The following is a 72,089-nucleotide window of genomic DNA, read 5'->3' as shown; positions in this document are numbered from 1 at the left end:
ACCAACACATAGAACCTCAAAGAGTGCCCCAAAGTTTCTACCGGAGAGTCAAGACGAAAACGTGTGCCAACCTCTATGCATAGGTTCATGGGCGGAACCCGCAAGTTGATCACCAAAAAATACATCAAGTGAATCAATAGAATAACCCATTGTCACCACGGTTATCCCACACAAGACATACATCAAGTGTTCTCAAATCATTCAAGACTCAATCCGATAAGATAACTTCAAAGGGAAAACTCAATCCATTACAAGAGAGTAGAGGGGGAGAAGCATCATAAGATCCAACTATAATAGCAAAGCTCGCGATACATCAAGATCGTGCCAAATCAAGAACACGAGAGAGAGATCAAACACATAGCTACTGGTACATACCCTCAGCCCCGAGGGTGAACTACTCCCTCCTCGTCATGGAGAGCGCCGGGATGATGAAGATGGCCACCGGTGAGGGATCCCCCCTCCGACAGGGTACCGGAACAGGGTCCCGATTGGTCTTTGGTGGCTACAGAGGCTTGCGGCGGCGGAACTCCCGATCTCTTATGTTCCTCGATGGTTTTAGGTTATATGGATATATATGCGAAAGAAGTCGGTCAGGGGAGCCACGAGGGGCCCACGAGGGTGGAGGGCGCGCCCAGGGGGTGGGCTCGCCCCCCTGCCTCGTGCCTTCCTCGTTGCTTCCCTTACGTACACTCCAAGTCTTCTGGATTGCTTCCATTCCAAAAATAACTCTCCCGAAGGTTTCATCCCTTTTGGACTCCGTTTGATATTCCTTTTCTGCGAAACACTGAAACAAGGCAAAAAACAGAAACTGGCACTGGGCTGTGGGTTAATAGGTTAGTCCCAAAAATAATATAAAAGTGTATAATAAAGCCCATAAACATCCAAAACAGATAATATAATAGCATGGAACAATCAAAAATTATAGATACGTTGGAGACGTCAGCATCCCCAAGCTTAATTCCTGCTCGTCCTCGAGTAGGTAAATGATAAAAACAGAATTTTTGATGTGGAATGCTACCTAACATATTGTGGCAAGAATATTCAGATCCATAAGATTCAAAACAAAAGTTTAATATTGACATGAAAACAATAATACTTCAAGCATACTAACAAAGCAATCATGTCTTCTCAAAATAACATGGCCAAAGCAAGTTATCCCTACAAAATCATATAGTCTGGCTATGCTCTATCTTCATCACACAAAATATTTAAATCATGCACAACCCCAAATGACAAGCCAAGCAATTGTTTCATACTTTTGATGTTCTCAAACTTTTTCAATCTTCACGCAATACATGAGCGTGAGCCATGGACATAGCACTATAGGTGGAATAGAATGGTGGTTGCGGAGAAGATAGTCTCACGTCAACTAGGCGTATCAACGGGCTATGGAGATGCCCATCAATAGATATCAATGTGAGTGAGTAGGGATTGCCATGCAACGGATGCACTAGAGCTATAAGTGTATGAAAGCTCAACAAAAGAAACTAAGTGGGTGTGCATCCAACTCGCTTGCTCACGAAGACCTAGGGCATTTTGAGGAAGCCCATCATTGGAATATACAAGCCAAGTTCTATAATGTAAAATTCCCACTAGTATATGAAAGTGACAACATAGGAGACTCTCTATCATGAAGATCATGGTGCTATTTTGAAGCACAAGTGTGGTAAAAGGATAGTAGCATTGCCCCTTCTCTCTTTTTCTCTCATTTTTTTATTTTTTTATTTGGGCCTTTTCTCTTTTTTATGGCCTCTTTTTTTTTCTTTTTTCTAGTCCGGAGTCTCATCCCGACTTGTGGGGGAATCATAGTCTCCATCATCCTTTCCTCACTGGGACAATGCTCTAATAATGATGATCATCACACTTTTATTTACTTACAACTCATGAATTACAACTCGATACTTAGAACAAGATATGACTCTATATGAATGCCTCCGGCGGTGTACCGGGATGTGCAATGACTCATGAGTGACATGTATGAAAATAATGAACGGTAGCTTTGCCACAAATACGATGTCAACTACATGATCATGCAAAGCAATATGACAATGATGGAGCATGTCATAATAAACAAAACGATGGAAAGTTGCATGGCAATATATCTCGAAATGGCTATGGAAATGCCATAATAGGTAGGTATGGTGGCTGTTTTGAGGAAGGTATATGGTGGGTATATGATACCCGCGAAGAGGTGTGCGGTATTAGAGAGGCTAGCAATGGTGGAAGAAAGAAAGTGCGTATAACCCATGGACTCAACATTAGTCATAAAGAACTCATATACTTGTTGCAAAAATCTATTAGTTATCGAAGCAAAGTATTACGCGCATGCTCCTAGGGGGATAGATTGGTAGGAAAAGACCATCGCTCGTCCCCGACCGCCACTCATAAGGAAGACAATCAATAAATAAATCATGCTCCGACTTCATCACATAACGGTTCACCATACGTGCATGCTACGGGAATCACAAACTTTTAACACAAGTATTTCTCAAATTCACAACTACTCCACTAGCATGACTCTAATATCACCATCTTCATATCTCAAAACAATCATAAGGAATCAAACTTCTCATAGTATTCAATGCACTTTATATGAAAGTTTTTATTATATCCCTCTTGGATGCCCAATCATATTAGGACTAAATTCATAACCAAAGAAAATTACCATGCTGTTTAGGAATCTCAAAATAATATAAGTGAAGCACGAGAGTTCATCTATTTCTACAAAATAAAACCACCATTGGGCTCTAAAAGATATAAGTGAAGCACTAGAGCAAATGACAAACTACTCCGAAAGATATAAGTGAAGATCAATGAGTAGTTGAATAATTATGCAACTCTGTGAAGACTCTCTAACATTTAAGAATTTTGTATCTTGGTATTTTATTCAAACATCAAGCAAAACAAAATAAGATGACATAACACTCCAAGCAAAACACATATCATGTGGTGAATAAAAATATAGCTCCAAGTAAAGTTACCGATGAACGAAGACAAAAGAGGGGATGCCTTCCGGGGCATCCCCAAGCTTAGGCTCTTGGTTATCCTTGAATATTACCTTGGGGTGCCTTGGGCATCCCCAAGCTTAGGCTCTTGCCACTCCTTATTCCGTAGTCCATCGAATCTTTACCCAAAACTTGAAAACTTCACAACACAAAACTTAACAGAAAATCTCGTGAGCTCCGTTAGCGAAAGAAAACAAAACACCACTTCAAGGTACTGTAATGAACTCATTCTTTATTTTTATTGGTGTTAAATCTACTGTATTCCAACTTCTCTATGGTTTATAAACTATTTTACAAGCCATAGATTCATCAAAATAAGCAAACAACACACGAAAAACAGAATCTGTCAAAAACAGAACAGTCTGTAGTAATCTGTATCAAACGTATACTTATGGAACTCCAAAATTCTAAAATAAATTGGTGGAACTGAGGAATTTCTCTAGTAATCATCTGCAAAAAGAATCAACTAAATAGCACTCTCCAGTAAAACGTTTTAGCTAATCTCGTGAGCGCTAAAGTTTCTGTTTTTTACAGCATGATCATAAAGACTTCACCCAAGTCTTCCCAAAGGTTCTACTTGGCACAAACACTAACTAAAACACAAAACCACATATAAACATAATCTAGATGGATTATTTATTCCTAAACAGAACCAAAAAGAAAGAAACAAAAATAAAATTGGGTTGCCTCCCAACAAGCACTAACGTTTAACGCCCCTAGCTAGGCATGATGATTTCAATGATGCTCACATAAAAGATAAAAATTGAAACATAAAGAGAGCATCATGAAACACATGGAAAGAACATTTAAGTCTAACCCACTTCCTATGCATAGGGATTTTGTGAGCAAACAATTTATGGGAACAAGAGTCAACTAGCATAGGAAGGCAAAACAAGCATAACTTCAAAACTTTAAGCACATAGAGAGGAAACTTGATATTATTGCAATTCCTACAAGCATATATTCCTCCCTCATAATAATTTTCAGTAGCAACATGAATGAATTCAACAATATAACCAGCACCTAAAACACTCTTTTCATGATCTACAAGCATAGAATTTTTACTGCTCTCCACATAATCAAATTTATTCTCATCAATAGTAGTGGGAGCAAACTCAACAAAATAACTATCATGTGATTGAAAATTAAGATCAAGATGACAAGTTTCATGGTTATCATTATTCTTTATATCATACGTGTCATCACAATAATCATCATAGATAGGAGGCATGCTTTCATCATAGTAAATTTGCTCATCAAAGCTTGGGGGACAAAAAATATCATCTTCATCAAACATAGCTTCCCCAAGCTTGTGGCTTTGCATATCATTAGCATCATGGGTATTCAAAGAATTCATACTAACAACATTGCAATCATGCTCATCATTCACATATTTTATGCCAAGCATTCTATGTAATTCTTCTTCTAGTACTTTGGCACAATTTTCCTTTCCATCATACTCATGAAAGATATTAAAAAGATGAAGCGTATGAGACAAACTCAATTCCATTTTTTGTAGTTTTCTTTTATAAACTAAACTAGTGATAAAACAAGAAACTAAAAGATTCGATTGCAAGATCTAAAGATATACCTTCAAGCACTCACCTCCCCGGCAACGGCGCCAGAAACTGCTTGATGTCTACTACACAACCTTCTTCTTGTAGACGTTGTTGGGCCTCCAAGTGCAGAGGTTTATAGGACAGTAGCAAATTTCCCTCAAGTGGATGACCTAAGGTTTATCAATCCGTGGGAGGCGTAGGATGAATATGGTCTCTCTCAAGCAACCCTGCAACCAAATAACAAAGAGTCTCTTGTGTCCCCAACACACCCAATACAATGGTAAATTGTATAGGTGCACTAGTTCGGCGAAGAGATGGTGATACAAGTGCAATATGGATGATAGATATAGGTTTTTGTAATCTGAAAATATAAAAACAGCAAGGTAACTAATGATAAAAGTGAGCACAAACGGTATTGCAATGCTAGGAAACAAGGCCTAGGGTTCATACTTTCACTAGTGCAAGTTCTCTCAACAATAATAACATAATTGGATTATATAACTATCCCTCAACATGCAACAAAGAGTCACTCCAAAGTCACTAACAGCAGAGAACAAACAAAGAGATTATGGTAGGGTACGAAACCACCTCAAAGTTATTCTTTCCGATCAATCCATTGGGCTATTCCTATAAGTGTCACAAACAACCCTAGGGTTTGTAGTAAAATAACACCTTAAGACACACATCAACCAAAACCCTAATGTCACCTAGATACTCCAATGTCACCTCAAGTATCCGTGGTTATGATTATACGATATGCATCACACAATCTCAGATTCATCTATTCAACCAACACATAGAACCTCAAAGAGTGCCCCAAAGTTTCTACCAGAGATTCAAGACGAAAACGTGTGCCAACCTCTATGCATAGGTTCATGGGCGGAACCCGCAAGTTGATCACCAAAACATACATCAAGTGAATCAATAGAATAACCCATTGTCACCACGGTTATCCCACACAAGACATACATCAAGTATTCAAATCATTAAAGACTCAATCCGATAAGATAACTTCAAAGGGAAAACTCAATCCATTACAAGAGAGTAGAGGGGGAGAAGCATCATAAGATCCAACTATAATAGCAAAGCTCGCGATACATCAATATCGTGCCAAATCAAGAACACGAGAGAGAGAGAGAGATCAAACACATAGCTACTGGTACATACCCTCAGCCCCGAGGGTGAACTACTCCCTCCTCGTCATGGAGAGCACCGGGATGATGAAGATGGCCACCGGTGAGGTATCCCCCCTCCAGCAGGGTGCCGGAACAGGGTCCCGATTGGTTTTTGGTGGCTACAGAGGCTTGCAGTAGCGGAACTCCCAATCTCTTCTGTTCCTCGATGGTTTTAGGGTATATGGATATATATAGGCGAAAGAAGTCGGTCAGGGGAGCCACGAGGGGCCCACGAGGGTGGAGGGCGCGCCCAGGGGGGTGGGCGCGCTCCCCTGCCTCGTGCCTTCCTCGTTGCTTCCCTTACGTACACTCCAAGTCTTCTGGATTGCTTCCATTCCAAAAATAACTCTCCCGAAGGTTTCATTTCGTTTGGACTCCGTTTGATATTCCTTTTCTGCGAAACACTGAAACAAGGCAAAAAACAGAAATTGGCACTGGGCTCTGGGTTAATAGCTAGGTTAGTCCCAAAAATAATATAAAAGTGTATAATAAAGCCCATAAACATCCAAAACAGATAATATAATAGCATGGAACAATCAAAAATTATAGATACGTTGGAGACGTATCATCGACACGACGAACTTTCACAACGGTGCATACTCAGGGAGAACACTTGTACCTTGAAATTTAGTGAGAGATCATCTTATAATGCTACCGCCGAACTAAGCAAAATAAGATGCATAAAGGATAAACATCACATGCAATCAATATAAGTGATATGATATGGCCATCATCATCTTGTGCCTTTGATCTCCATCTCCAAAGCACCATCATGATCACCATCGTCACCGGTGCGACACCTTGATCTCCATCGTAGCATCGTTGTCGTCTCACCAACTATTGCTTCTACGACTATCGCTATCGCTTAGTGATAAAGTAAAGCAATTACACGGCGATTGCATTTCATACAAAAGCGACAACTATATGGCTCCTGCCAGTTGCCGATAACTCTGTTACAAAACATGATCATCTCATACAATAAAATATAGCATCATGTCTTGACCATATCACATCACAACATGCCCTACAAAAACAAGTTAGACGTCCTCTACTTTGTTGTTGCAAGTTTTACGTGGCTGCTACGGGCTTAGCAAGAACCGTTCTTACCTACGCATCAAAAATCACAACGATTTTTTGTCAAGTGTGCTGTTTTAACCTTCAACAAGGACCGGGCGTAGTCACACTCGATTCAACTAAAGCTGGAGAAACAGACACCCACTAGCCACCTGTGTGCGAAGCACGTCGGTAGAACCAGTCTCGCGTAAGCATACGCGTAATGTCAGTCTGGGCCGCTTCATCCAACAATACTGTCGAATCAAAGTATGTCATGCTGGTAAGCAGTATGACTATTATCGCCCACAACTCTTTGTGTTCTACTCGTGCATATAACATCTACGCATAGACCGGGCTCGGATGCCACTGTTGGGGAATGCAGTATTTCAAAAAAATTCCTACGATCACGCAAGATCTATCTAGGAGATGCATAGCAACAAGAGGGGAGAGTGTGTTTACGTACCCTCGTAGACCGAAAGTGGAAGCGTTAAGTAACGCGGTTGGTGTAGTCGAATGTCTTCGCGATCCAACCGATCAAGTACCGAACGCACGGCACCTCCGCGATCTACACATGTTCAGCTCGGTGACGTCCCTCGAACTCTAGATCCAGCTGAGGCCGAGGGAGAGTTCCGTCAGCACGACGGCGTGGTGACGATGATGATGAAGTTACCGGCGCAGGGCTTGCCTAAGCACTACGACGATATGACCGAGGTGTAAAATGATACGTCTCCAACGTATATATAATTTTTGATTGTTCCTTGCTATTATATTATCTGTTTTGGATGTTTAATGGGCTTTATTATGCACTTTTATATTATTTTTGGGACTAACCTATTAACCGAAAGCCCAGTGCAAATTGCTGTTTTTTGCCTATTTTAGTGTTTCGCAGAAAAGGGATATCAAACGGAATGAAACCTTCGCGAGGATCGCTTTTGGAACAAACGCAATCCAGGAGACTTGGAGTGGACGTCAAGGAAGCAACGAGGCGGCCATGAGGTAGGAGGGCGCGCCCAGGGGGGGTAGGCGCGCCCCCACCCTCGTGGGCCCCTCGTGGCTCCACCGACCTACTTCTTTCGCCTATATATACTCATATACCCTGAAAACATCCGAGAGCACCACGAAACCCTATTTCCACCATCGCAACCTTCTGTACCCGTGAGATCCCATCTTGGGGCCTTTTCTGGCGCTCTGCCGGAGGGGGAATCGATCACGGAGGGCTTCTACATCAACACCACGGCCTCTCCGATGATGCGTGAGTAGTTTACCATAGACCTTAGGGTCCATAGTTATTAGCTAGATGGCTTCTTCTCTCTCTTTGGATCTCAATACAAAGTTCTCCTCGATTCTCTTGGAGATCTATTCCATGTAATTCTTTTTGCGGTGTGTTTGTCGAGATCCGATGAATTGTGGGTTTATGATCAAGATTATCTATGAACAATATTTGATTCTTCTCTGAATTCTTATATGCATGAGATATCTTTGCAAGTCTCTTCGAATTATCGGTTTAGTTTGGCCTACTAGATTGATCTTTCTTGCAATGGGAGAAGTTCTTAGCGTTGGGTTCAATCTTGCAGCGTCATTTCCGAGTGACAGCAGGGGCAGCAAGGCACGTATTGTATTGTTGCCATCGAGGATAAAAAGATGGGGTTTATATCATATTGCTTGAGTTTATCCCTCTACATCATGTCATCTTGCCTAATGCGTTACTCTGTTCTTATGAACTTAATACTCTAGATGCATGCTGGATAGCGGTCGATGTGTGGAGTAATAGTAGTAGATGCAGAATCGTTTCGGTCTACTTGACACGGACGTGATGCCTATATACATGATCATGCCTAGATATTCTCATAACTATGCGCTTTTCTATCAATTGCTCGACAGTAATTTGTTCACCCATCGTAGAATTTACTATCTTGAGAGAAGCCACTAGTGAAACCTATGGCCCCCGGGTCTATTTTCCATCATATTAATCTCTCGTCAACTAGCTATTTCTGTCGCCGTTTATTTTTGCAATCTTTACTTTTCAATCTATACAACAAAAATACCAAAAATATTTATCTTATTATCTTTATCAGATCTCACTTTTGCAAATGGCTGTGAAGGGATTGACAACCCCTTTATCGCGTTGGTTGCAAGGTTCTTATTTGTTTGTGCAGGTACAAGGCGACTTGCGTGTAGGCTCCTACTGGATTGATACCTTGGTTCTCAAAAACTGAGGGAAATACTTATGCTACTTTGCTGCATCACCCTTTCCTCTTCAAGGGAAAACCAACGCATGCTCAAGAGGTAGCATAAAACTGTGGAGGGGGGCACCGCACATGGCTAAGAGATTGTCTGTTGTGCTATTAGGGTGCCCCCTGGCCACGTATATAAAGGAGGGAGGGAGAGAGGAAGCCGGCCAGGTTTGGGCGCGCCAGGGGGAGTCCTACTTGGACTCATAGTCCAAGTAGGATTCGCACCCCCCCCCATTTCCCTTTCTTCCACCGGAGGGAAAGGTAAGGGAGAGAGAGGGGGAAGGAAAGAGGGGGGGGGGCCTCCCCTAGTCCAATTCGGTTTGGGCAAGGGGAGGAGCGCCCCTCTCAGGTGGCCCTTTCTCCTCTCCTCCAATAAGGCCCACTAGGCCCAATACTTCTCCCGGGGGGTTCCGGTAACCTCCCGGTACTCCGAAAAAATACCCGAACCACTCGGAACCATTTCGATGTCCAAATGCAACCTTCCAATATATGAATCTTTACCTCTCGACCATTTTGAGACTCCTCGTCATGTCCGTGATCTCATCCGGGACTCCGGACAAACTCCGGTACATCAAATCACATAACTCATAATACAAATCGTCATCGAACGTTAAGCGTGCGGACCCTACGGGTTCGAGAACTATGTAGACATGACCGAGACACATCTCCGGTCAATAACCAATAGCGGAACCTGGATGCTCATATTGGCTCCTACATATTCTACGAATATCTTTATCGGTCAAACCGCATAACAACATACGTTGTTCCCTTTGTCATCGGTATGTTACTTGCCCGAGATTCGATCGTCGGTATCATCATACCTAGTTCAATCTTGTTACCGGCAAGTCTTTTTACTTGTCCCGTAATGCATCATCCCGCAACTAACTCATTAGTCACATTGCTTGCAAGGCTTATAGTGATGTGCATTACCGAGAGGGCCCAGAGATACCTCTCCGATACACGGAGTGACAAATCCTAATCTCGATCTATGCCAACCCAACAAACACCTTTGGAGACACCTGTAGAGCATCTTTATAATCACCCAGTTACGTTGGGACGTTTGATAGCACACAAGGTGTTCCTCCGGTATTCGGGAGTTGCATAATCTCATAGTCTGAGGAACATGTATAAGTCATGAAGAAAGCAGTAGCAATGGAACCGTAACGATCATAATGCTAAGCTAACGAATGGGTCTTGTCCATCACATCATTCTCCTAATGATGTGCTCCCGTTCATCAAATGACAACACATGTCTATGTTTAGGAAACATAACCATCTTTGATAAACGAGCTAGTCAAGTAGAGGCATACTAGGGACAATTTGTTTTGTCTATGTATTCACACATGTACTAAGTTTCCGATTAATACAATTCTAGCATGAATAATAAACATTTATCATGAAATAAGGAAATAATAATAACTTTATTATTGTCTCTAGGGCATATTTCCTTCAGTGCCCCCCTCGGGGCACCCCCCAGGTGCAACCAGGGCCCATTGCCTTTCTTCTGGCCCATAAAAAATCATCGTGGAGTTTCGTGGCATTTGGACTCCGTTTGATATTGATTTCCTGCGATGTAAAAAACATAGAAAAAACAACAACTGGCACTTGGCACTTTGTCAATAGGTTAGTACCAAAAAATGATATAAAATGACTATAAAATGATTATAAAACATCCAAGATTGATAAATAAATAGCATGGAAAAATAAAAAATTATAGATACGTTGGAGACGTATCAGAAAACAGTAGCAATGAAACTGTAACGATCATAATGCTAAGCTAATGAATGGGTCTTGTCCATCACATCATTCTCCTAATGATGTGATCCCATTCATCAAATGACAACACATGTCTATGGTTAGGAAACATAACCATCTTTGATAAACGAGCTAGTCAAGTAGAGGCATACTAGGGACACTTATGTTTTGTCTATGTATTCACACATGTACTAAGTTTCCGGTTAATACAATTCTAGCATGAATAATAAACATTTATCATGAAATAAGGAAATAAATAATAACTTTATTATTGCCTCTAGGGCATATTTCCTTCAAAACCCTCCTTTGTCGTGGCAGTGAGGTCACCCTTAGCCGGTGTCGATGTATGTTCCTCCATGGGCCGTGAGGCATCGTGAGTCCTCACTAATTGGGTTTCCACCTTTGGTTTGTGATAATCCCCAAGTGCAGGGAATCATCGCAGAAATTTCCAAAGGTGGAAGTGATAAGTATGGAGTGTCGAACCCACAAGGAGCTAAAGGTAAGATCAATATTCTCTCAAGTCCTATCTGCCACTGATACGACTCTACGTACACCGAACGTTTGCTTCCAACTAGAAACGAGAAATAAAACTATGTTGTGGGTATGAAGAGGATAACTTTGCATGATATCGGAGAGCTAAAACATAAAAGTAGGTGTTGTTATCATAAAGTTAGAATATATTACTAAATATTATAAATAGCGAGTGTGGAATAATGGTGGATCGGTGTGCAGAATTGTCCTAGGCAATTGTTAACAAGACCGGTAGTTGTCATTGCAATTTCATATGAGGGAGAGGCATAAGCTAACACACTTTCTCTACTTGGATCATATGCACTTATGATTGGAACTCTAGCAAGCATCCGCAACTACTAAAGATCATTAAGGTAAAACCCAACCATAACATTAAAGCATCAAGTCCTCTTTATTCCCATACACAACAACCCCCTTACTCGGGTTTGTGTTTCAGTCACTCACCAACCCACTATAAGCGAATCGTGAACGTATTGCAACACCCTACAACGGGAATCCCTCACGCTTCCGCGACACGGAGGGCACCATAGGACAGCACCAAAATAAAACATACAACTCGTACCAATCTAGATCATCAATCAACCCAAAGACAAAGGATATCTACTCAAAAACATCATAGGATGGCAACACATCATTGGATCATAATATGTGGCATAAAGCACCATGTTCAAGTAGGGATTACAGCAGGGTGCGGGAGAGTGGACCGTGTAAAAGAGATGAGGATGGTGATGTTGATGAAGACGATCACCGCGGCGATGATTCCCCTCCCGATGGCACCCCGGCGCCACCGAGAGAGAGGAGGAGAGGTTCTCCCCCTTGTTCTTCCTCCTCCATGGCCTCCCCCCTAGATGGGGAGAGGTTCTCCCTCTGGTCCTTGGCCTTCATGGAGATGATGGCCCCTCCGGGATCCTCCTCCATGGCCTCCGGTGATGATGGCCCCCTCCGGCAGGGTGCCAGAGAGGGCCTAGATTGATTTCTCGTGGCTATAGAGGCTTGCGGTGGCGGAACTTCTGATCTAGGTTAATTTTCCGAGGTTTCTGTATTTATAGGAATTTTTGGCGTCGGTCTCACGTCAAGGAGGTGCCCGAGGCGTCCACGAGGCAGGCCCACGCGCCTGGGGGGGGGGGGGGGGGTGGGTGGGCGCGCCCCCACCCTCGTGGGCAGCCCGGGACTCTCCTGGCCCAACTCCGATGCTCCGTGGTCTTCTTTTGGTCCATAAAAAATCATCAAAAATTGGCACGTCAATTGGACTCCGTTTGGTATTCCTTTTCTGCGATACTCAAAAACAAGGAGAAAACATAAACTAGCACTGGGCTCTAGGTTAATAGGTTAGTCCCAGAAATCATATAAAATAGCATATAAATGCATATAAAACATCTACGATGGATAATATAATAGCATGAATACTTCATAAATTATAGACACGTTGGAGACGTATCAGCATGCCCAAGCTTAATTCCTGCTCGTCCTCGAGTAGGTAAATGATAAAAGAAATAATTTATGATGTGTGAATGCTAGCAAGTGCACAAGTTTGATCAATGATAGTTCCAATCACTTTTTCTAGCATCATTGTATGTCATGTTAGTAGCTCATCTCATAAAACTTTTCATGATCAAGTAACAAACTATTCACATGTTAAAGTATAGATCATAAACTTTCTTGAAAACTAACAAACCGTGTTATTAGTCATCAAACAATTACAATTCATCTTATTTTCAGGAAGGGTCTATGTCAGAGCTTTGATTCAGCAAACTTCACATACTCAACTATCATTTAGTCTTTCACAATTGCTAACACTCACGCGATATTTATGGGTTCAAAGTTTTAATCAGACACAGAGAAAGATAGGGGCTTATAGATTCGCCTCCCAACCTTTTACCTCAAGGGTAATGTCAACAATAATAGTTCATGATGCCTTACATCCAATTGGATATATATATCAGGATCTTTCCAACACAATGTGCTTGCCAAAGGATAAAATGTAAAAAGGAAAGGTGAAGATCACCATGACTCTTGCATAAGGTAAAAGACAAAAATAAAAGATAGGCCCTTCGCAGAGGGAAGCATAGGTTGTCATGCGCTTTTATAGTTGGATGCACAAAATCTTAATGCGAAAGAACGTCACTTTATATTGCCACTTGTGATAGGGACCTTTATTATGCAGTCCGTCGCTTTTATTACTTCCACATAACAAGATCGTATAAAGCTTATTTTCTCCACACTAATAGATCATACATATTTAGAGAGAAATTTTTATTGCATGCACTGATGACAACTTACTTGAAGGATCTTACTCAATCCATAGGTAGGTATGGTGGACTCTCATGGCAATACTGGTTTAAGGGATGTTTGGAAGCACAAGTAGTATCTCTACTTGGTGCAAAGAATTTGGCTAGCATGAGGGGGAAAGGCAAGCTCAACATGTTGGATGATCCATGACAATATACTTTATTTCAGATATAAGAAAACATAACCCATTACGTTGTCTTCCTTGTCCAACATCAACCTCTTAGCATGTCATATTTTAATGAGTCCTCATAATTACAAAAGATGTCCAAGATAGTATATTTATATGTGAAATCTCTCTTCCTTCAATATTCTTTCATGAATTGTTCAAGTGACCAATTCTACGTTTGCTAACTTTCAAAAAGTTTACTACCTATACTTATTATGTGTGAAGTCACTAATCCCCATGTTATAAGCATATGAAACATATATAAATTCAGTTTTATGACATTCAATTCATTCAACCATTTACTCATAGGATATTCGTGAAGCACATGAGTATATGACAAACTACTCCAAAAGATATAAGTGAAGAACACTGAATAGTCAAATAATTAACTAGCCATGGGAGGATTCTTTTTCATTCAATATTTCAGATCCAATGATTTTATTCAAACAGCAAGTAAAATTGAAAACACACTCCAAGTAAAACACATATCATGTGACGAATAAAAATATAGCTCCGAGTAAGGTATACCGATAGTTTTGAAGACGAAAGAGGGGATGCCTTCCGGGGTATCCCCAAGCTTAGGCGCTTGAGTCTTCCTTGAATATTACCTTGGGGTGCCTTGGGCATCCCCAAGCTTAGGGTCTTTCCTCTCCTTATTCTCCTCGTATCGATATCTCACCCAAAGCTTGAAAACTTCAATCACACAAAACTTAACAAAACTTCGTGAGATAGGTTAGTATGATAAAGAGTAAACCATTCACTTTGGTACTGTCTAATACAAGGTTCATAATTGTTACCACACAATGTATACTGTACCATATCATTTCTACAATTTATATTGAGAAATATAAGCCACAGAAACTAGAAAACAAGCAAACTATGCGATGAAAACAGAATCTGTCAGAAACAGAACAGTCTGTAATAATCTGAACAGAAACCATACTTATGCTACTCCAAAAATTATGAAATAAATTGGTGGACGTGGGGAATTTGTCTATTAATCTTCTGCAAAAAGAATCAACTCAAAAGCACTCTTCTGTAAAAAATGGTAGCTAATCTCGTGAGCGCAAAGTTTCTGTTTTTTACAGCAAGATCACATCAACTTTCACCCAAGTCTTCCCAAATGTCTTACTTGGCACTTTATTGAAACAAAAGCTATAAAACATGATTAATACAGTATCTTAATCATGTAAAAACACAAAAACAGTAGGGATAAATATTGGGTTGTCTCCCAACAAGCGCTTTTCTTTATGCCTTTTAGCTAGGCATGATGATTTCAATGATGCTCATATAAAAGATAAGAATTGAAACATAAAGAGAGCATCATGAAGAATATGACTAGCACATTTGAATCTAACCAGCTTCCTATGCCTAGGGATTTTGTGAACACAAAATTTATAGGAACAAGAATCAACTAGCTTAGGAAGGCAAAACAAGTATAACTTCAAAACTTTAAGCACATAGAGAGGAAACTTGATATTATTGCAACTCCTACAAGCATATATTCCTCCCTCATAATAATTTTCAGTAGCATCATGAATGAATTCAACAATATAACCATCTCATAAAGCATTATTTTCATGATCTACAAGCATATAAATTTTTCTACTCTCCGCATAAACAAAATGCTTCTCATTCGGAATAGCGGGATCACTAATTCCTAAAGTTGACACTCTTCCAAACCCACTTTAGATGATAGTATTATTCATACTCCAAAATATATAAGTGAAGTTCATGGAGCATTCTACAAATAATATAGACTAACCAATATCCAAGCTCAAAATGTATAAGTGAAGCACACGAAGCATTCTATAAAACCATACTCAAAAGATTTAAGTGAAGCACAAAGAGCAATTCTATAAGATCATACTTAAAAGATATAAGTGAAGCACATGAAGTATTCTATAAATTGATGAAGGGACATCTCATACTAGCATGGTTCTTAAATAAAAAGAAAAACACAAAGGACACAAATCATGTGAACAAAACAAAAACCGAGGTGTACCGATAATCGTTGAAGAAGAAAGATGGGATGCCAACCGGGCCATCCCCAAGCTTAGATGCTTGAGTATCCTTGAAATATTTACTTGGGGTGCCTTGGGAGTCCCCAAGCTTGAACTCTTGCCTCTCTTTATTCTTCTCATATTGATAGCTCCTCGATCTTCGAACACTTCATCCACACAAAAATTTAACAAGAACTTTGTGAGATCCGTTAGTGTAATAAAGCAAACTACCACTTTAAGGTAATGTAATGAATTAATTATTTATTTATATTGGTGTTAAACCTAATGTATTCCAACTTCTCTATGGTTCATACCCCCCAATACTAGTCATAGATTCATCATAAGCAAACAACACGCGAAAAACAGAATCTGTTAAAAACAGAACAGTCTGTAGTAATCTAGAAGTTTAGCAAACTTCTGTAACTCCTAAAATTATGAAATAAATTTGACAATTTGATATTTTTTTACAGAAGTAATGTGCAAAAAGTTTCAGACCCATTTGACCTTCCAGTAAAAAATGTAAATTCATGCACTACAGCCAAAGTTTCTGTTTTTGTTCTGCACATAGTAAACATGCAATCTAATCCTCCTAAAACCAAAGCTTGGCACATTATTTTTATAATACAATGGATATATACAAGGGGATAATTATTTACAGAGGAACTTTCATGAAAAATTCTACATTGTTTCCGTGAGCATGAACACAAGTGCTCAAGGTCGACCCTCACTTCTTTAATGCATAACTTTCCAATCACTTCTCTTTTTGAAAAACTTTTTAGGCATGAGAGGCAAATTTTTTTTGTATTTTCATTCTTTTAATTTTTTTATGTTTCACCCACAACTAAACAGAAACAAAAAGGAAAAACAAAATCTACTTAGTGAAGAAAGCAAACAAGCACACACGAGAATGTCAACCCCACGCTATTGCTCCCCGGCAACGGTGCCAGAAAAGAGCTTGATAATCCCCAAGTGCAGGGAATCATCGTAGCAATTTACAAAGGTGGAAGTGATAAGTATGGACCGTCGAACCAACAAGGAGCTAAAGGTAAGATCAATATTCTCTCAAGTCCTATCTGCCATTGATACGACTCTGCGTACACCGAACGTTTGCTTCCAACTAGAAACGAGAAATAAAACTACGTTGTGGGTATGAAGAGGATAACTTTGCATGATATCGGAGAGCTAAAACATAAAAGTAGGTGCTGTTATCATAAAGTTAGAATATATTACTAAATATTATAAATAGCGAGTGTGGAATAATGGTGGATCGGTGTGCAGAATTGTCCTAGGCAATTGTTAACAAGACCGATAGTCGTCATTGCAATTTCATATGAGGGAGAGGCATAAGCTAACATACTTTCTCTACTTTGATCATATGCACTTATGATTGGAACTCTAGCAAGCATCCGCAACTACTAAAGATCATTAAGGTAAAACCCAACCATAGCATTAAAGCATCAAGTCCTCTTTATTCCCATACGCAACAACCCCCTTACTCGGGTTTGTGTTTCAGTCACTCACCAACCCACTATAAGCGAATCATGAACGTATTGCAACACCCTACAGCGGGAATCCCTCACGCTTGCGCGACACAGAGGGCACCATAGGACAGCACCAAAATAAAACATACAACTCGTACCAATCTAGATCATCAATCAACCCAAAGACAAAGGATATCTACTCAAAACATCATAGGATGGCAACACGTCATAGGATGTGGCATAAAGCACCATGTTCAAGTAGGGATTACAGCGGGGTGCAGGAGAGTTGACCGCGTAAAAGAGATGAGGATGGTGATGTTGATGAAGACGATCACCGCGGCGATGATTCCCCTCCCGATGGCACCCCGGCGCCACCGAGAGAGAGAGGAAGAGAGGTTCTCCCCCTTGTGCTTCCTCCTCCATGGCCTCCCCCGTAGATGGGGAGAGGTTCTCCCTCTGGTCCTTGGCCTTCATGGCGATGATGGCCCCTTCGGGATCCTCCTCCATGGCCTCCGGTGATGATGGCCCCCTCCAGCAGGGTGCCAGAGAGGGCCTAAATTGATTTCTCGTGGCTACAGAGGCTTGCGGCGGCGGAACTTCCGATCTAGGTTAATTTTCTGAGGTTTCTGTATTTATAGGAATTTTTGGTGTCGGTCTCACATCAAGGAGGTGCCCGAGGCGTCCACGAGGCAGGCCCACGTGCCTGGGGGGGGCGCCCCCACCCTCGTGGGCAGCCCAGGACTCTTCTGGCCCAACTCCGATGCTCCGTGGTCTTCTTTTGGTCCATAAAAAATCATCAAAAATTGGCACGTCAATTGGACTCCATCTGGTATTCCTTTTCCGCGATACTCAAAAACAAGGAGAAAACAGAAACTGGCACTGGGCTCTAGGTTAATAGGTTAGTCCCAAAAATCATATAAAATAGCATATAAATGCATATAAAACATCTACGATGGATAATATAATAGCATGAATACTTCATAAATTATAGATACGTTGGAGACGTATCAGTTTGTTGGGAGCATCAGCATATAACCACTCCCCGAATTTCAAATTCTTTTCCTCATGGACTCCCGTTCCACACTCCTTGAATTCATGGCCTACCAGACCACAACCTTGCAAAACCTCGCCAATTTTTCATAGCGAACAAGATAAACCTGTCGTTCTTTACCATGGACAATGCTCACAAATTTCGTCAGAGGCTCTCGGGTGTCATGTTTCACCCTCACCCTTACATAATCAACTCTGGTGTTTCCATTCAAACGCATCTCCATTAATTCACCTGCACTTTTCAGCAGCTTTTCCACAATGTTCTTCTTGCAATAGACATCTGGTAACTTGTGGATTTGCAGCCATATAGGCATGTGAATAATACTTACATCCTCAGTTCTACTGAAGCCATCATATGGGCATAGTAACACCGCCCAGTTGCGGAACAACCAAGGTCCATGCATCATCATACGCTCCCAATCGCCCAAGCATGATGCCTGAACTACGAACCGATTGGGGTCAACAGGCCGGAATCGTACACTCTGCGTCGGGTTCCACGCAGCTCTCATATCCTTGTAGAAGGCGCCTTGGCTGAAGGTTTTCTCGGTGTGAACCCTAGCAAGGGCTAGCCACCTAGCACTTTCTTGGAGCTCTGGATCATCCTCGTCGATTACCACATCCTCGAACTCTTCCTCATTAAGATCTAACTGATCAAAGAAATCCTCCAGATCGGTTTTGGCAGCAGTCACGCCGCCGCCGCCGCTTGCGGCGGAGTGAGCATCAGAGGGAGACGCCATCCACCCCGGGCAAGAAGACCGCCCTGGGAACAGCAAGGGTTGCAGGCCGAGGCCAGCCGGAGGTTGGAACTCGAAGGCGATCACGATCGCCTAAGAGGAGAATAACCCTAGCGGGTGCGTAGGGGAAAAACTGTTTTCCACCACCCTCGCGATGAAATCAGTTTATCGGGATTCAAGCTCTAAATTTGACACTGGTTGGTGTTTGTATTTTTCTGAATTTATTTTAGGTTTTTTGACGATGATTGTTCCGTGGGAGGAAATGTTCTGGTTGACTATGAGACGCATGTGATGACTTCGTTAATCTTAAAATAGTCTCATCCACTATCTTGAAGGTGCTTATGAGGGTGAGATATGCATGTATGCGCTTAAATGGATGAGCGTATGCACATGTACGGCATCTGCAATTATACTATGTTCAAAAAGCAATATAACCAAAATTTAAAATTGGCACGCTTGGTCACATGCCGATTGAATCGATGCCTATAGCCGACCGGATGAATATGCCCTTTAGCGATGTCCCTTAAAGATTTCTATTCCTTTGGTCTTTTTCTATTTTCAATAAGTCGTTTTATCAATCAGTAATAGCTAACAAACATGCTTGTTCATTGCAACGGAAAAAAAATATCCTCAGACGCCTAGCGATTCATTTGTGTCGCCACTTCTCTTCTTCACTATAGTTGATGGTGGTCATATTTTGTTCACCTATTCACAACGAACATGATCAATCCCAGTGAGATGAATTGTACATCATACTGTAGCATGCTACTTCGTTAGACCCCTGCATCGACTTGTAATTTTGTGGACTTGTAATAATGGTGAGTGTCACCGTATCCCATCGATACTTAAGCATGTATCGTCGCTATACTGTATGTGATTGTTCTTTTCTCATGATGCAATTGTTCAGGTCTAGAGTCAGGGAATATATAATAGAAAAAACTTGTTCTTAGATGATTTCAAAACAAATTACTAAAGGTCGTACCTGGCAAAGATCGCTATCAAGCTAGAAATTCATTAAAAATGGCACACACGGTTTCCTGTGACTCCTCCATCCCATCTAAATCATTTGAGCCTGGCCCAAATATGTGGCTCACCGAACAATAGTTGAACAACATATAGTGGCAACAATGCATTATATAGCAGCGATAGAAATCACACATTATGTCTTTCTCAATTTTCTCATAGTAGCAATAGTGAAGCCCATCCCAAATCAGAAGATTATCATATAGTGGCCATTGACTGCTTGTACACACCCCTAAATCAACCATAGAACATGAGTCCCAAGCACCAATCCAAATTCTTTGGTTAATCATGGCTCCAGCACTGTGAAAAATCCCCAATATATTTGCTCTCCTTCCTCACTCATCCCTATCTCCTCCACCACCCGATCCTTCTCTCCATTGAGGTGGCCTCCCGTGCGCCTCTTGCTATTTGTGAAATGCATTGAGATTTTCCTGAAGAGGAAGAGTGAAGTAGTACAGTAGCAGAAAGTATTTCCCTCAGCAAAGACCAATGTTTATCGAACCAATAGGAGATTCATGCAAACGGCCTTTAGCAGTACCTACACATGCAAGAGCAAATACTTGCACCCAACACGGGCAAGAGGGTTGTCAATTCCCTTGTACTCGTTAATTGCAAGGATCAAATTTGATAGTAGGAGCAGACTAAGGCATAGCCTAGTGGTGGGAAGGGGCTGATGTCTTCCTACCCACCCAGGTTCAAGGCATGGTACTTGCAACTTGGGTTTGTTGCACCTATTATACTGTAGGGGCCTCCCTTACAGTCTTACTGTAAAAAAATTGATAGTAGGAGATATATAAATTGCAAAATAAAATAAAGTAAATAAATTGCAGCAATGTATTTAGGATTTTATTAATATGATTTAAATGGACCCGGGGGGCATAGCATCACTAGAGACATCTCTCTCAAGAACATAGCAAACGATGGGTGAACAAAGTACTGTTGGGCAATTGATAGAATAGCGCATAGTTATGATGTTATTCATGGCATGATGTGACACCCAAGTTTTTAATTGGATTTTTCAAAAAGATTTTTATTTGACTTGAGGGAGGTGATTTAAATTTTTCTTCAAAAGAACTCTCCCTTTCAAATATTTTTTTATGGCAAAAGTTTTATTTGGATTCACCCAAGATCTGTCTTTGGTCTTGGAGGGTCTTGCTCTTCATTTGGACTCTAGACAAAATACTTTTCACTTGGGAAAATGCCTTTGAAAGTCTCTTTGAAAATTGCACTATGGCTTTTGGAATAATCCTTTGCCACTTTCAACTATTCCTTCTTGCCATGGCCTTAGTGCAAATCTTCTCTCCTAACCCTCCCCTCATCTTTGGATCATGTTTGGCATCTAATCCAGCAAGTTGAACCTCCCCTATGTTTATCTTCCATTTAAATCTTATTCAAATAAATTTCTGACCTCTATTCTATCCAATGGTGATTTACAAAGGAACTCTACTTTCTGTTTTGATTTTTGCCCCCAAACCAACTCCCCTCCCTAGTCCTTTGAACCCTCAACCAAGATCCATGAAGATCCACTGGTCTTCAGTTCAAATTTTTCAAACTACACTTGCTGCAAGTTTGGACCAGATTTGTCAAATTTGGTGAAATTCATTCAAAACTTTCTCCAAAAATTCCAAGTAAAATCAGGCAGCCTCTAGGTGCCTTGAGTGGTCACCTCACCAAGTTACAGCCCCAGAAATTTTTTTCTCATTGCCAAATCATTCTGTCGAGCACCTGCAGTGCATTGTCAAATTCAGGTTCAGAAAAGTTCAGAGAACATTTCAGTGCTATTGTCGTTTTCTTCAGAGATGGTTGTCGATCTCGCCAGTGCCACTGTGTTGCCTTGCTCCTCGTCCCCTCCCCCTTGTTCCTGCACCGCACGAACGCCTGGCACCTTGCGGGCGTCGGCGACGAGCAGCAGAAGGTGCGCCGCCCCGTGACCGACGCCAGCGGCGGCTTTGCGGCCGCCAGTGGGAGGCACGGCGCCGACGACGCCACCCAGCGCCGCCCAAACCACCGGAGCTCGCCGCGTGGCCTTCCACTCCCCAGAACGCGCTGCCACCCTCGTCGTGAACCGCAGGGCGCGGAGCGCGCTCTCTGCCGCCGTCGAGCCCGTGCGGTCATCTCACCGTGGACCGACACCATTACGCCAAGACCAACTCCGTTTAGCTGTGGAATGACACCAGTAACCTCCACTGATGCTGCCTGTCCACTCAAACCTCCTGCCAATCCACTGCATCGCCGTAATCGCTCGCCGGAGATTCTCCGTTCACGGCCACCCCGTCGATCCGCCTATAAATAGAGGCCCCGAGCTTCAACTCGAGCATCCACCATCCCTGCACTCCACCTAGAGCACGCCTAGCCACTGGAAGAGCCCCGAGGAGGTCTCCTTCCTCGACTTCGGCCGCCGCGACCCGCCACGGGATCCAGCTCGATTCGCCCCCGTGTGTGCACCTCCGCTTCCCTTCTCTTGCCAGTAGCTTCACCATGCACCTCTCTTTCTGACCCGCGCTTCAATTCGAAGTTTGCAGCCCTCCACCGGAGTTCCCCATCCTCACCCGAGCCGCCGTCCGCCGGAGATAGTGTCGCCGTCGACGTGGTGCTCCCCGTTGGTCGAGTCCACCACCCACCGACGCGGAAGAACAAGCTGAAGCTCTTGGTACCCTCCGATCCTCCTAACTCGCTGTGGTTCGACGCCGGCGTCCACCGCAGTCTTCGGGCGCCGGCGAGCCTTTCAAACCTGACATGTGGACCCCACTTGTCAGCCTCTATTCTATTCTTTCGCGAACCGTTTTCTGTTGGCGCCTTCGGGCAAATACGTTTTCTCTCTTGAGCTTGCGCATTTCCAATCGAACCGTTTTCTGCTTTCTCAGTTAAAACCCTGGAACTTTTCTGTTTCATTACAGATAAGTCCCTGGACAGAAACCTTTATAACTTTTTAATAAAAAGGGATTTTTGAGTGATTCTTTTTCTGACAATCTTCAAATTTTGTCTAGTTTTTTACGGGATTTATTTGAAAAATATTTGGAGAAGTTTCTGTGCACCCATTGGTTTTCACGTTAGTACCCGTTTTTCGTGATTGCCGTAGGTTCCGGAAGAGGTGACGGAGCCGCGAACTTCGCCGAGCTAGACTCCGACTTCTCCGAACCAGGCAAGCATGTTTGAACATTTGATATGATGAGTGTTTGCATGTTTGCTTGAAAGTTTGTGCGTGGCATATGAGTGCCGGTAAATACCTCGTTGCCTATAAGACAACTACCCGCGTGTTCCAAAGTTGCGATGATCTCTGATGAGAGATGGCCTAATCATGTGGTGACATGAAGGGCAGCAAGGTGGTACTGTTGTAGCATACCAGCCTTGCGTCATCCGACTTTCTCCGACGTTAACGTGGACGGAGTCACGTTATCGTTCTTTTCCCCGCATGTTTCATAGTTGCGATGATCTCTGATGAGAGATGGCCTAATCATGTGGTGACATGAAGGGCAGCAAGGTGGTACTGTTGTAGCATACCAGCCTTGCGTCATCCGACTATTCCTGACGCTAACGTGGACGGAGTCACGTTATCGTTCTTTCCCCCTTCCGTGCTACCACATGTTTCATTTGCCAGGATGCGGTTTAGTAAGTTGGTAACCTCTTTCCGTGTACACACCAAACAGAGAGGCCGGGATGATGGTACCTTGGCCCAGGATTAAAGCCAGTCATCCGGTCAGGGGGCATGGGTGTTTCCGGTTGGGACCGAGAGGGGGGGCACCCCCTTAGAGCGCGCGTATAGAAATTTGATCCCATGCTACGCGAGGTTGTAGCCTCCCCGTCTCAAGGTTTTTCTTGAACGTTGCCGAGGGTGATCCCTGGCTTCGGAAGGTTGAATTGGGTGTGTACTGGTTAGACGTGTTTCTTCCAAAACACCGTAGACGGAACTAGTCCCCGTGACTACTGAAATCCGTTGGCTGTGGTTAAGTACAAACTCTGCAGAGTCAATTCCTTCCAAGTCATCGTATCCATGATCAAGTAGTGTAATCAGTATATCCATATCTATCCGCGTGGAAAACTTGTCCCCGGTGAACAAGCTCTAGTGGTACATCCAGTTTAATTATTATTCCTGTGGATGGACTAAATTTTTATTCGTCTCGTACCTGTGATAATTTATGTTCCCGAACTATTGTACTCTTGACTGCAATATAAGCCCTGTATGTGACGTCGCTCAGACGTCCGACTGCGGCGTGTCTTTTGTTTCTTACTTTAAATATAAGCCCTTTATGTGATGTCGCTCAGACGTCCGACTGTGGCACGCACTGCCTTTTATTTTCTGTTATAAGCCCTTTATGTGATGTCGCTCAGACGTCCGACTGTGGCATTATTATTATTCTTGCATTTTCCGCTCGAGGAGTCATTCAGACACTCGTTTGGCACCAGTATTATTATTCTTGCATTTTCCGCTCGAGGAGTCATTCAGACATTCGTTTGGCACCAGTATTATTATTCTTGCATTTTCCGCTCGAGGAGTCATTCAGACACTCGTTTGGCACCAGTATTATTATTCTTGCATTTTCCGCTCGAGGAGTCATTCAGACACTCGTTTGGCACCAGTATTACTATTCTCGCAGTTTCCTCTCGAGGAGTCATTCAGACCCTCGTTTGGCACCAGTATTACTATTCTGCAGTTTCCGCTCGAGGAGTCATTCAGACACTCGTTTGGCACCAGTATTACTATTCTGCAGTTTCCGCTCGAGGCGTCATTCAGACCCTCGCTTGGCACCCAGTATTTATTATCGCTATGTCTGAACGCACTGGATAAATTGTTCATATGCTTCATGTTTACACTTGTTATATCTTATGTCCGAACTGTCTTACGAGTACTTTCATAGTACTCACCTGGCTTGTTGATTTGGCCAGATGTTGACGAAGGCGATCTCTTGGATGAAGAGTTTGATGGCGCGTCCGACGCCTAGAGGAGTCCCAGTCAGTCCTGTGCGATCCCGGATATTGGTCACATGTATTATTTACACTTCCGCCACCCGCAATAAGTCTCCTCGAGCCTCACTCCGACGCTCGATGAGCTGTAGTCTTCAGGAGTCATATCACTCGCTTCGCGGTGATATTTCCACCACCGTTATTATCGTGAGTTAGTAGTATGCCACCCTATCCGCCGTCTTGTTTTATCGACGTGCATGTAATAGATTGTTGGGCAGTCTCCGCTCAACCTTGTATTATATTTAGTACTCCTGGTATTTTTCTTCTGTGACCAAGATATTGTCTACCAGTGAGAAGGAATTCTTCCTTACTGGTCCGTAAACGGGATTGGTCTCTCAATAATTATTTTATTGAAAAACCGGTCGTGACACATGATCAGTACAGAGACATTACGTCTGTGACAAATAGACCGAAAGATTCGACATCTACTACTATTACTCCACTCCGAGAGATCTTCTATGCTTGCCTCTCTACATACTAGGTTCATGACAAACAGAGTAATGCTTTAAGCACGATGACGTAATGTAGACAAAATAAGAACAACTAATATGATCAAACCCCATCGTTTTATCCTTAGCAGCAACAAAACAAATATATGCCTCGCTATCCCTTTTGTCAAGAGGTGAGGACACCTCAAGATTGAACCTACTGCTATGCACCACTTTTACAGAAGATCTAATCAGCAACTTGACCAAAGATAACTCATAGATCAGAAAGTATTACATAGCTATAATAATCACACATAATAAAGTTCAGAAATAAGTCAATTACTTTCAATGAATAATCTGAATATAAACCCACAATTCATCGGATCCCAACAAACACATTGCATAAAAAGATTACATCATATCGATCTCTGAAGAGAACATTGTATTGAAGATCAAAGAGAGAGAGAGGGAGAGATAGAGAGAGATCTAGCTACTGCTATGGACCCGTAGGTACTCACACATCATCGGGGAGGTAGCAAAGTTGATTTAGAGGCCCTCCATTATCGACCCCCCTCCGTCAGAGTACCGGCGAGGCCTCCAGATGGGATCACGGGAGAACAGAGTCTTACGGTGGTGGAATGATTGTTTCGGGTCTCGCTCTGACGGTTTCTAGATTTTGGGAAATTTATGGGCTTGGAATTAGGTCAAACAGAGTTGCGAGGGGGCCACAAGCTCGTGTGGAATTGATCAATTGAAGGCAAGTGTTTTCCAAACAAATATAAAGAAGTTCTTTTTGTTATATAGCTATATTTACCCTTGACGTCTAGAATAGTTGAAAAACTAGCGATAATCTTTCCTACACATTTTTGTCTAGTAGTATAATCCTTCCTACACGTTTGTGCAATACTAACAACACCATGTAAACAAATAACATATGATGCAGCAGATGAGATTACATATGAGAAAAGATCTATCTAAGGGAATGTCAAAAGTGCATAGATCCCTCATGTACTTAACAAATCTTGTATTTCAAGTAGTTGCAACCCATGGTCTATCTTTCCTAAGCATGCAACGCTTCCACATCAACAAATCATGCATGTCCGCCACGTCATTAATCTATCATCTCACTAACTATTTTCCATGCATACAACCTTCCACATCAACAAATCATACATGGCTGCCAAACCACTAGTCATCACATCATAATTAGGTCTTACAATTATCCAATTGACCTAATTATTCATCTTTTCAGCCTACCACCCTGCGGCAACGCATGGGTTATCTTCTAGTATTACCAACACATGAGCCACCATAAGCATAAGGTGAATTAAACACCAGTGAATGCCTCAACACATCCGCCTCCTAACCCCAGCCGCTACCATAGCTTCCACCACCACCTTGGTCCCCCTTCTCTTCCCCGTCCGACGGCCTCGTCGGCCGCAAGAGGAGTGGGGACCCGCCCGTCTCATTTTTTCCTTAGGTTTTTGATTCTTCGGCGACATCGACGAGGTGGTGGCGACGATGGTGTGGTGGAATAAGATCTCTTTGGTCTCTCCCTACCTCAACGACATCCGATTCGCTGCCGACGAAGAGCCTGTGAGAGTTTGTGTCCCCAGATCTGTCGGTTCCCTTTGGATCTTGGCAATTCGTGTGTATTTCAAGGAGAGCTTTTAGCCGACTATTGGTGTGGCAACTACAACATCTTCTGTGTTTTCTATGGCTTGACCCGGTTTCTCCAACCTTTTGTGCTTGTGGTGATGGATTACAAGCCTGTTTTGCATGGGGTGATGCTCCAGCCGATGCCGCTTCAACGATTTTTAGATCTTGTCTCAAGCGGAGAGTGGCTATTGCGGTCTTCAAAGCCTGGCGTGGTGAGGGCGCTCGCAAGTACCACTTTTCTTTGTTGTTGGTTCATGGCAATTTTCAATAGGCAACATACAATCAGAGGAGGAAGAAGACCAGTATGATTTTTAATATAATTTTATTATTTACTAGCCGTTCTATATCCAATTGTCTAACCATTCTATTGACCTTTGTTTTCCTCAATATTCCAATCTAGGATACCCTTTAGTGTCTTTATAGTAAAAAAGACACATGAGCCACCATGAGTACCAAGGACACATCAAGCATCAGTGATAGTAGTTCGAACTACAAAGCACACTATGAGAGGGAATTGGGGGAGGCATTGGGTGCTATCATAGGATGTCCAGATTGGTGACAGAGTCGAGGCTACCCAAGCCGTCATCGACAAGGAGGGATACGAGACGGACAAAGGAGATCTCCTCATCGGTGAGGGCGTGTGGCGATGGGGACCGGGGGGAAATTCATATCCGACGAGCCCCACCGAATGAGCGTCGTCGGCGATGAAAGAGAAACTATCGTTGAAACTCGTCGTTCCTTCTTGTAAAATTTTATGCTGCCTTCTATAAAACTAAGGTACACCATTGACGTACTCTTAAAAAAAACTTGTCGTTCCGGGCCAGGCTAAGACGCCGGGCCACCTTTCCACATGGGCCTCCTTTACACCCAGCCCAATGGACGTTTCTTCCTCCCAGCGCTGTTCAGAGTTTGCGTTCCCCTTTGTCCAACGCAAGTCAACTCAGTCACTTTCTCCATTAACGAGAAGCCCCAAACCGTCTCAAATCTCCATTAACGCGAAGGATGGACAACCCCCTCCCGCGGCCGCGCAGGCCCGTCGTCCTGATCGCCTCCTGCGCGCTGATCCTCCTCGCCACCGCCCTCCTCCTCCCGCGCGCTCCCGCCGTCCCGCCGCTGACCCCGGCCATTCGCCTCGACCCGCGGGTCGCGCGCAGGAGCGGCAACGAGGTGCTGTGGCAGCTCCCCCCAGGCCCGCCGCGCGCCGCCATGTTCGTCGCCCCCGGATGCACCATCCGCGCCACCGACTTCTTCGACGCCTCCCCCGGCTGCCCGCGCTGCGCGGGGCTCCCCGAGGAGCGCCGGTTCACGCGCGAGGCGCTCCGCCGAGGCTACGCCGTCCTCGCCGTCTCCAGCCGCGCCGAGTGCTGGTCCCTCGACCCCGCCTCCGCCTCCGGCGACGGCAGCGAGCTCGCCGCCGTCAGTTCCATCATCGAATGGTGGGTCAAGGAGCAGCACCCCGAGCTCGGCGGCCTCCCGCTCGTCGGCATCGGCGCGTCGTCGGGCGGGTACTTCGTCTCCGCTCTGGCGGCGAGGGTCAGGTTCAGCAGCGTGGCCATCGTGATTGCCGAGGGCGTGTTCGCCGCCATGGAGGAAATCCCGCCCGGCTACCCGCCGGCGCTGTTCGTGCACATGCCCAGGGACGCCAAAAGGGCGCAGATGGTGGCGGCAAGCATAGGCAAGCTCAAGTCAACGCACGTTGATGTGCGGGAGATCCAGTGCGATGCCTTTGCCGTGAGTGCCGAGTTCTTGGCGGCGAGGATACCGGGGTTGACCCCGACCGTCGCCGATGGCCTTGTGGACGTGCTTCGCCAGAAGTCGTTCTTGGATGAGAAGGGGTTTCTGAAGAACGATGGGAGGAGCACACCGTGGAAAGAGGCGGCGGAGGAAGCCAAGATCTTGCCGGAGGGGTTCCGGCTGGAGAGGCATGTCACGGAGGAGTTGAATATTGCATATGCATACCATGAATTTACCAGCCTGCAGAATGAGGAGATCTTCAAATGGTTCGATTCCCACATGGATCACAAGATTTGAAGACACATCATTTCTAGATGGCCAACTTGATGTCGGATTCATGGAGAGTTGCTGGTTTTGAGAGGATGCACCGTTATGATTCATGGGAGGTGGAAAGAAAGCACAATATTCTGTAAGGTTTATCCTCAAAGCTTGTAGTTTAACATAGCCTTATGGAATACGGTTTCTCACAGGGTCATGTTTTCCTTTGCCATTGTGGTTACTGCCTTATTGGTGTCACAAGCAAATGGGTGAACTGCCCTCATTATTGTTACTGTTGTAACTCATCCCACAGAAATGTGTGTTAATACTGTAGAAAACGATAGTATAACTTTTGATAAATTTATCCTCTCTGAGCAAGTCCTTTTTTGTGCAGCCACATTTTTCCGACTCCACTTGGATATCTTGTCATAGTGTTAGGTTCTGACTAACTTACAGTATATCTCTTTTGTGTTGAGTAGGATAACATTTTCTTTTGTAAGTATATAACTAATACAGAAGCCATGCTTAGTCAGTAGGGATGCAGGTGGACGTCCCTGCCGTTTCCGTGTCTGTCCGCGCCGGACCAAGATGTATGTACTAATCTCTGTTGCTGTAATATTCGTGCTAATGCTGAAATGATTAACGCGGACCTATTAGTCAGTCACTAGAAAAATTGATAGTCAATTTTGTTACGACTATTTGGTGTTCAAACTTCAAAGTAGTGCATCCGGAGATATGATCATTGCAGTTTTTTCTTTTATATGTAGTTATTACTCTGTTACTTGCAGTGTTATCTTGTATGTAAGTGGATAGTGTCAATTCATTGATAAACAATCAGTCAGCAGTTGAGCACCGACATCTGCAAAAAAATGTTTGAAATCACTTATCGGTAGCTATGTGCATCTACAGCAATAAACAACAAAAAAGAATGCTATTACTAAATTCGTCCATTTAACTGGACATTCAGATATTATTAATTACCTCTCACCCAACCTTACCTTTACCCAAGTAATGATCTTTGTTTCTTCCAGAAGCTCTTGATTTTGTTCCCAATTCATTTTTACACACCTTTTATCATATTTATTCTTACATATTTGTCCTTATGCACGATTCCATGTGTACTGGGATGGGGATAGAGGATGTGGATTGAGCTATTCGAGAGCAATTCCTCTTAGGTAGTCTTTGCCCCTACAGTTGTTATAAGTGCTTGCATTGAAAGGTGCTTCGGTGAAAGAAGAGAAACTGATCATCCATCTTTTTAACACGAGGGCTACTCTTTTGCAGGGAAATCCGCTTTGTAACACTGAAAATGTGTCAATTAGAAAAATATCCCAGTGTGAGGATGATTAGTGATGCAATGGTGTTTTTTTGTTAGCATTCATATTCATTTTAGTGTTTGCTAGCAATTTCGACAGATGCAGATTAAGTTCTTTTCCCATTAAAACGGCCATGATACTGTCGAGTTACTGACATAGTACATGTTCTATGTCTAGAATCAACAGGTTAAATCCTGTGAAGAAGATAAGCAGGGCTGAAGTTTTTCCTCCAGGAGGTAATTTTATCAGAAATAGTAGTTCTCAACTGTGATTAACATGATGTTGCTGATTCGACAATATTCTTACTTGATTATGCTTGGCATTCAACAATTCTGAATCAGACATGATGCATATAGCACATAGCACATCCAATGCAGAACTAGAGCTTATAAGTCATAATTAATGAAAAAACACCAAAATGTTGACTGACTTCAAGTGAGGTTTGAATAAATTTTCTTCTAGAGTAAATTAACACTTTAGCTTTCATTTCACATCCAGATTGACTCTTTTGGAGAAGTACTGAAGGGAAAGCTTCAACTCATCTTGGAAGTTCTTGGGTTTATGTGGTATCAAACACCAATCCCTTGTTTTATGTGAACATTGTGAAGTTTTGTGTACCGACTAGTTGTTTGATGAGTTATCCAAATTTCTGAATGATTACACTTGTTTCTCTGACCATTGGCAACATGTGCTTTCGTCATAGGATTTTTGGGGTTCAACAGTAAGATTCAAAGGTTGAACTATGAAATTTAGGATATCAGGGAAAAAGATGGTTTTGTTACAGGATTTTCTGGGATTCAAGAACAAGGTTCATAGGTCCTTTAACTATGCAATCGAAGAATAACTAACTTTGTGGCATTTGCTAGACTGCTTTGTCAATTTGCCAAACCTTTGCTAGTCAAGTTTGGCCATTCCATTGCAGTTTTGTTATGCCATAGTTTCTTGCTATGTAGCACACCTGTCGTAGACCCAATGTTTTGCAAAACTTGCCTATGGTGTGGCGAACAGTTTGTTAGCAACATGAAGTGTTTGCTTGCCACATTTTGCCACAAGGCCACAAGTAGGTGTGGTGATATTTAGAGTATACAACCAAACTGCTCTAAACAGCTGACATTTATAAACTTCTTATGTTGTAAACTGAGTAGCACTAGTCTGGTGTTTGATTTATTATTGCTCTTTTGTAGTGTTCGGAGTACATAGTTTTTTCTATGTGTTACTAATCCAGCATAATAACATTGATATCAAGCAATGGAAAAGGATGGATTTATTGCACTCAAAATGCCATAGATAGTGATATTACATGATAAAACAACAAAAATAAAAGAAATATATCAAGCCACAAGATAGCATCAATCAAGAAAAATGCGCGGGAGGAAGAAATTTAGCCAAGAAACACCGATGACTGAAACTAGTAGTGGAATTCATTTGCCTTCTTGAAAACCCCAGCTTGGGCAGAAGCAGCACCATCAGAGGTCACGGCCACGACGATGCAGTCCTTCACCTGCTGGGTGGTAAATGGGAACTTCTTGTTCACAATGGAGTTGAGGTATGCAGCTGCCCCCTCACGTATCAGGGCGCCAATACCATCAGTTCTAGTGTTTGAGAGTGCATCATGCATATTTCCTAGCTTCTTGCCACCTATCATACTGCATGCAGCACCAAATGTCTTGCCGATGTTGCCGAGGGACCCAATAGCTGCAACTATAGCATCTGGGTGATTCTTCCAGTAGCTGCATTTTAAGCAAAAGAAAACCATTTAAGAACCGTTGCTTTGTGATGTTTGATACTTCTGATATCTACTAATTCTAGCTCTTACTCGCAGGATCCAATGAACCCATGCTTCTTTGGACTTGCAGGGACATCATGGGAAGGTGCACTTGGGGTGCTCGGTGTAGTGCCATAAGATGGCGTCGGTGTAGTGCCGTAAGATGGCGTCGGTGTAGTGCCGTAAGTTGGCGTCGGTGTAATGCCGTAAGTTGGTGTCGGTGTAGTGCCGTAAGATGGCGTCGGTGTACTGCCGTAAGTTGGTGTCGGTGTCAGTGTCGGGTTGTAGCCTCCTCCTGACCCATGCGTGGGAGTTGGTGAGCCCCCATCTGGTAAGGTATACAGAATTGCAGCTATCAGTACCGTGAAATCTAGATAGCATGAAGTTGCTTTGCATTGTTCTCAGTCCTTATTGCCTAGAAACGATGCTGTTTATGTTCAGCACAAATTCATTTCATGTTTGCATTAGCTAGGTAGATGCAGTATGCAGTGATCTGCCTATCCACGGATCGCTGTAATAGATGCAGTGCAGTGCTACTCTATGAAGTACTAATAAATACAGTGCTACACAGAAGGGATGGGGTTAAAACATACAGTGGGTCTTCTGCTCATGCAACTCTCCCAGGCTCCTGCACGAGCTCAGTGAAACAAGCCCCACCAAGACGGCACTCATCAGAAGAACCTTGCCACCCATATTGCTCTCAGTGTGTGCAGACAGGACAGAATAAGCAACTGAACTGAACTGGTGGAGATGCTTGAGTTGATGAACTGAAGGGTCTCTAGATGCCTATTTATACACGAGAGTGGCACTCGACAGTTGCGTTGATTCCATTGCATTTGCATGCATGAACCTGTATATGTTCATCACACTGTTAGTAGTTGGCTATCAATTAATGGCTTCGATTCGTCCAGCTAGCCAGGCATGACGGTGATCTGCTCGCACTCTCGACCAAGCTTCCACTGTGAGTATTTTAGAGCCCGTGTTAACCCAATTCTTCATCTGAATTTCTGGCTAGCTGCCTCATGTTGGTAGATGGTAGGGAGCACTGGAGCTTTGCGCAATGCCGTCGCATTAATAGCCTCACTGTGTTTTGGACAGGCTTCTTTCTGTACGGAATGGAATACTCTCCGGTCCCGAAGATTTAATTGTGATCGGCGCTTGCCAACTACTCGGTGTACTTAAACTATGCATCGAGCTGGATTTGATGCTCTGACTCCAGAATAGAATTTGGGAAATCCAATTGAAACATGGTGGGGTATGTTTTCTTGCTTCTACTGGAATCTGGAGGCCCTGGATGATCCCAACCCATTTTACTCTTGCATTTTTTTTGTGTTACTGAAGCTGTGTTTTGGTCCAACTGGAAGGTGGTGATTCGGTCTGCTTTTGCTACAAGTCTAACACCTGTAAACGTCGTGCATTTCATCTTTAGATAAATGTGAACAAGGAATTTTGCTTATTACCACAGATTTGTGTTGCATATTTTTTTTGACAGTATTGTGCTGCAAAAGTTTCAGTTCCTTTTGATTCGTTTCTACCTTCATCAATGAAATACAACACTTAAGGCTGTCTTTTGGTAAAAAAAACATTCTAGTGTTGTAGTGCATATCCTGTAACTTTTGTGTTGGTCTGAATTACTTACAGTAGAATACTACACATAAAAAAGGTAAGAAACCGAAGCCATGCCGCAATGATAATATTGCAGCTGTGATTCACCAACATCACACATGTTATCATGTTGTCTTTAGAGCATCTACAACCGGACCCCCACTTTGCCCCTAAACATCCGAGTGGACAGGGCCCAGACAAAAAAACTCTACCGAACCGAAAACCCCAAACCCAGCCCAAACGTCTGGGTTGTCTAGCACCCCTCATATCCAGCCCATATGAGAGATGAATATGTGGACGTCCAGGTTGTGTAGAGCATCTACAAGTCTAACCCCTATGAGTGTTGTGCATTTCATCTTCAGATAAATGTGAAAAGGTAAGTTTGCTTATTACCACAGGTTTGTGCTTCAAATGTTTCTGTTCCTTCTGACTCGCTTCTACCTTCATCAATGAAAGGCTGTCTTTTCTTCAAAAAAATCTAGTTTTGTGGTGCCTGTAACTTTTTTGTTGGTCTGTATTACTTACAGTAGAATACTCCACATAAAAAAGTGGTAATATTACAGCTGTCATTCATCAACATCACACATGTTATCAAGATCTCTGTTCGCAATGGACCGTATCTAACTTCGGTTGGAATTACAGTTTAGGAGCCAATAATAGAAGAATGATCCAAGAGAACTGTGGCTCATCTACTTGCATAATGGGCGATTGGCCCTGAGCACGGAGACTCCATGTGACCTCTCGTGCATTTGCCGGGCAAAGAGGTTTGGAGCGCCTTCAAGGTACCCGGGAATCTCGTTCCATGGCTGCCATTTTCAAAGGGTACAGTAATTTTGATGATTGTTGTGGGCCCTTGAAATTTGGAGCACACGTGTTCAGACATATTTTATCGCTCGCATTCCATCTTCAGTTTTGATTGTTTTTCCTTTGATGGCGCGAAGCGCCACCCGCGGAATTTTACCACGACGGTCTCTGCCTCACACCTGCTGACACAACAGACCTGACGCAAAAAGGAACATGGTATCCGTGCGGTCAAAAGAAGTATCGTGTCAACTTTGTTGCTTCCAAATCTAATAGTATGGGTCAAAGAAACAAATTGGTGAATGGAAAGTCACACTTAAAGCATCTCTAGCAGATCCTGTAAAAGTGGTCAAACCCTGGTATTTATGGTACAAGGTGGAAAAAACGCCCCGAATAGATCCCGTAAAACAGCATATCCCGTAAAAAATTTTACAGGCTCGCCTATATTCGAGCCCCAATCCTTTATACCTAGTGGATTTCAGCCTTTTTGGAGGATCCTGTAAACCAGTCAACGCCGGAGTAGGGGGCCTCGCAACGTCGCGCATGAGCAGCAAGGAGGCGGAGGACTCGTCGGTGGCCGGCCGGAGCATCGCCGGAGCACACGCCGAGCTGGAGCGTCGCGGAGCAGGCAGCGGGCCACATCAGGCGGCAGGCCGGAGCGACGCCGTTCTAGCCAGTCGGAGTTCGAGTCCGTCCATGCGTGCGTCCCGGGGAAGAAGAAGTATGAGGAGAAAAGAGAAAAAAAAAGTTTACGGTACGGGTTTACGGGATCTATTCCGCCCGATGCCTCGCAATACCGTAAATTCGTTTTAGGTGAGCCTGTATACTTTTTTTTACAAGTGATGCTTTACGGGATCTGCTAGAGATGCTCTTAACCCTGCATGACCTTGATTTGCATCGGGTGGAAAACTTTTTTTTTCTGGCACTGACAAAAAAAATAGTCTGAAAAGTTTACCACATGCACGGATTTGTTTTTTAAATCAGCCAACTAGCTTTATCACATAATAATGTTTAGGGGAATATAAGTTATAGGGGGTGGGGTTTGGTCAAACGGACATTTTTTCAAATTCAGATTTTTTTTGAAGTCTATGAAAAATGAAAACAGAAAAACAAGGGAAACCGAAAGGAAACAAAATGGGGCTCCCAGTCCAGCAAAGGCCGGTCCAAAGCGTGCACGCGCGCGGGGGTAGGGGTGGGGGCGTGGTCAACTATTTTCCAGATTTATTTTTTGTTTTTTGCTTTATTTTTAATTTTCGTTTATAGTTCCAAATATTCTATATATTACAAAAAAATATTTTACACAAAAAACATTTGAAAAAAAATGCTAACCAAGCATTTGAAAATGTGTTTAGAGAAAATGTTCTCACGTATGCAAATACAAAAAATACAATGCGGGAAAAACATTAGACCATATATTTAAAAAATGTTAATCATGCATTTAGAAAAAATGATAAAGAATTATTTGAAAAATGTCAAAAAATTATTTGAAAGATTGTACTCAAGCATCTGAAAATGTTAAACGTGTATATAAAACATGTTGACCATGTACTAAAAATATATTAATCTTGCATTTAAAAAATATATTAATCAAGCATGTAAAAAAAGTTAAATGTGTATAGAAAAAATGTTGATCATGTATTAAAAAAATGTTGATCTTTTATTTGAAAAATATCAATCAAAATTTGAAAATGTTAAAATGTGTATAGAAAACAATGTTGACATATTTTAGTTGAAAAATATTAATCAAGCAGTTGAAAACATATTTAAAATATGTATAGAAAAAATGTTGACCATGTATTAAAAAAATGTTAAACTCGTATTAGAAAAATGTTCTTGACGTATAAAAAAATATAGAATGAAAACCAAAAGAGAAAAAACAAACAAAGTTGTAAAACAAACAAAGGAAACCAAAGAGAAGTAAAAATTGAAAAAGAAACAAAGGAAACCAAAGAAAAAGAACACAAATAAACCAGTGCAAAAAGAATGGAAAACTGTGAAAGCTGATAAAAAAAAACTGTTGAAAACAAAGAGAGAAACAAAAAAAGAAAAAAAGAAGGAAAATGAGAAAGAAAAGAAAAACCGATGAAAACCATGAAGAAACAAAAGAAAAACGAAAGAAAAAACAAAAAAATGGAGTATAACAACAAGGAAAACCAAATAAAACTAGAGAAGAAATAAGAAACCAAACAAAAAATAAAAGGGCACATCAACGAACGGACCGACGAACGAATGAACGAGTAACAGGCTAGTTGGCTAGCCCATACGCGTGCGTGCTGCAAGAAAGCTTCAAGCAAGACGGATGCTAGTCTTGCTATAAGTGAGACATAGGATTCGCGCTCTATGACGCCCGCATGGGTCCAAACATGGAGGTGACGCCTGAAGGGAAGCGCAAATGGGCGGCCCAATCTGGCGAGCTCACCTAAGCATTTTTTCCTTTTCTGATTTTTTTAAAGGTTGCTTGTCTACTTGTTCGCGAGTCGGAGGCCGCAAAACAAGGGCATATGGCACGGGCGCATGGTAGGCCAACAGCAGCCAACCGATAGGGCTATATGTCGCCCGTACTGATTCCTAAAAGAAATCGCCTATGGGTGACAGTAGCAGGGCCGACCCATTTTAGCGTGCTTCGGTTCGCTCGGCTCGTAGCGGTCGCTGTAGGTCCGGTTTACTAAATTTCATTTTCTTTTGTTGTTTCTTTCATTTTATTTGCTTTTCATCGGTTATTTTGGTTTTTTCTTCATTTTGCTTTGGTTTTTTTAGTTTACTCATTGGTTTTTGGCTTATGTTTCTTTGTTTTCTTCCTTTCTTGTGTTTCCTTGTTTTTTTCGGAAATTCATTTTGGCTCTAGGGAGCACATGCTCCTGCGTGCCAAAAATGGATTTTGCAAATGTTATTTTTTTAAAAAGGTAGATGTGTTCATTGTCACACCTAAATGGTACATGCAAATTTTCAGGTGAAAACTTAAGCATTTTGACATGTGCAAAAAAAATCAAACGTTAATGTTACCTCCAAATGTTACACTTAATTTTGTTTTTTCACCGATGAAGCACTGCTATCCCATATGGCATGAAAATTTTCAAGCATACTTGCTACACTGATATGAACGTCTACAAAATATTTCAGTTGTTTTACATTTTATTTACTATTTATTTTGATTTACTGTTCATTAAAGAGCATATGCTAAATTCCTGCCGACTGTCAGTTTGCAACAGATCCGCACTGTTCCCGCTTATCCCGCCCGTGATCTACCACGTCCCACTTATCCCGTTTCTGGTGGTTGCTAGCCCCGATGGAAAATTTAAGACTACCGGGACTCGAGCCCACGACCCCTTGAAAGTTTCAGCATGCACAGACCAACCCGCTAACTAATGTTGTTTGTCTTGGTTTCCTGCATGTTTCTAGTTGAGTTAACCAGTTCGACAAAATGAAATCGTAATTTGCTGGGTTGGGCGAGATTTGCTCCAAATTTAGTGGTTCTTGCCATCTATCCCGAGCATGGTAATATATGCAGCGCTTAGTTGGTAACTTAATTAGCTGAAACATGGTAACTTTTTGAGCCTGCTATTTTTTGTTGAAAGAGGTAATAGCATTCCAGGTACCCTAACTTGCACAGAATGTGATGATTTAGTCCCAAACTTGCAAAATTTGACTCCACCATACTCCAACTTGCACCTCATGTGATGATTTAGTCCCCGGCCTATCACAACTCGACAAATGGCAGCCAGGTGGCTTGACCGGTCTTCGTCCGCACTTTTGCAGGAAACACCCTGCCGTCTTCTCTAATTAACCCGCACGCTGGATGTTAAGGTGCAGTTAACTGCATATCTCCCGGTGGCTGGTGCTGGGCCACCGGACCTGCCCGATCACGATGCAGGAGCTTTGGGACGACGCGCTACCCCCAACGGCACGCTCCGGCAGCTCATCGCCACCTGGTTCTCCCGCCGGTACACCCTTCAAGAAGCGATCGGACACTACCACGGCCGCGCCGCGGACCTTGTCCACGGTCCCCCTATTTACTCGATAAATTAGTAAAATTACTCGGGGATGCGTTCTCTGTTGCTCCATTACTTATCTCCCTGGAACCCTCGCCGACACGGACACCTGCAGCGGCCACGACGGCACCCCTGCGCCGGAGCCCCCTCAGCAGGGAGGTCTCCCGAGGAGCCGAGGCCAGGGATGCCGGCATGCCACCCATGGGGAAAGTGACGGTGCCTGCGGCGTCGGCCCAGACAGCCTCACGGGCGACGACGGCCATGTCGCGGTGGAGCGGGGCTGCGCAGGCGACGAGGCCCGCGTCGGCCACACTAGAGCCTGCCTGCTCCATGCCACAGCCAGCAAGCCCCATCCCGGACGGCACCATACACAAAGATGCGCGAGCTGGTGGCCATGATCAGCAGCTGCGTTCAGAAAAGTCTGAATATATAGCTGAATGTAGTGTTCCGATGCATTCTGAATGAAGCTAAAAATGAGTGTACTTTGGTTCTGAAATTATGAGCTTTTTTATTCTATGAAGAGTGATAAAACTGCAATACTGTATGATCAACAATGCTTCTGAATATACACTACAATTTTCTCAACAATGTGAGCAACCGTACATCGAGCAAGGCACAATTTGTGAAGAGGTAGAACACATAATTCTGTGCAGTGCTTCTGGCTCAAATTTACAGAGCAAGGCTCAAAATTGTAGCACAGTTTGCTCAACGATGATTCTAAATTGTTGAGCTTTTATCTGCTACAAAAAGCGATAGACAGTACAGTTTGCTCACCAACGTTGGAACAGAGTGAGCAAGGCGGAGTTTGTATGACGAAAAAGCTTCTTGCTCTCATAAAGTTTTGGAGCAAAATCTACACAGTAGCAAAATCGCAGTATTCAGAATTTCAGATACACTCGGAAAAGAAAATCTGCACGTCAGGAAGCGGCTTCTTCCACCTGCACGCTCACGCCCTCGCGTCGGTCCAGCACCGAGGTCGCTGAATCGCCCTAGCGTGGAGGCGGCAGACGATTCACGGGGGCAGCACTGCGGCCAGCGAATCGCCGGCGTGTGGAGATCAACATTGCGGGCCAAGACTTCATGGCGTTGGGCAACGACCTAGCCACAGAATCGCTGTAGCGTGAGGGCAGCACCACGGCCGCCGTCCCGTGCGGGTGCAGCGTCGCGGTCGCTAAATTGTCGTCGCGTGAAGGCAACCCCACGGCCGCCGTGGCTGGGCCGCGTGGTGGCTAGCATTGCGGCCGCCGAGTAGCCGGTGCTTGGAGGCAGCGCCCTAGCACCGCCGTCACGTGCAAGAGCGCCACTCCATCGAGTCGTCGACCGAGGGGAGAGCACCGCCGCTGCAGCACTGAGTTATCGTGGCATGGGGAGTGCGTCGTGCCGCCGCCGGAACAGAGTGAGGACAGGGGTCATAGGAGAAGGGGTTATGTGCAAAATAATCTTAAGGGGCTGGTTATTAGTCCACCTCTAGTCTGTACCATTAGCTACTGATCCAACAGTCACGATGATGTTTTGCACTGAATACCAATTTTCACTGGATACTTCGCCTAATTAGAGAAGACGGCAGGGTGTTTCCTGCAAAAGTGCGGACGAAGACCGGTCAAGCCACCTGGCTGCCACTTGTCGAGTTGTGATAGGCCGGGGACTAAATCATCACATGAGATGCAAGTTGGGGTATGGTGGAGTCAAGTTTTGTAAGTTTGGGACTAAATCATCACATTCTGTGCAAGTTAGGGTACCTGAAATGCTATTACCTCTTGTTGAAAAACACCTCCATAACTCATGTGTAAATAACTTGGTATATACGTATAGCAGACCTGATAACTTACTGAGCCTAGACGTGATAACTTTCTTGACCCGGGAAGAAAAGTTGTTGAAAAGCATACGTCCGGTAATTTATCGAACAACGTGGTAATTGTGACCCCAGATTTTTTTTTGCTCTAAACATACTCTCGATAACTCACATACGTACGAACGCTATGTTAACTTTGGAAAGTATGGAGAAAGAGTTGATGAAATATAACACCCCCGCCCCCCGTGTGTTTTCTGTGAATAGCGGTAACTCACACATCACAGACCTGATAACTTATATACCCGGTTCCTGCTAACTTTACCGACCCCCCCCCCCGGGGGGGGGGGTGATGAAATATCCTCTGGTAACTTTCGTGTGAACAACATGATAACTCACATTTCATAGACCTAATAACTTATGTGCCCCGGTCCTAGAAACTTTGTCGATAACTTCGGCAAGGGTGGGAGTGGGGGAGTCGTTGAAACATACCACGATAACTTCTGTGCAAATAACATGATAATTCAAACATGGCAGACCTAATAACTTATGTACCCCGGTCATGATAACTTGGTCGGCGAGGGTGGGGGTGGGGCAAGTCGCTGAAACATGCCACGGTAACTTCTGTGCAAAAAATGATAACTCATACATGGTAGACCTGATAACTTATTTTGGGGGGGGGGGGGGGCAACCCCGGTAATTTCTATGTAAATAGCATGGTAATAGACACATACAAAGTTGATAACTCCTATAGAAACGCCACCGTAATTTTTGACCAGATTTATTTGTTGTAAAACATACACCCGGTAATTTCTATGTAAAAAGCATGATAATGTATACATCTCAGACTTGATAACTAATATCTTACGTTTTAAACACCATGTTATCTTTCATTCAAGGGGGAAAAGTTTTTGAAACATTTTCACCGGTAATTCCCGTGTTAAATTGCCATACTTCCCCATGCCTTAACCTTCTCGTACTGTAGTTACCAGCCTTATCATGGTATAGTTATCATGTTGCTCTTACCATAGTTATAACGCTAGTCATGCCAAAGTTACCAAGCCAAACTTTTTTTCTTCTGATATGGCAGAAATAAGAAAGGTTCAAATAACATTGTTTGTTTACAATAGACAATAACAAAAGGTGGGTTAGTTGGTTATTAGGCTCAACAACTATTCTATAGACATGGGTTCGAATCCTCTTTCAAGCACCTTTATTTTCTTTTCATATTGTGCAGCGAAAAACCAGAAAAACCACTGGAAAGCGAGCGGGGGTATTTGAGCATGTTGAATGGGCCAAATTAATCTGATGATCATATTAGGATAATCCACAAAAATACCGGGTAATCGGCATCGCCCGTAGTATATATTAGTGATACCATATCCATCGCATATCCGGTTGACCAAAATCCGTATTTACATCCATATCCAGTATATTCCTGCAGGTACATACCATATCCTTAAAAACGGATACGGACGCAGATTCAAAACGGAACTTATCATCACTATCATTTTCATCCCTAGTCTAGAGCGCCCACTAGGAAGCCTTCGAAGGGTAACCGCCAACTAGTTTTTCTTTTTTCTTTTTGAGAAATCTCGCCTGCTTATTCATTCTCAACAATGTTCATCGGTACAAGGTTGTGGTCATGGGGACGCCCAGCCAAACATGTCTCCCTAAACCTAGATGACAACCGAATTTGACGAGATTATGAACTTCAAAAATAAAATTTCTACATTCGTGGATAAAATTACATGAAATGAAAGCTTCCTTCCTAGCATTAACTTCCTGAATAATAGCTCCATGAAGACCACGGGATCCTTGATGTAAAGTCCTTCACCACTCCTTCACAATCAGATGCAATGTGAATCCTGGCTGCTCCCAAGTCTTCCGCTAGAGCCATTGCCTCCCGGCATGCAAGGGCTTGTAATAGCGATGGTTCGGTGTAGCCAGCATACACAATTAACGATGAACCATCCCTGCAAATCGCAGCTGCTACTAGTTGCTCTCGGGTATAATCACCACCAGTCCACCGCGTCGTCACGCAGGCCCGGCCCGTCTCCTGGTCGTCAAAGACCAGCGACGACCAGCCTAGCAGCAACGTGCGTGCTCAGGAGTATGGAGGCATACGCGCGCGCAGCGAGCATACGTGACCTTCCTTCCTTGCCTCGCGCTCGTTAAGCACGGGTCAAAATAGTCCCTTTACTAATCCCACAGCACACAACGCACACACGCAAACGCCGTACGACTTACTCCTACTTTTCTGCAGGCTGGATGTTACGACTCCGACATATTATGTTGGAAAACGGCTACCACGACTGCCACGACTCCTCCTGCACCAACCTGACCGAGTCATGCGGCGCCTCTGAATAGGTCTCCACGACGCACGCCTACCGTGCGTCTGTTACGCACGACGCCCTCCTGATGCGTTCCTGCTGTTGTAACCTCTGTTGTATAAATTGTACTCCTGACTGATGATCAATACACGGTGAATTCCACCTTACATCTTGGTAATCAGAGCCGCTGCTCCTGACCCAATGGCCGACTCTTCCTCCTCCTCTGCCCCACCCGCCACCGTCGACCTCCCTAGTGGCGTCCTCCCCATCAGCACCTCCGCTCCTACCGTGGTCACCACGGCCACCGACTCCCTCCACCTCCCCCCTCTGTCTGCACCTCCTCTTACGGCACCTGCAGCCCTCACCGTCGTTCCCCTTGCCGCCCCGCCCACTGCTCTGCCCGCCCACCCCACGCCCGGCATTCCCCCGATGGGCAGCCTCCAGATCACCCACTTCCTCCCCTTCAAGCTGGACTTTGGATCCGGCAACTAGGCCAAGTGGAAGGACATCATGCGATGCGTTCTGTCCATGTACGACGCCGAGGACCACATCACCCACTTCACGCCGCCGCTGGAGCGCGGCGTCGCCTGGCGCAACGCCGACGTGACCATCCTCCTCTGGATCTATGGCACCGTCGCCGATGAGCTGTATGAGGTGATCCGGGGCGCCGACAACACCGCCTGGAGCAAGCTGGACTCGTTCTTCCTCGACAACCAAGCTGGTCGCGCCGTTCATCTCGGCGCGGAGTTCCGCAACCTGCAGCAAGGCGACATGCGCATGGCGGAGTACTGCCGGCGCCTCAAAGCGCTGGCGAACGCGCTTGCCGACGTCGACGAGGAGGTCACCGATCGCGCCCTGACACTGCAACTGCTTCGTGGGCTCTCCCGCAGGTATCAGATCATTGCCACCGTCCTGCCCATGCAAAACCCGTTCCCCACTTTCGTCCAGGCCCGGTTTCGGCTCCTTCTCGAGGAGATCTCCCTCGACGCCCGCGATCGCTCTGAGGGCACGACAGCCCTCGCCATCGGGATCGGCAACAACTCGGGCAATGGGTCCGGCGGATCCAGCTCCGGCGGCCTCTCCTCCGCGCCCTCCGGCGACCGCGGCAAGGCACCGGCGGAGCGCGGCCAGGGGCGTGGCGCCTTCCAGAACGGCAACCAGGGCGGACGTGGACAGGCTCATCTCATGCCGGGGGGCCAGACCCCCTGGATGGGATATTTTGCACCGTGGGGTGCGCCCTTTCCTCCGCAGGGGCGTGCTCCGTGGGTGCCTCCCAACCCCGCCGGCGTGCTCGGGCCTCGCCCCGGCAACCCTGCTCATGCCTACCCCATGACCTACCACGGCGCGACTTCTTCATCGACTCATCCTCCGCCGCCGCAGCCGTCGTGGGATCAGGCCGGCTTGATCGCCGCCATGCACAACCTGTCCATGCAGCAGCAGCAGCCCGGGGGGCAGGGCGACTGGTACCTCAACTCTGGCGCTTCCGCACACGTGACTGGGAACCCAGGTAACCTCGACATGTCTTGTTCTCCATCAAAGTTTTCTTCTTCTAGCATCATTGTCGGTGACGGGTCTCATCTTCCTGTCGTTGCCACTGGTTCGGCCAAACTCACCTCTCGCCCTTTCTATCTCAACAACATTCTCTACTCTCCCCGTGTAGCTACAAATTTGATTTCCGTTCGACGTTTTTGCATTGATAATTCTGTCTCAGTTGAGTTTTACCCATTTGGCTTTGTTGTGAAGGATCTGGCCACCCGGACCCCTCTCATGAGCTGCAGTAGCTTCGGCCAGCTCTACACATTCTCTGGCAACTCCAGTCCGCGATCAGCAGCTTTCTCGGTGGACGTTGGAAATTTATGGCATCGGCGGCTCGGGCACCCTAGCGCCGCCTCTTTTTCTCGTTTAGCAAATAATTTTTTACCTTCTTGTAATAAACCAGTCCACCCACGTGGTGCGTGTGACGCTTGTCAGCTCGGTCACCAAGCTCGCCTCCCCTTTTCCGATTCAACAACATTTACTACGTTTCCCTTTCAGTTAGTTCATTGTGATCTATGGACCTCTCCGGTTGCGAGCTTTTCTGGTTTTAAATATTATTTGCTCATTATGGATGATTTCACGCATTTTTCCTGGAGTTTTCCCTTACGCCATAAATCTGGCTGCTGCCACTCTCGAACGTTTCTACATGTATGTACTTACGCAATTTCACGTGGTTATTCAGTGCATGCAATGTGATAACGGGGGCGAATTCTTAAACATTCGCCTCCGCACCTTCTTCTCCGACCGGGGTGTTGCTCTCTGTCTCTCTTGCCCGCACACGTCTCCTCAAAACGGCAAAGCGGAGAGGGCCATCCGCTCCACCAACGATATCCTCCGCACTCTTCTCCTCCAAGCGCACATGCCCGCACCATTTTGGGTCGAAGCTTTACACACTGCCACGTTCCTCCTCAACATTCGTCCCTCACGTGCCATCCGCAACGCCATCCCGTACTTTGTCCTCTTCGGCACCGCCCCAGACTACTCAGCGCTTCGCACCTTCGGGTGCCTCTGCTACCCTAATACCTACGCCACCATGCCCCATAAACTTGCCCCTCGCGTCGTCCGCTGCGTGCTCCTTAGCCCGCCCCTCGAGCACAAAGGATATTGGTGCCTAGACGTCGCTACCCGCCGCGTCATTACGTCTCGCCACGTTATTTTTTATGAGACACAGTTTCCGTTTAGCTCCCTACCAGCCGACCACACCGCTGCACCCACCGCCCCAGCCACACCGGATCCGAGCCGTACCCACCACCCTATCCACCTGGAATCCCATGCCCCACCAATCCCGCCTCCTCGTACCGCCAGACTCCCACCTGCCCCCGCTCCTTCCTCGGATCACGTACCCACTACCGCACCCAGCCCGCCCTCCCCCGAGACGCCCGGGCCCCGCGCATCTCCTCCGGATCCCGTGCCCATCTCGCCCGCTCCCAGCTCTCCAGCTGGTTCGCTGCCAGCTTCCGACCCCACCAGCTCCCAGCCGTCCTCTCCCGATACGCCACCTGCCCGCTCTCTCCCGCCCCGCGCTGTTCCCGTCGCACCTCCCAAAAACCTCCATAACATGCGTACGAGGGCCAAATCCGGCTTTCTTCAACCTCGGAAGCTTATGACCGTAACCACGTCTCCCTCCACTATCTCACCTATTCCCCCCAACTACAAACAAGCCCTCAAGGTGTGACGCCCCCGATTTGACCGTACACTAATCATGCACGCAAATGTGTACGATCAAGATCAGGGACTCACGGGAAGATATCACAACACAACTCTACAACATAAATAAGTCATACAAGCATCATAATACAAGCCAGGGACCTCGAGGGCTCGAATACAAGTGCTCGATCATAGACGAGTCAGCGGAAGCAATAATATCTGAGTACAGACATAAGTTAAACAAGTTTGCCTTAAGAAGGCTAGCACAAACTGGGATACAGATCGAACGAAGTGCAGGCCTCCTGCCCGGGATCCTCCTAACTACTCCTGGTCGTCGTCAGCGGGCTGCACGTAGTAGTAGGCTCCTCCGGTGTAGTAGGAGTCGTCGTCGACGGTGGCATCTGGCTCCAGGGCTCCAGCATCTGGTTGCGACAACCAGGTAGAAAGGAAAGGGGGAAAAGAGGGAGAAAAGCAACCGTGAGTACTCATCCAAAGTACTCGCAAGCAAGGAGCTACACTACATATGCATGGGTATATGTGTAAAGGGTCATATCGGTGGACTGAACTGCAGAATGCCAGAATAAGAGGGGGATAGCTAATCCTGTCGAAGACTAAGCTCCCGGCCACCTCCATCTTGCAGCATGTAGAAGAGAGTAGATGGTAAGTCCACCAAGTAGCATCGCATAGCATAATCCTACCCGGCGATCCCCTCCTCGTCGCCCTGTTAGAGAGCGATCACCGTGTTGTATCTGGCACTTGGAAGGGTGTGTTTTATTAAGTATCCAGTTCTAGTTGTCATAAGGTCAAGGTACAACTCCGGGTCGTCCTTTTACCGAGGGACACGGCTATTCGAATAGATAAACTTCCCTGCAGGGGTGCACCACATAACCCAACACGCTCGATCTCATTTGGCCGGACACACTTTTCTGGGTCATGCCCGGCCGCGGAAGATCAACACGTCGCAACCCCACCTAGGCTCAACAGAGAGGTCAACACGCCGGTCTAAATCCTATGCGCGCAGGGGTCTGGGCCCATCGCCCATTGCACACCTGCACGTTGCGTGCGCGGCCGGAAGCAGACCTAGCCTAGTAGGCGTTCCAGTCCAATCCGGCGCGAGCCGCTCCGTCGCTGACGTCAAGAAGAGCTTCGGCTGATACCACGACGTCGAGTGCCCATAACTGTTCCCGCGTAGTTGGTTAGTGCATATAGACCAAATGGCCAGACTCAGATCAAATACCAAGATCTCGTTAAGCGTGTTAAGTATCCGCGAACGCCGACCAGGGCCAGGCCCACCTCTCTCCTAGGTGGTCTCAACCTGCCCTGTCGCTCCGCCACAAAGTATCAGTCGGGGGCCGTCAGGAACCCAGGCCCACCTCTACCGGGATGGAGCCACCTGTCCTTTCAGCCCCCTCATCAGAATCACTTGCGGGTACTCAACGAGCCGACCCGACTTTAGTCACCACATGTGTCATGTATATAAAGTATATAGTATATACCCGTGATCACCTCCCGAAGTGATCACGACCCAGTAGTATAGCATGGCAGACGGACAAGAGTGTAGGGCCACTGATGGAACACTAGCATCCTATACTAAGCATGTAGGATTGCAGGTAAAGGTAACAACAGTAGAAGCAAGGACAGGCTATGCATCAGGATAGGATTAACGGAAAACAGTAACATGCTACACTACTCTAATGCAAGCAGTATAGAAAAGAATAGGCGATATCTGGTGATCAAGGGGGGGGCTTGCCTGGTTGCTCTGGCAAGTAGGAGGGGTCGTCAACTCCGTAGTCGAACTGGGCAGGAGCAGCGTCGATCTCGTAGTCTACCGGAGAGAAGAGGGGGGAAGAAACAGTAAATACAATGCAAACATAAGCATGACGATGCGTGATGTGACAATGAGCGGTGCTAGGTGTGCCCTAACGCGGCAGTAGGTGGTACCGGCGAAGGAGGGGAACATCCGGGAAAGTATTCCCGATGTTTCGCGTTTTCGGACAGACGGACCGGAGGGGGAAAGTTCCATGTTCGCTATGCTAGGAACGTGTGGCTGACAAACGGACTACGTATTCGGATTCGTCTCGTCGTTCTGAGCAACTTTCATGTACAAAGTTTTTCCATCCGAGCTACGGTTTATTTTATATTAAATTTAAAGATTTAAATCATTTTTAGAATTTAATAAATTAATTTAATTCAAAATTTAATTAATGCATCAGCATGACGTCAGCAGTCAAACATTGACCGTTGACCTGGTCAACCTGACAGGTGGGTCCCACCTGTCAGGGGCTGTTAGCTAATTAACAGTAGTTAATTAGGTTAATTAATTATTAAGTTAATTAATCTTAATTAGTTAATATTAACAGGATTAATTAAGTTAATTAATTATCTTTATTATTTATTTATTTATTTTTATTAATTTAATTTTTTTAAATCATTTTTTTATTACGTTCTGGGCGCGGGGGCCAACCTGTATGTGGCCCATAGGGGGTTCGGGCCCAGGGGCAGTGGCTCAGGGGCGCGGGGCCCCACCTGGCAGTGGCCCAGGGGCCACAGGCGGGCGCGGGCGCGGCGCACGTGTGCGTGGGCGACAGGCGCCCGTAGCCTGCCCGGGGCAGGGCGGGGCCGTGGCCATGGCGGGGGTTTGCCGCTACGGGGCACGAGGGCCGCGGCGGCCGGAGGCGGGGCGAGCGCCGTGCGGGGCGGAGGAAGTGGCCGCGGGGCAAAGTGGCAGAGGCGACGGTGGTCGCGGGCGAGCACGGGATGGAAGGGCGGGTGCGGCGCGACGGTGAGCGCGGCCGAGCGCGCGCGCGGGGCGCGGCGACCGCGGCGTGTGCGCGCTGGACAGGGGGGTGCGCGGCAGGCGACGGGACTGCAGAGGCGGGGCGGAGCGAGGGCGGCCGGACGCAGCCACGGCGGGCGCGTGCGGGCACGCACTGGCGGAACGTGGGGAAGAGGAGAAGGAGGGGGGTCCTCACGGGGGGGGGGGGGGCGGGGTCTGGGGCAGCGGGGCTCGGGGTGGAAGGCGGGGACGACGGCGTGGAGGAGGCAGACCGGCGAGGTTGCTCCGGTGACGTCGTCGTGCGGCGAGGGCGAGGCGGCGTCGGGCGGCGTCGGTGTTGGGCGGCGAGCGGCGGCCTCCAGGGTCGGGGAGGTGACGAGGCGGTCCGGCGGGAAGGTGGCGTCCGCGAGGTGGTGGTGAGACGAGGCGGCGACGTCAGAGGCTGGCGCGGCGGCGACCGCGGGATCGGGCGCCGTGGGGGGTTCCTTCCCCCGGTCCCGATCTGGATCGGGGAGGGGGAGAGAGACGTGGGGGAGGAGTGGGGGTGTGCGGTTGTGGGAGATCGGGGAGGGGGAGAGAGACGTGGGGGAGGAGTGGGGGTGTGCGGTTGTGGGCTAGGGTTTCGGGGGTATGGGTGGATAAGGGAGTGAGGGGGGAGTGGGTGGCCGGTTGGGCCAGGTGGGGCGGCCGGGCGGCCTGATGGCCTGCTGGGCCGTGGCCCAGTTGGGCCGGGGGGGTTTGCCCCTTTGTTTTCCCTTTTTTTCTTTTGTTTACTTTTCATGTTAATTAGTTTTGCTATTTTATTTACTACACATTTTAGTTTTGTTCATTATAAAAACAACACCTAATGTAGTATTACTAGTTATACCACTGCCAATACTAGTTAGGCATTTAATTAAAAATAGTTTGTAACCTTATATCTTAAAGGTATTTAATTAATTGTTCTAGTTGCTGTTTTAGTTAATTTAGAGAATTTAAATATTTTATAAACATGTGGTTTCTCCACCATTACTACTTACGATTTATTTGACACAACCCGGAAATTTTAGTTTTAGTTTTTGAAAACTTTTGTTGTTTGCCTTTAATTCAATTTGAAGTTGGATCAGTTTTGAATTAACGCGAGATTAACAAGAGTAATCGAAGTGACATGGCATCATTACCACAGGGTTACTGTAGCTTCATTACCCGGGCGTCACAATTCTCCTCCACTATAAGAAATCTCGTCCCGAGATTTAAGAGGGGAGTACGGGGAAAAGTTCTGGTTACGGAATTCTAACGAATCTTCTCGGTCCTGGTTGCTCTTCTCGAAGAGGTCGATCCATTAAGTTGATGCCTTCATTTCTCTGCTTGAAGTCATCATGATGAAGCCGGCATCCTTTCTTTAGGACCACCATCGTACTTACAGAAAAGGTTAAGGGGGAAGACTCGGGGAGGATGAAGCTCAACACATGCTAGGTACCTGGGGGCTATCTCAGTGAACGAGGCGTAGATGCATCTCTCGAGTTGAAATTCAAGAAAGTCATCGAGAGCAAGGTAAGATGTGCAATAAGAAGTTTCAAGCGGATAGGCAATCGTTCGATGTCCGAAAAAGTGTGTGAAAGGGTTTCAGAGCATCGAGATTAAGTATTGCATCTGTTATCAGAACAGATCACTAGGAAGGTGGCTCATGAATTGCATACGAAGCCAAGCATAAGGGACAACTTTCAAAATAGGGGTGTACAGGAGAGTCAGGTTTCGATCCTGTGGGACTGTGGGTTATGGGCCCACCATGTGGGTTAAAGTAGAAAGGGGGCTGACATCTTGCATGATCATGTAAGCAAGGCATGTCAGAGGATAGCCTGTCAATTATGTTGGCGACAATATCGGTACCAAGGGCGAGGGACGAAGAGAACCATTTTCCTGCTCGTTGAACGAGGCGGACCAATAGGCAAGGTTCTCGTCCATCGGTGGTTACCAGAATGTCACCAACAATAGTAACAGGGTCTTACTGACAGAGTTGTACACCGAGGTGTTTACATAAGCAGAAGAATATTACTGCTTAGATCATACAGATCACCAGAAAGGTTAAACAAAACAATGTAAAGGAAAAGGTGATCATCAGATTGAATAGAACAATGGAAAGGAAAATGTGTTTAAACACATTATTCAGGGGTATATCCTTCCCAAGGACAAACAGAGCATGATATCCGTGGCAGGATATAATGTAGAAAACCCTTTAGGTAAGGGGAGAGAAATTTCATGACATTACCCATACAACGGTGTTTGGATAATTGAGCAAGAAACAATTAGCATTGGGATAAGTGTTCTTGTTGAAAATCGGAGTACCACAGACATGCTTCGAGATAGCATTGACATGGTCTTCAAGCAAAGGTCGGACTTGGATACAAAAAGGATTCATCAGGAACAACATATAGAATAAGTCTTTCAATTTCCTCATGGAAGAATGGTTAACCTTGCTAAAAAGGAAATTATAACAAAAGGTCCTCTGGCTAGGGGTGCTAAGCAAAGACACCACCTTACCGGGTTGTATAAAGACCAACGTTATAACTCTTGGAAATATGTTCCAACCATCATATCTGACCGAGATTCAGATCTGATCGGTGTTAGGATAACTCAGAATCGGGATGCCTGAGAAGAAAGGTGCAACACAAATTGTCGAAACGACATCGAAGATTCTCGGGAGATGAACTATGGAAGCGAGTTCCGAACAAGGGTTCATCATTAAGTCAAGGAGAGGTGAGGAGGTGACTGATTGACTCAGCGACAATCCATTGAGATTTCCAAAAGATGGATTTCCACAACTATGTGAACAAGGAGATAACATTAGCTAGATCGAATGACTTAATGATGTATGCTCGAGGAAAACATACACAATTAAACATTGGTTGAAAGGTGCACCCGAATATGGGCTTAGGTAGCATGATCAATGTTAGAATGGTGATTCGATAACCAATACACAAGGAATGAAACTATCGTTCATTAACTTACAAGCAATAGGGTTGCTGGAAGTTTTGAATTTTACACATCACAGTTCATTTGTGGGTACTTCGGTTAAAATCAACATGGGGACCAAGAACTGAATGTAGACGGCAAGATGTATTACTATATCAAGAATTCTTAAGGGGTGGTGAAATTCTCAAGACATTCTTGATATAAAAGATGGTAATACTCCAAGGTAAAGAAGAACAAATGTTGTATAGCAAGGAACTCAAGGTATAACACAGAACACGAACAAGTTTGTGTTGGAGGGAAGGCAATAAAGTGGTTGATGACAACACAAATCATCGAGGGCAAGGATGGTATTTCTCATCATGAATTCAATTGATATCCTGGAGGAGCTCTCAATGCTGATGATGATCACGACACATTTGTCGAGAGATTTCATGAAGATGTAATCGATCGGGATGACATCAAGTTAAAGGAATGATGAAGCGAAAGGTTATTCGAAACAAGGGTACGACACAAACTCGAAATTAAGCTTGCTGTTCAAGAACCAATGATATGACGAGGAAGAACGATGTAGGATTAGCTCACCGTCAAAATTTGTGCTCCGGGAAGAAGGACCCGGTAGCACAGTTAAAATTGGCACGACAAGGCTATAGCTAAGCAGGCTAGGAATGACGTGATTGAGTTCAAACTCGTAAGTAATGAAGGTTACCAAGAGTTGCTCAATCGCGATGCGGACTCGATTCAGTTATCGATGTCCTTGAGTGTTTAATAACTCGGAGCCCGTGAAAAATTGGAATCAATGAGAATGTAATACTTGATGGAGAACTCATATGAAGTTATGCAGTTCCGTGATAATCTCGAGATACTTGAGGGTACTACTCAAGGGAAGATCAGCATAGAAACTGAACTGGAGTGCAGACTTGCATAGTAGATATTTTAATCTTGTCATGATAGATGAGGCAATGGAATGGTTTCCTTCCAGATGTATTGAATATGGTTAGAATGGTTGAAACCATAACTGCAAGGGATCCAATTTACTACACCGGAAGAATCATTCGAATGTTTAAATATTCTTACAAGAAGCTTTCATGATAAGTTCCACATCGTGTCCGTGGGCATGAACACAAATGTTCAAGGTCGACTCCCACTCCTGCAATGCATAACCTTTCATTCACTTCTCGTTTACGAAGAAGTTGTAGTGCTGAAATTTTATCTGGCGAAGCACCAGAAGAGTATGACTCATGAAAACTTTCGGGTTCACACGGATTAGAGAAGGCTTCAACCCATAGGGGCATCTTGGGAACATATACCGCAAACTTCAGGAGTAAATAACACAAGCTCGAAAGGAGAGCATTGCTGACAAAGCATAGGATACAATTTACCAAAGGCATTATGTATCCGAGAAAAGACTCACAAAGTTATTGAATATGAAGGACGTCGTCGGATAAAATCCAACAAGGTTCTGATGGTCCATAAGGGATCTGGTGTGAGCATCGGTACTCAACCAAAAGAAAAAGCATGTAAGGAGATCAGATGATAGAAACAACTGACTACTTCAGAGCTCATTTGCAAAAGAATTATGAATTCCAAGACAAGGGATCAGAAGCAATGCTCTGATTAGGGATGGATAAGCTGAATAGCCTTAGGGGTACAAACGACGATGATTTGATTGGTCGAGATCCAGCTCATGTCAAAAATGATGTCTGAGCCGGAAGGATGAATTCTAGGATCTGATTGAGGATTGCGAGCATTCGCAACATATTGAATCAATGGACTCAAAAAGATAATGACAAAGGGTGCCAATAAGATTTCGAGACTTATGGGATTAATCATTATGCAAGTAAGCAAGAATTTCAAGAGCAAAAAGGCTCCTGAGGATTTTTGGAAGATCGAATGGTATTTTGAACACTTTTGTGAAATACTTGAATCAACTGGGGATGAGCGGATACTCGGTAAGTGCGAGAATTATCCGTAGGGGTATTCAGGTGACAAAGAACAGCAAGGCAGTAAGCTCAAGAATTCTCGGAACAACAGAGATAATTTCGGGGTATCTTGTAATAACAAGATCAACTGGGAAAATTGTATGAATGGCAAGTATACGCGGTTATCCATAGGAGTTTATCGATGAAAGGGAATTGCAAAAGCGATGAACACAAGTTCTCGGGTTATCAGCGGAGAGTATCTTCAGGGTCTTCACGTGCAGCAGACGATCATCAGTAATAAGGGGCTCTCCGGGTGAAAGTGATAACGAGATCCTAATGTTAGATTTAGCAAAATTCACTTAACCCGAATAGAAGAGAGATCAGAGTCCCAGAGTATAGACAAGGAGTAAAAATCCTAATACCACCCAATGACGACGTGGGCCCGTAAGACACACGGCCATGTTAGTAAAAGTTTTTGCAATGTCTAGACTCGACTTCGGCCAAGGAGTTGGAAAGGGGGATTCCTACAGGCAGTCGGCTCTGATACCAACTTGTGACGCCCCCGATTTGACCGTACACTAATCATGCACGCAAATGTGTACGATCAAGATCAGGGACTCACGGGAAGATATCACCACACAACTCTACAACATAAATAAGTCATACAAGCATCATAATACAAGCCAGGGGCCTCGAGGGCTCGAATACAAGTGCTCGATCATAGACAAGTCAGCGGAAGCAATAATATCTGAGTACAGACATAAGTTAAACAAGTTTGCCTTAAGAAGGCTAGCACAAACTGGGATACAGATCGAACGAGGCGCAGGCCTCCTGCCTGGGATCCTCCTACCTACTCCTGGTCGTCGTCAGCGGGCTGCACGTAGTAGTAGGCTCCTCCGGTGTAGTACGAGTCGTCGTCGACGGTGGCGTCTGGCTCCAGTGCTCCAGCATCTGGTTGCGACAACCAGGTAGAAAGGAAAGGGGGAAAAGAGGGAGAAAAGCAACCGTGAGTACTCATCCAAAGTACTCGCAAGCAAGGAGCTACACTACATATGCATGGGTATATGTGTAAAGGGTCATATCGGTGGACTGAACTGCAGAATGCCAGAATAAGAGGGGGATAGCTAATCCTGTCGAAGACTAAGCTCCTGGCCACCTCCATCTTGCAGCATGTAGAAGAGAGTAGATGGTAAGTCCACCAAGTAGCATCGCATAGCATAATCCTACCCGGCGATCCCCTCCTCGTCGCCCTGTTAGAGAGCGATCACCGTGTTGTATCTGGCACTTGGAAGGGTGTGTTTTATTAAGTATCCAGTTCTAGTTGTCATAAGGTCAAGGTACAACTCCGGGTCGTCCTTTTACCGAGGGACACGGCTATTCGAATAGATAAACTTCCCTGCAGGGGTGCACCACATAACCCAACACGCTCGATCCCATTTGGCCGGACACACTTTTCTGGGTCATGCCCGGCCGCGGAAGATCAACACGTCGCAGCCCCACCTAGGCTCAACAGAGAGGTCAACACGCCGGTCTAAATCCTATGCGCGCAGGGGTCTGGGCCCATCGCCCATTGCACACCTGCACGTTGCGTGCGCGGCCGGAAGCAGACCTAGCCTAGTAGGCGTTCCAGTCCAATCCGGCGCGCGCCGCTCCGTCGCTGACGTCAAGAAGAGCTTCGGCTGATACCACGACGTCGAGTGCCCATAACTGTTCCCGCGTAGTTGGTTAGTGCGTATAGACCAAATGGCCAGACTCAGATCAAATACCAAGATCTCGTTAAGCGCGTTAAGTATCCGCGAACGTCGACCAGGGCCAGGCCCACCTCTCTCCTAGGTGGTCTCAACCTGCCCTGTCGCTCCGCCACAAAGTATCAGTCGGGGGCCGTCAGGAACCCAGGCCCACCTCTACCGGGATGGAGCCACCTGTCCTTTCAGCCCCCTCATCAGAATCACTTGCGGGTACTCAACGAGCCGACCCGACTTTAGTCACCAGATGTGTCATGTATATAAAGTATATAGTATATACCCGTGATCACCTCCCGAAGTGATCACGGCCCAGTAGTATAGCATGGCAGACGGACAAGAGTGTAGGGCCACTGATGGAACACTAGCATCCTATACTAAGCATGTAGGATTGCAGGTAAAGGTAACAACAGTAGAAGCAAGGATAGGCTATGCATCAGGATAGGATTAACGAAAAACAGTAACATGCTACACTACTCTAATGCAAGCAGTATAGAAAAGAATAGGCGATATCTGGTGATCAAGGGGGGGGGCTTGCCTGGTTGCTCTGGCAACCAGGAGGGGTCGTCAACTCCGTAGTCGAACTGGGCAGGAGCAGCGTTGGTCTCGTAGTCTACCGGAGAGAAGAGGGGGGAAGAAACAGTAAATACAATGCAAACATAAGCATGACGATGCGTGATGTGACAATGAGCGGTGCTAGGTGTGCCCTAACGCGGCAGTAGGTGGTACCGGCGAAGGGGGGGAACATCCGGGAAAGTATTCCCGATGTTTCGCGTTTTCGGACAGACGGACCGGAGGGGGAAAGTTCCATGTTCGCTATGCTAGGAACGTGTGGCTGACAAACGGACTACGTATTCGGATTCGTCTCGTCGTTCTGAGCAACTTTCATGTACAAAGTTTTTCCATCCGAGCTACGGTCTATTTTATATTAAATTTTAAAGATTTAAATCATTTTTAGAATTTAATAAATTAATTTAATTCGAAATTTAATTAATGCATCAGCATGACGTCAGCAGTCAAACGTTGACCGTTGACCTGGTCAACCTGACAGGTGGGTCCCACCTGTCAGGGCTGTTAGCTAATTAACAGTAGTTAATTAGGTTAATTAATTATTAAGTTAATTAATCTTAATTAGTTAATATTAACAGGATTAATTAAGTTAACTAATTATCTTTATTATTTATTTATTTATTTTTATTAATTTAATTTTTTTAAATCATTTTTATTACGTTCTGGGCGCGGGGGCCAACCTGTCTGTGGCCCATAAGGGGTTCGGGCCCAGGGGCAGTGGCTCAGGGGCGCGGGGCCCCACCTGGCAGTGGCCCAGGGGCCACAGGCGGGCGCGGGCGCGGCGCGCGTGTGCGTGGGCGACGGGCGCCCGTAGCCTGCCCGGGGCAGGGCGGGGCCGTGGCCATGGCGGGGGTTTGCCGCAGCGGGGCACGAGGGCCACGGCGGCCGGAGGCGGGGCGAGCGCCGTGCGGGGCGGAGGAAGTGGCCGCGGGGCAAAGTGGCAGAGGCGACGGTGGTCGCGGGCGAGCACGGGATGGAGGGGCGGGTGCGGCGCGGCGGTGAGCGCGGCCGAGCGCGCGCGCGGGGCGCGGCGACCGCGGCGTGTGCGCGCTGGACAGGGGGGGGGGGTGCGCGGCAGGCGACGGGACTGCGGAGGCGGGGCGGAGCGAGGGCGACCGGACGCAGCCACGGCGGGCGCGTGCGGGCACGCACTGGCGGGGCGTGGGGAAGAGGAGAAGGAGGGGGGTCCTCACGGGGGGGGGGGTGGTGGGCGCGGGGTCTGGGGCAGCGGGGCTCGGGGTGGAAGGCGGGGACGACGGCGTGAAGGAGGCAGACCGGCGAGGTTGCTCCGGCGACGTCGTCGTGCGGCGAGGGCGAGGCGGCGTCGGTGTTCGGGCGGCGAGCGGCGGCCTCCAGGGTCGGGGAGGTGACGAGGCGGTCGGCGGGAAGGTGGCGTCCGCGAGGTGGTGGTGAGACGAGGCGGCGACGTCGGAGGCTGGCGCGGCGGCGACCGCGGGGTCGGGCGCCGTGGGGGGTTCCTTCCCCCGATCCCGATCTGGATCGGGGAGGGGGAGAGAGACGTGGGGGAGGAGTGGGGGTGTGCGGTTGTGGGCTAGGGTTTCGGGGGTATGGGTGGATAAGGGAGTGAGGGGGGAGTGGGTGGCCGGTTGGGCCAGGTGGGGCGGCCGGGCGGCCTGATGGCCTGCTGGGCCGTGGCCCAGTTGGGCCGGGGGGGTTTGCCCCTTTGTTTTCCCTTTTTTTCTTTTGTTTACTTTTCCTGTTAATTAGTTTTGCTATTTTATTTACTACACATTTTAGTTTTGTTCATTATAAAAACAGCACCTAATGTAGTATTACTAGTTATACCACTGCCAATACTAGTTAGGCATTTAATTAAAAATAGTTTGTAACCTTATATCTTAAAGGTATTTAATTAATTGTTCTAGTTGCTGTTTTAGTTAATTTAGAGAATTTAAATATTTTATAAACATGTGGTTTCTCCACCATTACTACTTACGATTTATTTGACACAACCCGGACATTTTAGTTTTAGTTTTTGAAAACTTTTGTTGTTTGCCTTTAATTCAATTTGAAGTTGGATCAGTTTTGAATTAACGCGAGATTAACAAGAGTAATCGAAGTGACATGGCATCATTACCACAGGGTTACTGTAGCTTGATTACCCGGGCGTCACACAAGGACCCTAACTGGTACAATGCTATGCTTGAAGAATTTAATGCTTTGGTGCAAAACAACACGTGGTCTTTGGTTGCTTGTCCCGCAGGTGTCAACTTGGTGTCGGGGAAGTGGATCTTTCACCACAAGCTACATCCCGATGGCTCCCTCGCTCGCTACAAAGCTCGTTGGGTGCTCCGGGGGTTCACCCAGCAACCCGGCGTGGACTACGGCGAAACCTTCAGTCCGGTTGTCAAGCCGGCCACCATCCGCGTCATCTTGAGCATCGCCGTCAGCAACAACTGGGCTATCAACCAGCTCGATGTCAAGAATGCGTTCCTCAATGGGACGCTCGACGAGGTCGTCTACAGTCAACAACCCGCCGGCTTCATCGACACCGCACACCCCACGGCCGTGTGCAAACTTCACAAGTCCTTGTATGGGCTTAAACAGGCGCCCCGCGCGTGGTTTCAGCGGTTCACCTCTTTCCTCCTCACCCTGGGCTTTGTGGCCTCGCGCAGTGACTCCTCGCTCTTCATTCTCCGACGTGGCACCGCCATGGCATACCTCCTCTTATACATTGATGACATAATCCTCACTGCCAGCACCCATCACCTGCTCGCTGCCATCACCACCGAGTTCTCCATGACCAACCTCGGCACTCTCCACCACTTTCTGGGCATCAACGTCCAGCGCAGCGCGCGCGGGCTCTTCCTCTCCCAGCACCAATACACCCTCGAGATCCTCGACCGCGCCTCCATGCTAAATTGCAACCCCATTGCCACCCCCGCCGACACCAAAGCCAAGCTCTCCGCCACCGCTGGTGCTCCCGCTCCGGACCCGTCCCTCTTCCGCAGCCTCGCCGGCGCGCTGCAATACCTTACGCTCACACGCCCCGACATTGCTTACGCCGTCCAGCAGGTTTGCTTGGTCATGCATTCACCACGCACCCCTCACGTCGCGCTCCTCAAGCGCATCCTTCGCTATCTCCGCGGGACTGCACATCTCGGGCTTCTTCTCCGGCCATCGTCGTCATCTCAGCTCGTGGCGTACACCGACGCCGATTGGGCCGGGTGCCCCGACACCCGCCGCTCTACCTCAGGGTATTGCATGTATCTTGGCGACAACCTCATATCCTGGTCGTCGAAGTGGCAAGCGACGGTGTCTCGATCCAGCGCGGAGGCGGAGTATCGGGTGGTTGCTAACGCCGTCGCCGAGTCGTGCTGGCTCCGCCAGCTTCTTCAGGAGATTGGGCGGCCACCTGAACGTGCGACGATCGTCTACTGTGACAACATATCCGCCACGTACCTCTCCTCCAACCCGGTTCAGCACCAACGAACCAAGCACGTGGAGATCGATCTACACTTTGTTCGTGATCGTGTGGCCTTCGGAGATGTTTGTGTTCTTCATGTACCGTCGTCCTCGCAGTTTGCCGACGTCTTCACTAAAGGGTTGCCGACCAGCATCTTCGTGGAGTTTTGTTCCAGCCTCAACGTCGTCGACGACCCCGTTTCGACTGCGGGGGGCTGTTGGAAAACGGCTACCACGACTGCCATGACTCCTCCTGCACCAACCTGGCCGAGTCATGCGGCGCCTCTGGATAGGCTCCACGACGCACGCCTACCGTGCGTCTGTTACGCACGACGCCCTCCTGAGGCGCTCCTGCTGTTGTAACCTCTGTTGTATAAATTGTACTCCTGACTGATGATCAATACATGGTGAATTCCACCTTACATCTTATTATAACGACGGGTTGCCATGACAGAACGCAGCGGGTCGATAGATACGGTATGCATGTCAGCTATAAACACCACGTACGTCGTAGTATATATGCCTTTTCAGAAAATACGAATTGATTTATGTTACATTATCTCTCTGGAATGACTAGGCATACCTATCTTCGCGCAAAGGCTAATCTTTTTCTTTCCCCAACCGAACACAGTTTTGTCTTTATATATAGCAACTCACAGATCCTACCCTCCTGGTTTCTCAATCATTTTCTTTAATAAAGACTGGCCCTCATGGAAAGATAAGCCTCACAAAGATTCATTTTTTTTGTAATGTAATCCCTTCATTCTTAAATATAAGGTTTTTATTAGAGATTTCAACACAGACTACATACGGATGTATATAGACATATTTTAGAATGTAGATTCACTTATTTTGCTTCGTATATAGTCTGTATTAAAATATCTAAAAAGGCTAATATTTACGAATGGAGGGAGTAATATTCAAACATCTAGAAACCTCATGATTTCTCGTTATTTGCATAGACCTAGCAACTGCAACAACTATATACCCGTTATAATTAAATAGAAGACGTTTTGCATTTCAATTGAATTGCAAAAACGTCTTATATTTAGTTTTGAACTGCAAAAACATCTTGTACGTTTTTGTAGTTTAATAGAACTGCAAAAACATCTTATATTTAGTTACGGAGGTAGTAGTATTTTATTTCAAGATCACACATTGCACGATAGTTATGTTGAAACCATTTCTGTGTTTGCCAATGTTTGAAACATATGACTAGTTGCCTAGTTCAATGTACTCATCCAGTCATCCTTATTTAACAAACTCGATCACTTTCATTTCAAATTCATAGAATTTTGGTCCACAAAATTTCGATGACCACCTGGGTTCAAATCTTCCAACTCAAGCCATATGGGTTCGAATCTCCCCACCTACCTAACAACGACAAAGCTAATCTCCGACTAGTCGGACGTTCGCTTCAGATCCAAACGACCTAGATAGCGTTCGTTTTGAATCCGACGGCTCGCATTGGGCGCGTCCATATCTCAAACCATAATCTTGTGTCCGAACCTAAAAGCAAGAAAACATTGCCTGGAATGACTAGTCTCGAGAAGAAAACTTTCGCTCTTCCCCTTCCAACAAAAACTAAATAACAAATGAATTTTGGTGCCCTACTCCCTTAATTATTTCTTTTACGTACTCTGGATCGGCGGCTGATCGATCCGGTCAAGAAATGAAACAGGTACAGTAGCTGCTAGCTAGTAGAAAGACCCAGCGCCGGCCACGGTGGCATGGTGGAGCATGTTGTGGGCGATGGTGTCTCGCATCTGCGCAGCGGCGGGGGAGGGCACGGGGTCATTGGCGACCATGTGGTTGTCGTCGTCTAGGTCGAGCTCCACGCCGTGCAGCAGCTGGAGGTCGAAGGGTTCGCCGCTGTGCTCGCAGATGTTGTGTAGCGTGCAGCACGCGCCGAGCATGACGGAAAGGTCGTCCACCTTGACCTCGGTGCGCCTCTGGAGGCAGGCCCAACGCGCCTTGAGCCTCTGGAACGAGGTGACGGCCACGGCGCGTGCCTTTGCCAGTCTCTGGTTGAACTCGTGCTGCGTCCACGTCAGATTCTGGTGGGAGTAGGGCACCAGCATCCAGTCCGTGAGCGGGTAGCCGGCGCCGCCGACCACGCGCATGCCCTGGCCAAGGGTCTCCTCGGTAAGCTTGGGCTTGTTCATCGACCAGAGGAGGAGGGTTTGCTCGTCGGCCATGGCGCCTGGGCTGACGCAGATGTCGGTGAAGGTCCCGTCCGCGTCCACCGACGCCTGCAGGGTGATGTTGTAGCAGGTCTTGCTCTTTCGCGCCGTGGCGCGGGGGTTTAAGTAGTTGATGACATGGTGCTTGGGCGCGATGATGGCCACGTGGGTGGTGTGGACGGCGCCGATGATGCCTGGGATGCCCGACAAGGCCTCGAACTTTGCCGCGTTGGTGGCCATGGTGGCGGCGTCCGGCCACTGGATGACGTTGGGCACGACCGTGGCCTGGATGGCGGCGCAGACGTCGAGCACGAGCTTGTGGCAGGTGGAGACCCCGATGGCGAAGCGATCGGCGACCTTGCGGAGGGGCTCCCCGGTGGCGAGGCGCCAGACGCAGACGGCGACACGCTTCTGCACGGGGATGGCGGCGCGCAGCGCGGTGTCCTCCTTGCGGACGGCGGCCGCCAGCTGCTCGCACAGAACCTGGAACGTGTAGGGGGACATGCGGAAATGGTGCCTGAAGTCCGCCGCCGGGTAGCCCGAGCTGCTAACCGTGTCCCACCACGCGCTGTGGCGGTCCTTCTTCCACAGCCGCCTCCCTCCGCCGCCAACGCCCTTCTCCCTCGTCACCGTGGCCAGCACCACATACTCATCCACGATCTCGCTTCCGCCGTCTTCATTGCTGTCCACGCCACTAGCGGTCTCCATTGAGCCCGACGGCGAGCGCTGCCTCTTGGACCCCCGCGCCCCCGAGACCGACGGCACCCCTCCCATCCACTCTGCTCCCAGGTTGACCATGCCCTGCACATGCGGCACCCCAAACCCCACCGATGACTCCACCACATGAAGCGCTAGCCCGCCACTGGTATCCATTGACTCCCACAGCGAGTTCTGCCTCTTAAACCCCGGCTCCCTCGCCCCCATCTCATTCCACAGATTCACCACGCCCTGCCCCTGCGGCGCCTCAACCTCCATCTCTGACGCCCCCCTCTTCTTGCTCCCCTGCGGGTTCACCGGGGCCGGCGCAGACTCAGACACAGCGTCCTGCTCGAAATAGTAATCGAGGTAGGACAGGTCTCCGCCGTCGGCCATGGTTTGGGTGGAATAGTGGTGCGACCCCACGTAAGGCTGGTTTCTCATCATCTAAGTGGAGTTTTGTGGGTACGGTGGAACAGCAGAAACAATGGTGGGATGGGATCGAGATTGAGGATAGAGAAGAGACAAAGACGAGCAAGTATCGATCCTCCGGCGAGAGGGCTGCGAGGGTCGGTGGATGGAGTCAGGGTATATAAAGGTTCGGGCCACGCGGAGAGAAGGAAGGAAGGAAGGCGACGGTTGGTGGCGGCGCTGGAACCGCGGCTCGCTCACGCGGTCGGGGAGAACATGGGAACGCAGCGAGTGGGAGAAGGCGCCTCGCGACGTCGCTCTCGAACCCCAGTCAGTGGTACTAGTAGTAGTCCGATCGATTGTTTGTCAGTTGCCGAAAGAATGTTCTGACGCCGCCTAATGGAGCCGTCGCTTTGCGTCACGACTGGCGTGCTGTACGTACGTGTTGGGCTACCAGGCCATGTTTATTCAAATGTTGTGCCGTGGGGATTAGTTTTCGACTGGTTACGTTAAAAAAAGAACGAAATGGATTGACCCGTTGGTGCTAGTTATCCTCACAGAAGAAAAAGATATGCTTCCATCACAGTAAAAAAAAGAAAGAAATGCTACGCTCATTCATTAAATAATTGCTTTGTCCACGAGTATAAGTAGCTCTTTTATTGCCGGGAATTTATTTATGGTTGTAAGAGATATTTGGGGTACTCCGAAGATGTAGGTCGTGATCCTACCGTGAAGAATTGTTCTATGTGCAGAACATCATTCTCGCATAGGGCAACTGGTATGGGAGCCGTGTTTCTTCGTGCTTTCAAGTCATGTTTTATGTGGAGAGTATTGTATATAGTGAAGTTGTTTTTTTTTTCAAATACGCAAATTACATGATGTAACCCACAATGGCGCGACTTCAAGTGCAGGAGCAGAACAAAGAGGAAGGGGTTAGCCCACAAATCGTGCCTCCTACTGAATACTAATTTACAAGAGACAGAATGGAGGGTTGCTACTCATCAAAGATGCACTTTTTAATTTTGTAGTTAGCATGATTGTATGCATTATAGTTGCGTCAATGCAGTAAGTTTGTGTTTTCATGGTGTGCTAGACCGAACCACGATCATCCGACAATATAGTTGTAAGTGTCATGATTATTTTCATTCAAGGTTTATTTTATCGGATTGGGGAAAATCTAGACGGGGCTAGTGAATCGGTTAACCATGTTTCTCTGTGAGGAATTACCGATATTTTTTTGGGGGGGGGGGGGGGGGGGGGGGAGGTTAATGGGGGAGTTCCCTCCCTTAACTTTCGTTGTTAGGCAGGTGGGGAGATTTGAACCCAAGTGGCTTGAGTGGGGAGATTCGAACCCGGCCATGTGGTTACCGAAATTTCACGGACCAGAATTATACGAATTTGAAATTAAATTGGCCGAGTTTGTTAAACTTGCAAGGATGACCGCATGAGTACATGGAACTAGTCAACTAGCCATATTTTTCAAACATTGGCAAACACAGAAATGGTTTTAATAACATAATTAACGTGCAGTTTTGATGTGTGATCTTGAAATAAAATACTATAGCGGATATATAGTTGTTCCAGTTGCCAGGTCTACGCAATTAACAAAAAAATCATGAGGTTTTTAGATTTTTTTTGTGGGACATGAGGTTTCTAGATGTTTGAATATTATACAGTACCAAAAAAACGAATCTTTGTGTGGAAGTACCATTTTGAGCTCGAGCTCATTTGAGCCTGGATGAACAGTAAATCCAGAAAAAGACAAAAAATTCTGAATTTTTTTGTGGTATACTTGACAGATGTTCTAAGTGTTTGCAATTCTTTCATCATGAGATCACATTCGTGGAAAGAGTGGAATCTATGAGTTGCTATAAAAACAAAACTGTGTTCAGTTGGGGAAAGAAACAGATTAGCCTTTGCATTGCATGCTAAAGAGGTATGCCTAGTCATTTCAGAGAGATAATGTAAGATCAATCAATTCGTATTTTCAGAAAAGGCATATACATGACGTACGTGGTCCTTTTATACTTCCTCCGTTTTAAAATATTTGTCTTTCTAGAGATTTCAATAAGTGACTACATATGAAGCAAAATGAGTCAATCTACATTCTAAAATATGTCTATATACATCAGTATGTGGTGGTTCATTTGAAATCTTTAAAAAGACAAATATTTAGAAACGGAGGGAGTAGTTGACATGCATACCGGGGCCAGCGGGGCAGACGGTATCTATCGACCCACTGCGTTCTGTCATGGAAATCCGCCGTTATAATAATATGCCGAAGTCGTAACATCCAGCCTGTAGAAAAGTAAGTCGTACGGTGTTAGCGTGTGTTCGTTCTGTGCTGGGATTTAGTAAAGGGACTGTTTTGACCCGTGCTTAACGACGCAAGGCAAGGAAGGTCACGTACGCTCGCTGGCCTTTGACGACCAGGAGACGGGCTGGGCCTGCGTGACGTTGGTCGTGACGGCGCGGTGGACTGGTCTGGTGGTGACGAGATAGAGATGGCACATACTCCCTCCGTTCGGAATTACTTGTCGCAGAAATGGATGTATCTAGTCGTATTTTAGTTCTAGATACATCCATTTTCGAGACAAGTAATTCCGAACGGAGGGAGTACCTGGGTTAGGAGATGGATTCTCGAAAAAAAACCTAGGTTAGGAGATCTCTTGGATCTTGTATATCACTATCAATTTTGCCAAACATTTATCCTTATTTCATTTTGGCATCAAATACACTAGATTGATCTCTCCCACTCTCCACATGTAAAAATACTTTGTTGTTCTTCTGTTAGTATGAAATCCGAATTATGAAAGTACTACCTCCGTACCAAAATTTAAAATGTTTTTGTATACTAAATTAACTTTAAAAAACGTCTTAGATTTTTGATACAGAGGTAATACATGATATGATATCTATGTGTAGTTTAGTGTACAAATAGTAGCTTTGAGTTTGTCGTGGGCTCGTGGCTGAACTATCAACTGTAGCTAAACTACCGACTGTATGTAGACTTCGAAGCTTGCCACTATCCATGAGTTTGCTATTTGTACCACAAATGCTTTTGCATTATGATTTAGCTGGATTTCACCGCAGCTTGTGCGTGAATTGAACTTTTTGTGTTGCAATCTTTGGATCGACGAATTAACCGGTTATTTTTAGATGTTTTGAATCTGGTTGGAACATTTTTCTTTGTCACGCACATTTTTTAAAGCTATCAACATTTATTTAGTTGCGCTTACATTTTTTTATACAGTGTTAGAACTTTCTAAATTCATGGTTTTTATTTTTTTTCAAATAAATTTATTTTTTAATATTTATTAATTTAAATATAAATAAGAAGTAAAAAAAGTAATTAGCATGATGTCAGCTGACGTCAACGTGACATCGGCGCGCCCAACTTATGTGACCGGTTGAACTGGTTTTTAGAATGTTCTGCGCGTTTTACTTTTATTTTTGTGTGTTTTTTTCTCTACACATGTGTAGTTTTTCTCGATGCAGAGTCTACATTCTCCTTGTACATGCGGAACCTCTTTTTGACACACATTCAGTACATGATATACATTTTTTTAAAGTATATATTTTGATAATTTTTTTGAATACATATTAATATTTCTAAAATACACATTGAACATTTTTTGCATTGAAATTAAACATGTTTTGTAAACTACGCAGACATTTTTTTAACTGTATACATATTTTTTGAAAATTCACCAAAATATTTTCAAACACGAACATTTTCAAACACTGAAACATTATGTGTCACTTAGGGGTATCATCTAGCTTCAAATGATGGTTGGGATGTCAGAATAAAAATTGAATGTCAAAAAATGTTCACGGGTTTTAAAAAATTGTTCTCGCATGTAAAAAAGTTTTGCGAGACAAAATTGTTTCTGGCTTCGAAAAAAGTTCTCAAAATGGACAAAATATTCAAAATTTCTAACAATTTTCACGAATTAAAAAAGAAAAATTCATGATTTTTAAGAAATGTCCATGGATTCAAAATTGTTAATGAATATGTAAATAAATGATCACAAAATCAAAAATATTTGTGAATTTAAAAAAGTTCATCTTTTCAAAACATAATGATGACTTACAAATAAATGCTCATGAAATACAATTTTATTTTCATGAATATTTTTTAAAATTCCTGAAAAAATATTCACTAATTCAAGAAAATGTTTACGGGCTCCGGAGAAATGTTGACAATTTCAAAAAAAATCGTCGGGAGTTAAAAAATCTTTTTTTATAGAAATGTGAACAATTTTATAAAATGTTCATGAATTTGTAGAAAATTTTCGTGAATTTGAAAGTGTTCAGGATTACATAAAAATATTCACAAATTCTAAAAATTTCAGGATTTCAGAAAAATGGTCACAAAATTTTAAAACGAAGTATGAGAAAATTAGATAAATATAATGAAAAGAAAATGGAAAAGAAGAAAAAAAAATGAAATGGGAAGAAAATGAAAAAGCAGAAAAAAATGAAAAGAGAAACACAAAAGAAGATAAAATGTGGTAGGGATAGTAATAGAAAAAGAAGAGAGAACAGAAAACACAGACGACCTACGCGCCAAATAGAATTGGATGTGTCACATAGGCAATGATTCACATAGGCAGACCTTCCAACTACCCTGGCCTTTACAGCAAGACTCGTGAAATGTTTATACTAATTACATCGAAAAAACAAGGTAGCAAAATATGTTTTTCAATTTATACTAATTAAGAAAATAATATCATGAAATTTTCCTGAAATTCAGTTTTTTTTCGCATTTTTTGACATTTTTTAAAATGATATTTTTTGTGAAAACGCAAATGAACAAAATTTTGACTAGGGGATTTTATTTCGATGAACAGTCAACACCCAGAAGTTTTAGTTTTCTTACAAACAAAGACAAAATTTTGCAGTCACCCCCCTCACATTTTTTATTTCGTTACAAACGAGGACAAAATTTTGACAAGTTGGGCGGGTCTCGGATAGAAATTTTGGCAGCATAACAGGCGGAAAGGAATGCATGCACAGAGGCATAGAATTGCCATTTTGTATTTCACACGGAAGGAGAACACTACAAGCGTGCAGGTACAACAGCTAATTTATTAGATACACCAAGAAACGACCGTTGTCATGAGCGGCCCCAGGTCCCACGTCCCTTGCTGTCAACAGCCTAGTTACTTGGTCTACCTCCGGTCCGAAAAAAATCTTTCTCTTCCCGCGCCACCAAAGCTAAGGTTAGACGAATTCGAAGGGCCATCTTCTTTTGCCTCTCACAGCTAGAAGCTCTTCGTCTCAGCAAAAACGAAGAAAAGAACACCAACACATATGAGTTAATTTGCATGCCAAACAAACTCAAAGCAAGAAACTACAAGCAATGTCCAGTAGGCCGAGACTAAGCTAAAAAAGTGTCATGTATGTGTCCCATAGTATGCACACAACAAAACAAATAGCTCAGTCAGTCATCTAATGCCCCTCCTAGTTTGCTTTGTTTCAACAACAAAACCCATCAAAAGGACTGCAGCAAACTGAGTTGGTTTGACATCATCTCATGGCTTAAACTAAAAGTGGACCTTAATTGGTTTGGAATTTGAATGCAGCAAACTGAGATGGCTTGATCTAGAATCAAGTACGCATAGGAAATCAAAGAAAGGGTCACGCATCTATACATCTAGTTTCAGCACATCTTCTCCTCTGGAAGAAAGAAAGCACCACCCCATTCAGTAAACGGACTAGAGAAAGGCAAAAACATCTCCAGTGCCTATCTATGCTTGCCACTGTCATGTCTTACCTTTCATCGTTTCTTTCAAGGAAGAAGAAAGGCTAGTCCTCTAAACAGGTTGAGCGCTCATCTTTCTTTTCCTCCTCTTTCCGCGACCAGTCAGGCATCCTGAAAGATCACCATCATAAGGATCACATGGGCATATTGTATTGCGCAAACATACATAAGACAACACTTCTAACTATAAGTCCATTTTTGAATCTTTTTGTATATTTAAGATCCTGACGCATTTTTCAAACAAGTGAATATGTGGTCTGTGAAATATTTTAAAAAGGTTAAAATTGATATAGGTTCTAAAATGAGTGGGATTTATGTCTCAGTAACATTCTAATTAACTCAATGATCAGACCATCCATACTAGACAATTTCCTTTCATAACTCACTGAAAGTGGAAAAGCCATTGAGAACTAAAATTGCCAGAATGGTGAGCAATTTTAGGAGAAGATAGCAACTCTACCTTTCTGCAAAAAACCCATTAACCAGTAAATCCAGCACACTAGGAGCTTGGCTGAGACACACGTCCACACGCCCACCGATGATGCTAAACGCACACCGGAACGGGGGCTAGGCGGGGAGAACCTTATTCCATCTCCAGGGAGCCGCCGTCATCTCGTCTTCCTGAGTTTGACACAAACCCTAACAAATCTCAAAGACACATCTAAAAACGGAGCCCTCACACCGGCAAGGGTCGGGATCCGCTGCGCTCCCATGACCCTAAGGCCACCAGAGACGAGACGGACCGGCGCCGGCGCCGGTGGGAGGCAAAGGAACCCTAGTTGGAGAAAATAGTTGTAAGTGTCATGATTATTTTCATTCAAGGCTTATTTTATCGGATTGGGGAAAATCTAGACGGGGCTAGTGAATTGGTTAACCATGTTTCTTTGTGAGGAATTACCGATATTTTGGGGGAAAAAGAGGTTAAGGGGGGAGTTCCCTCCCTTAACTTTCGTTGTCAGGCAGGCGGGCAGATTTGAACCCAAGTGGCTTGAGTGGGGAGATTCGAACCCGGCCATGTGGTTACTGAAATTTTGCAAACCAGAATTCCATGAATTTGAAATTAAATAGACCGAGTTTGTTAAACTTGCAAGGACGACCGCATGAGTACATCGAACTAGCCAACTAGCCATATTTTTCAAACATTGGCAAATACAAAAATGGTTTTAATACCATAATTAACGTGCAGTTCTGATGTGTGATCCTGAAATAAAATACTATAGCGGATATATAGTTGTTCCAGTTGCTAGGTCTACGCAATTAACAAGAAAATCATGAGGTTTCTAGATTTTTTTTTGCGGGACATGAGGTTTCTAGATGTTTGAATATTATACAGTAGAAAAAAACGAATCTTTGTGCGGAAGTACCATTTTGAGATCAAGCTCATTTGAGCCTGATGAACAGTAAATTCAAAAAATAAATAAATTTTTTTGGTGGTATACTTGACAGATGTTCTAAGTGTTTGCAATTCTTTCATCATGAGATCAGATTTGTGGAAAGAATGGAATCTATGAGTTGCTATAAAAACGAAACTGTGTTCAGTTGGGGAAAGAAACAGATTAGCCTTTGCGTTGCACGCTAAAGACAGGTATGCCTAGTCATTCCAGAGAGATAATGTAAGATCAATCAATTCGTATTTTCAGAAAAGGCATATACACGACGTACGTTTTTTTTCTTTTTTTCTTTTTTCGAAAAGGAGGCGTATCCCCTGCCTCTGCATCTCTTGATGCACACAGCCATTTATTAAAAATAAGTATCTCGAAGGTTCCAACAAGAAGTCTCAACAGGAAACAAAGGTCTTACTAAACAAAGAAAAGCCACAAGCGGCCAAAAATAAAAATCACAACCGGCGCCAGAAAGACTAGGAGACTAAACGTCTATCCTATTATTGGACCGCCGTCCAAACCGGTTGTATGTATCCCGTGCAACCATCTCCCATCGGCTGCACCCAATATCCATATGCTCCCTGTGGTCCGCACGGCTGAGTAATGACCACGTATGGATCAAAGTAGACGCTCTAAAGATGACCTGCAAAAAGTTGGTAATGGTTTGTCTGTTAAAGGCAACGTCATTGCGACAATTTCATAAAGACCAAAGTAATGCACATGCTCCCACTCGGATATGCGCCGCGGACTTTGGCTCCACTCCAGCCAACCAGTTATCAAACAAATGTGATATCATGAGAGGTGGAGTTATGTTGAAGGTAACGTGGATAGTTCTCCAAAGCAGTTTAGCAAGTGGACATTTGATAAATAGATGTTCTATTGTTTCATCCTGATCACAAAAGCAACATCTTTTACTTCCTTCCCACTTACGCTTAGCTAAGTTATCTTTAGTAAGAATGACACCCTTATGCACAAACCACATAATACTTTTATCTTCAAGGGCACCTTAACTTTCCAAATATGTACCGTCCTCGGGATAGTCCCGGTATTAATCAAATCCGTGTACATGGATTTAACCGAGAAGACACCTGACCTGGAAAGCTTCCATTGTATAGTGTCTGGTACATCCGAAAGGTTAACCTCCATTAACCTACGCACAAGATGTAACCAACTATCCCAACGCTCACCAATAACAGACCGCCTAAACTGTATGTTAAGCGGAATAGTACCCAACACTGTAGCAACGGAAACCTCTTTCCGTTGTGCAATGTTGTATAGGGATGGATACTGCAAGGCCAGCGGCGAATCTCCTAACCAAGTATCCTCCCAAAATCTAGTATCCCGTCCATTCCCGACGATAAATTTAGTGCTGTTGAAGAAAGCTACTTTCGTCCTCATAATCCCTTTCCAGAATGGTGAGTCAGATGCTTTTGCCGTAACCTGGGCTAGTGTTTTGGCATATAGATATTTGTTACGCAATAGCTGAGCCCAAACTCCATCTCTTTCTATGGATAAATGGTACAGCCATTTGCTGAGTAAACACCTATTTTTAACCTCCAAGTTTTCAATTCCCAAGCCTCCCTGGTCCTTTGGTCTACAAATTACATCCCATTTTGCCAATCGATACTTATTTTTGTTCTCATCAATTTGCCAAAAAAATCTAGATCGATAAAAATCCAATCTTTTCCGTACCCCAACCGGGACTTCAAAGAAAGAGAGGAGGAACATGGGCACGACGTACGTGGTCCTTTTATAGTTGACATGCATAGCGGGGCCAGCGGGGCATACGGTATCTATCAACCCGCTGCGTTCTGTCATGGCAACCCGTCGTTATAATAATATGCCGAAGTCGTAACATCCAGCCTGCAGAAAAGTAAGTCGTACGGCGTTAGCTTGTGTGCGTTCTGTGCTGGGATTTAGTAAAGGGACTGTTTTGACCCGTGCTTAACGACGCAAGGCAAGGAAGGTCACGTTCGGTCGCTGGCCTTTGACGACCAGGAGACGGGCTGGGCCTGCGTGACGTTGGTTGTGACGACGCGGTGGAGTGGTCTGGTGGTGACGAGATAGAGATGGCACATACCTGGGTTAGGAGATGGATTCTCGAAAAAAAACTGGGTTAGGTGATCTCTTGGATCTTGTATATCACTATCAATTTTGCCAAACAGTTATCCTTATTTCATTTTGGCATCAAATACACTAGATTGATCTCTCCCACTTCCACATGTAAAAATACTTTGTTGTTCTTCGGTTAGTATGAAATCCGGATTATGCAAGTACTACCTCCGTACCAAAATTTAAAACGTTTTTGTATGCTAAACCAACTTCAAGAAATGTCTTACATTTTTATACGGAGGTAATACATAGTATGATATCTATGTGTAGTTT

General features: G+C 45.3%; 4 protein-coding genes across 4 annotated transcripts; 1 reads left to right on the top strand and 3 right to left on the bottom strand.

The window, feature by feature from the left end:
• Window positions 1-18,351: 18,351 nt before the first annotated feature.
• LOC109772397 (uncharacterized) lies at window positions 18,352-19,038 on the bottom strand. The gene has a single exon (XM_020331086.1). It carries the CDS (start codon window positions 19,036-19,038, stop codon window positions 18,352-18,354), a length of 687 nt encoding a protein of 228 aa, XP_020186675.1.
• An 8,943-nt stretch (window positions 19,039-27,981) lies between these two features.
• On the top strand, window positions 27,982-29,459 carry LOC109772406 (uncharacterized). The gene has a single exon (XM_020331096.4). The coding sequence runs from the start codon at window positions 28,110-28,112 to the stop codon at window positions 29,136-29,138; it is 1,029 nt and encodes a 342-aa protein (XP_020186685.1). The 5' UTR covers window positions 27,982-28,109; the 3' UTR covers window positions 29,139-29,459.
• Window positions 29,460-31,656: 2,197 nt separating this feature from the next.
• Window positions 31,657-32,965, bottom strand: LOC109772416 (uncharacterized). Its single transcript, XM_020331106.4, has 3 exons — window positions 32,774-32,965; window positions 32,232-32,508; window positions 31,657-32,145 (listed from the first exon to the last, which is right to left on the bottom strand). The coding sequence occupies exons 1-3, from the start codon at window positions 32,871-32,873 to the stop codon at window positions 31,824-31,826; spliced, it is 699 nt and encodes a 232-aa protein (XP_020186695.1). The 5' UTR covers window positions 32,874-32,965; the 3' UTR covers window positions 31,657-31,823.
• Window positions 32,966-60,854: 27,889 nt separating this feature from the next.
• Window positions 60,855-62,720, bottom strand: LOC109769374 (protein ANTAGONIST OF LIKE HETEROCHROMATIN PROTEIN 1-like). Its single transcript, XM_020328124.3, has one exon. It carries the CDS (start codon window positions 62,589-62,591, stop codon window positions 60,963-60,965), a length of 1,629 nt encoding a protein of 542 aa, XP_020183713.1. The 5' UTR covers window positions 62,592-62,720; the 3' UTR covers window positions 60,855-60,962.
• Between the last annotated feature and the right edge of the window lie 9,369 nt (window positions 62,721-72,089).

The sequence above is a fragment of the Aegilops tauschii genome, chromosome 3 (assembly GCF_002575655.3).
Source record: "Aegilops tauschii subsp. strangulata cultivar AL8/78 chromosome 3, Aet v6.0, whole genome shotgun sequence".
NCBI lineage: Eukaryota > Viridiplantae > Streptophyta > Magnoliopsida > Poales > Poaceae > Aegilops > Aegilops tauschii.
This window is presented reverse-complemented; position numbering and strand designations above follow the sequence as displayed.

Coding starts and splice junctions, on each gene's coding strand:
- LOC109772397 (XM_020331086.1), bottom strand. CDS start 19,038: ATGGCGTCTCCCTCTGATGCTCACTCCGCCGCAAGCGGCGGCGGCGGC.
- LOC109772406 (XM_020331096.4), top strand. CDS start 28,110: ATGGACAACCCCCTCCCGCGGCCGCGCAGGCCCGTCGTCCTGATCGCC.
- LOC109772416 (XM_020331106.4), bottom strand. CDS start 32,873: ATGGGTGGCAAGGTTCTTCTGATGAGTGCCGTCTTGGTGGGGCTTGTT. Junction 32,509..32,773: donor GCATGAGCAGAAGACCCACT/GTATGTTTTAAC, acceptor ATACCTTACCAG/ATGGGGGCTCACCAACTCCC. Junction 32,146..32,231: donor GGGTTCATTGGATCCTGCGA/GTAAGAGCTAGA, acceptor CTTAAAATGCAG/CTACTGGAAGAATCACCCAG.
- LOC109769374 (XM_020328124.3), bottom strand. CDS start 62,591: ATGATGAGAAACCAGCCTTACGTGGGGTCGCACCACTATTCCACCCAA.